Below are 65,791 nucleotides of genomic sequence, written 5' to 3' on the forward strand. Positions count from 1 at the left end.
CCCCAGGGGAGCCTGGGGGTCCCATGCTGCTCTTTGGCGGCAGATCCAGGCCTACCTCATCCAGGCGCCCTGCCCTGGGCACCCTGCCCCCAAGAGTCTCGCCAGGTCCTAGCAATGGACAGCCCACTCCTCCTGAGCCAGGCAGGTCCAGTTGTGGAATCCAGGAGAGAACAGCCCCTCCAGAGAAAGGCTGGAAGCCCCGTGGGTTGGGTGGGGACCGTGGGCCTTGGCCAGGGTTCAGAGAAAAGATGGGGCTCAGGGGGACACCCTGCAAACCTGCGCCCACCCACCAGCTCTCCCCTGCACTGTGGCATTTGGGCAGATTCCTTGCACCATAGACCTCGAGGATCCGAGAGACCGGGGTCCAAGTCTAGCTCCTGCTGCTTAGCAGCGGTTTGGCCCTGGCAATATCCTCAAGCCCTTCGAGCTCTGGTTTCTCCATCTGTGAAATGGGGCTAATGTGCCTCCCAGCTCTTCCAGCTGTAGAGAGAATGAGACGCAGCATGACCCCCTGTCCATGCTTGCCTGGGACTCTGGGGGGAGGGGGCCCGAGGTTCTGGGGACGTGTTAAAACTGGGAACGTCCCAGGGAAACCAGGATGAACAGTCACCCTGTGAGATCCAGTATGCAAAGCAAGGAGCACAGGGCCGAGCCCAGAACACACTCAATGCACAAAAACCGCTTTTCCATGAACAAACGCACTCCCCAGCCTCGGCTCCCTCCATCAACCCTGTCTCTCTGCGGGGGAACTGGCTCCCAGAGCCCCTGAGCCAAGGAGCAGAACAAAGCCCAGTGCTGCCCCCAGCACCCCCCCCCCTTGCAGAGGAACCCCTTTGTCCTCTAAACCCTTCCCTTCCCATCCTGGCAGGCTGTGTGCCAGCGGTAATCACAGAATCACTTATTCAGAGAAGCCTGCACGTGCAGCCCCCGATCAGCAGTAATTAGGCATCTAAGGGGGTTTGAAAGCCCATCAGCCAGTGCGGGGAGGGGGTGCTGAATGGGACAATCAGCCTCGCCAGGAGGGGCTGTTGGGGGCGGGGGGGGAGGTCTCGGGCAGCCGTTGCGACAGCCAGCCACCCCCCACTCTCTCTACAGCTGGCGTGTAAATGAAGGGGTGAGAGCTCCAATCCAGAAGCACCAGGCAGGCTGGCATGGGGGAGAAGGAGGGGTGTGCAGGGCGGGGTCTCTGAAGACGAGACCACCCTCGCCACCGCAGCGTGCCCCCATAAGAGAGACCTTCGGGAAGAGTCTGAATGTCCTTCATTAGGGGTCCACCCTTTCGAATTAGGTAGCCCTTCCTGGGGGCAAGCTGCTTTATCTAAACAGGAAAGAACGGCTCTAAAGCTGTGCTTCTCCCTCTGGAAAGTGCTCGCAAATTACCAAGGCTCTTCCTGAAATGTGGATTCTGGTTTCCGGGGTTCCGGGAGGGTCCCGAAATCCTGCATTTCTCACCAGCTTCCAGATGCTGCTGATGTCCTCGTGTGGGCCCACACTCTGAGGAGCGAGGGTGCGACCCATCTCAGGGGACGGGCTGGGCGGAAGGGAGAAGAAGCCCCTGGGGTCATTTTCCTGCTCTGTGGCATTGGGCCACCCCCTAAATTCCCAGAGCCTCCTTATCCTAATACAGAAAAGAGAGGACAGGGTGCCTGCCTCACAGGGCTGCACTAAGAACAAGGCAAATAGTGGGGCACACGCCCTCATGGGCTGCAAAATGGCGTTTTTGGGGGGCGGCCAACATTAGCTTGGCTCCGGGTGGGGGTAGGGATCCACCTGAGTTCAAATTCCAGAAGGGCTGGTGAAACTGTTTCTCTCACCTCCTGATCTTGGGGTCTGTGGGTGGTTTGGGAGTCCCCGGAGGGCGGGGCGCAAGTCCCTGGGACAATCTGATCTGTGTCTGTCCTCTGACTCGCAGGGCCACCTGACCTGCTCCCAGGCACGCTGGCCTCAGTTTCCCTTTCCCAACTGCAGCCTTACCCCACCCCTGATCCTGAGAACTAGGGGTAGCTAGGCAGTCTGCTCAGGGGCCTGGATGCTGGTTCTAGTGACCTGGATCCCAGCCCCTTCTAGGACAAAGGCCTGGCCTTGCTCAGCCTACAGCGTGCCCCTCCCCCAAGAACCTTCGCCTTCCTCTCTCCAGACTGCAAGGCCTCCGGGAGTGCCTCTCCTCCCTACCGGGGCTGCTGCCCGGAGGGGGAAGACCAGGTGAGGTTCTTCCAGGCCTTAGCAGAACCCCAACCCACAGTCCCCAGGCAGCACCTGGGTCTGAGCTTCTGGAAAACTCCTGGCCTGGCTCCCCATGCTGGGAACCAGAGGGGCAGGTGAAAAGTCAGGGACTGAAGGGGCCACTTAAACCTGGGCCATTGTGGCAATTTTTCTCTGTCTTTCTGACTCCTTTAAAAAACAGGTTTCTTGGGGGCGCCTGGCTGGCTCAGTCCATAAGCGTGTGGCCCTTTTTCTAGGGGTCGTGAGTTCAAGCCCCATGTTGGGCATAGAGATTACTTAAAAAAAATTTTTTTTTAAATAGGTTTCTGCAAACTGAAGTAACATTTCACATTTAAGAATGTGTATTACGAGGGGCGCCTGGGTGGCTCAGTGGATTAAGCCGCTGCCTTCGGCTCAGGTCATGATCTCAGGGTCCTGGGATCGAGCCCCGCATCAGGCTCTCTGCTCCGCAGGGAGCCTGCTTCCTCCTCTCTCTCTGCTTTCCTCTCTGCCTACTTGTGATCTCTCTCTCCGTCAAATAAATAAAATAAAAAAAAAAAAATCTTTAAAAAAAAAAAAAAAAAAAAAGAATGTGTATTACGGGGCACCTGGGTGGCTCAGTTGGTTAAGCGACTGCCTCCTTCGGCTCAGGTCATGATCCTGGAGTCCCGGGATTAAGTCCCACCTCGGCTCCCTGCTCGGCGGGGAGTCTGCTTCTCCCTCTGACCTGTCCGCCCCCCCAAAATAAATAAATAAATAATCTTAAAAAAAAAAAAAGAATGTGTATTATGAAATAATTCAGATGAACCAAAGGGTCTTAATTGCACACACCCACCCACCCTCAGTGGTAGGACACCAGCAGCGCAGCCACCTCCCTGCGCCTCTGCAAGCTGCATTTCTCTCTCTCCCCGCTCCCTCCCGGCTCCCAGAAGAGCCGCCCTCCTCATGCTCCATCCAGACCCCAGAACGGTGAGCAAGCCTATAGCGGCCACTCCCTCTTAGGGGATAGCTGGGTTTTTGCAGATTACCTGGGAATCCCCACCACAGAAACCACTGCCAGGCAAGGCGACTACCTCCACTCCACCAGTGAGGAGCCTGAGGCTCAGAGAGGTTAAGGATTTTGCCTGACACCGCATAGCATTCAGACCGCTAGAAGGCAGATTCCCGAACTGCCCTTTTCCAGATGCCAGCTGGGGCTTGGGAGTGTCCCTTCCACCCCGAGCCTGGGGAAGGGATGGCCTGACTGCAATCTTCAGAGTCACTGGCAGTTCCCAAGGTGCAGTCTGTTGGGGAAGGGGGCTATAAAATCCTGAGCTGGCCGCAGGGATGAGTTTGGCCCTCTGTTGTCAGGACTAGTTACACACAGAAGCCAGAGGAGACATATTTGCTAACTGACAGAGACCTTCGTGTCATAAGTTTACACCGAAAACCACCTGGGGTGCAACGTCAGTGGGTTATTCCTGGGGGTCCTTTGTACCCCACTTGGGAGCCCCTCAGCCAGCTTGGGGGCAGGGAAGGTTGGAAGGAATCAGGAAAGATCAGGCTCCAACAAAGCCCAGAGCAACAGGGGAGGCTGAGTCCCAAACCCTACCCCCGCTGTTGCCCCCCACCAGAATGCACCCCCAGGTGGGCTGGGGTCACAGAACATGAGAGGAAGGAGAGCCTGTGTCACCTGGCCCAGAAGCAGGGACAAAGGAGCAGGGACAAAAGCTTTCCCTACCTCCTTGCCTGCAGATGAAAAAGAAAAAAAAAAAAAAAAGACAAAACAAGGCTGTAATTGCAAACCCATTTCCTTCTCCCTGATGGCCTGCCACTAGGGCCCCCTCCCTGTGCCATGAATACTGGGAACAAGCCGTTCTGGCTCTGAGAGGACCTGCTACTCAGGGTGCAGCAGGGTGAGGGGTGCCAGGGAAACAGGGACTCTGAGCTTCCTGGGCGAGCAGGAGAAGGAGCCTCCGGGGAAGCAAGACTAAGCCTCCTTCTTACACATCCACACGAGGGCTGACCCCAACAGCCCTACTCCGGCACTCCCTCCCTGCCAGCCTCCCAAGGCAGAGCCCCAGCCTCCTTATCTATAGTTTCTCCCAGCCACTGAGAGTGTATATTTCTGACTCAGCTCCGAAGGCGGTGTGCAGGTTCTCTCATAGTTTCTTGAATGAACGCAGGAACGCATGAATGGCTCTCCATTGAACAGATGGGCAAACTGAGGCTAGACTCTGCCACTGGCAAGTGAGAAGAGGCACAACTTCCATCCTGTCCCTTTCCACACAGTCTCATCCCCAAATCTTATAACATTTCCCAATTTTCATATTTCTGGAATGTTTCCTTTTTTTTTTTTTTTTTTAAACCTTGAATGCCTGTTGCTGCTCTCTGCCAGCAAAAGCCTGAACAGAAACAGCCAGAAAAGACCCGTGGGGGGAACTTGGAAGCCAGCCACCACCCAAAGCTGGACAGCTAGCTTTGCTCCTAAATGCAAGCACAATTCTCCGTTGTGATTTCATTTTGCATACAAATAATGAGTATTGTTCATCGATTTTTCTGCTGGTAAATTGTTCCTGGTTTCCACACTGCCTGGTTTTATGTGTCTGTTTATGTTTCTATCTCCCCTACAAGACTGGGAGCTCCTTGAGGGTAGAGACTGTATCTTAGTACATCTCTGTGACCTCTTTGCCCAGAACAGGACTTGGCACAAAACCTGTGCTTAATTAATGTTTGAGTACATGGTTAATGTTTGAGTACTTAGTTAATGTTTGAGTCCTTAATGTTTGAGTACTTAGTTAATGTTTGAGTACTAACAATTACAGCGACCACATCTCAAGGAAAGACCTCAGCATCAAGGTCTCCAGAATCTCACTGCCTGGGTTTGAATCTAGGCTCAATTTTCTTAACCTCTCTGTGCCTCAGCCTCTTCGTCTGTGAAATGGGCTGACAGTATTTATTTCACAGGGTCAAATACAGGGATTGGCACTGCAGAATCCTCCAGGCGATCCGGATATGCGCATGCGGGAGCTGGAGGGGTGGCTAGGTGAGCCTAGAGGTGAACTAAGATAAAGGGGACTGGTTGAGAGATTTTAGAACAGCAGTCAGACTCCCCGATCCCCTTTTCGGTCCCTTTCGAAAGGACAACCCCTCCTGTCCTGGCCCTCCTGCCCAGCCCCACCCTACAGAGGAGAGGAAGAAACTGGAAGAATCTTCTCGGGAACTCTAAGGGCCCAAAAGAGACTGACGCCAGCAGGTTCCGACCCCCTCACAGTGGAACAGCAACGTGGTGCTCTGTGTTCGGCTAAAAAAGAAAGAACAAACATTGATGCCTGGCTCCTTCCCCAAGAGATCCCAGTTTACTTGGTCTGGGATATGGCCTGGGTGTTGGAATCTTAAAATCTCCCCACTTGAGCATGATGTGAAGCCAAAGCTGAGAACCTCTACTGGGGGCCATGAGTTACCCCCAGAGGCCCATTGACGGTGCCTCGAGTCCCCAAGACAAAGGCTCCTGGAAACATCTGGAATGAGGGTCCACACTTTATCTCCAGTCCAAGTTTTCTGAGGGACAGAATCCGTAGCCCTGAGAGCACCTTAAATTCAGACACAGACTCATGATCTTTACACTCAGAGCTGGCCCAGGTGTCTTCCTCTCAGGGACCGGCTCCGCCGTGCTCTCCTGAGCAGAAGCCAGCACCCCAGGAGCCAGCCCGGACACCCCTGGCAGCTCTACCTTCCACGTGTCTCCCACACCTGTCTGCTTTGCTCTGTCTCCTGCCCCAGTCACACCAAGCGACCATCAGCTCTCTCCACAGCATCGCAGTCCTCTCCCCATGGCCGCTTCTGTGACTCTGTCCGTGCTCTACGCCAGGCCAAGCACGGCCATCTCAAAACACCACGTCCAGCCGTGTCGTTCTTGCCAACAGCTCCCCGCGGTTCTGCGGTTTCCTGGGGCTGCTGCGACAGAGCCCCACAAGCTGGGCAGCTCAGACGACAGACACGTATCGTCTCATGGTTGTAGAGGCCGGAGCCAGAGACCGAGGTGGGGGTAGGGTGGGTTCCTTTGAAGGCCTGGGATGGGGACCCTGCTCCATGCCTCCACTCTGACGTCTGGTAGCCTCAGGCGTTCCGGGGCCTGGAGACTGCTCTTGCTGTGTCTTTACATGGTCTTCCTCTGCGTGTGTCTGTCTGAGTCCGCGTTCCCACTTTTCATAAGGATGTTAGTCTATGGCATTGGGGTCCCCCTCATGATCTCAACTTGACCATCTGCAAAGATCCGATTTCCAAATAACATCACATTCGCAGGTACTGGGGGTAACAACTTCAACATCTTTTGGGGGGAGGTGCAGGGAGGGGCCCATCCAACCATAATACCAGGCTTCCTATTGCTTTGAGGATAAAAACCGAACTTTTCCCACGTCCATCCTGGTTCTGGGGGTCTGGCCTGGCCACCTCTCATGCTTTACTCTCTCTCTTGCTCTCCAGGCTCCAAACGTACCAGCCTCCTTCCTCTTAAATGCCCTGGTTTCCTCACAGCTGGACAACAGTCACACCAAGACAGTTCCTGCTACTCTCTCCTCGGGCACAGGGCTCTCTCCTTCCTGCTTCCTTTCCAACTGCCCCGGCCCTCCCAGTCCTCCCAGGCCCGGCCATCCTGTGCTCCCTCCCAGGTCAGGTCCCGTCTCCTAGCGCACGCTCTTCGTGTCCTCTACTCCTTGTTACAATATTTACGTCGCAACGAGCTCTTTATACTCTGTCTTCTCCAAGAGAGCAAAAGCTCCCTGAAGAGAGACACTAAATCAGTTCTGTTGACAGCTGTCGCACACCAGGGTCTCGTGCACGTTCTCAACACATGTGGGTTATCAACTGCTTGGTGAGAACAGCAGTCCCTGAGAATACCCCCTTGCAAGGTCAAGGTAAGGGACCAGGGTCTTGGGCTTCCACCGACTGAACAGCTGTGTGTCTATCGGGCAGGTCACCCAACCTTCCTGGGCTGCTGAATGGGCCTAACGACATCCTCTCCTGTCTCCTCTAGTAGCCCAGAAGCAGGGACAAAGGAGCCCAGCACACGGGAGGCTCTCGGGGAGACGTGTACTCTCTGCTGCCGAAGGAGTGTGGGACCAGGAGTCAGGGCAGGGGCAGGCACTCCCTGTGCCTCCAAGCCCTAGTCATTCCCCATCCGGGGTCTGTTTTATTCTGCCCAGGGTGAGAGCTGGACCAAACCAGTCATCTCAATTCTATCAGGTGTAACGCCCCCTTTTTATAATAGATATTTAGTAACACACCCTTGACCTCCCAAGATGAAATTCTTAGAAACAAAAAATTACACCCACCAAACTGAAACACACACACACACACACACACACACACACGCACACACGCTGCTCCAAGTCTGATGAAAGGGAGAATTAAAAGACAAGTATTTTGCGCTACATTCGTGGGCATTTTAAAACTATTCGAATGATGATCTGAGTACGCAGAAGGCCTGAGGAAGCAGCCGGAGACAGGCAGGCATGGACAGAGCACCACAATCCTGCACGTCGTGTCGCAGCTGTGAATGTGAAATCAGCTGCCCGGACACCTCCAGCAGCAATGCCAAGGGACACTATTTTCCGAGATGGTGAAAAACTCCAGGTAAAGTTCCCAAAAGGACAAACGAGATTACTCTCTACAGCAGCTACAATCCAGAGAATTTTCATGAATATAAAAATGCAAAATGCAGTGTGTGTTTAGATGTAAAACAGAATTATATCCTCGGCTCAAATGCTCCAAAACAGGGGCACCTGGGTGGCTCAGTGGGTTAAAGCCTCTGCCTTCGGCTCAGGTCATGATCCCAGGGTGCTGGGATCAAGCCCCACATCAGGCTCTCTGCTTAGCAGGGAGCCTGCTTCCTCCTCTCTCTGCCTGCCTCTCTGACTACTTGTGATCTGTCTGTCAAATAAACAAATAAAATCTTAAAAAAAAAAATTCTCCAAAACAGATTTCCATCTACGACAGTTGTTCTCAAACTGTGGTCTCTGGGTATCACCTGGGAACTTCGGCCAGCTGCAGACCTGATGAATCAGGGACGGCGAGGCAGAGCCCGGTGAGCTGAGCTTTCAGGCTCTGCACGGCCAAGTTTGGGAAGGAGTACTCAGCCACACCTGTGCAGGCTGGACGGGATGCAGGACGGTTCTTGCGTGTCCCCAGAAATCTGTACCTTCCCTGGCCAGTGTGTCCACCCCCTTGGCCCCGCAGGAAGATAAAATTCCCCCAAGCGGCTCCAGACATCCCCACTGAGGACCACCAGGCTCTGTGGCCAGTCAGATCCTCTCCGCTCAGTTTCCCTGAGATGCTTGGCCTGGGAGCGGGGCTGGCTGAGAACGACGGCCAGCATCACAGTGGACGGAGGCTGGGCGGGAAGCTGCGGAGCCACCTGGGCTGCCAGGTGTCCCAGCTGAGTGACACCGCTCACCCTGGCAAGGGCAAGCCGGGGGCGGGGGGAGGGCTGGCTTCTGCTTCCCACGGCAGGAAGTTTTGCCAGCAAAGGAGGCTTGTTGGCTTTCAAAGAGCCTTTCAAACCGCAGCCCAGCACACTGGGCCATAGAAATAGGCCTGGTCTCCTCTACTGGTTGGAGCTGGGGCTGCAGGTCCGAAGCTGAGACCATCAGAAAGACCAGTGGGATGTCACTCAGGACGCAGCCCAGCCCACTCTTGGAAGACTGCGGCCTGCCCGGGGTCTGGACTCCTGCATCTATAAAACCCTGTTCCAGAGAGCCCTCAGGCCCCCAAGAAGAGTGTCTGACCTAGAGCCACCCTCCAAACCCCACGTGGGCTTCCCTAAGCGCCCCCACCCCGACCTGACCTGTGGTCAGCCTCTATCTCTGCGCGACAGACCAGGAGACAGTCGCCAAGGCATTACCCACACTGTGTCAGTCCCGCACGCTGTGGCACGTGGGGGCAGCCCAGCTGGAAGCCCAGTCGCCTTCACTGTGACCTGGGGGTCTGCCCGGCCATCTACACACACACGGGAGCCAGAAAAACCGAGTCAGCCTCGTGGCTGTACTGGCAGAGATGGTCAGTGATCACCCAAATCCGTCTTGTCCCCTTCCTCCCGGGGCACATGTCCGCACCCCGTCTACCCCCTGCGCTGCTCCCGGGAGTTCTGGGCGCCGGGACATGAGCAGAAGTGACACGTACCAATTCAGAGCCAAGGCTTTTCAGAGCAGCTGTACCTCCTTCATAGTCTTTCTCTGTCTGCCAGTCGGATGCCGATGGCAACGAGGACCTAAATAATGGTGGCTCCACAACACAGAGGGAGCCAGCACCCCCAAGTCGCTGTGTGGAGGAAAGCCACGTGCAGACCAGCACCGTTCGTCTCAGACTTGAGTGAGTGAGAAATAAACACCTACCATGTTTGCCCCATTACCCACTGGGGGGCCTGTGTGTTGCCATGGTCTACGCCCGCTGACAGCCTCCCCTGCACGAGCACGTGGGGCCCTTCGGGTCCTGTCCACTAGAACTGGCCGTGGCAATGGCATTGGCCCCGGCCTTCCCCTTCCAGGGGAGCCTGAGTCTCTAACATCGATCCCCCTGCCCCAAGATGGTGGCCTCACACGTGTAGCCACCAAATCCCACAATATGCCAAGCCGGGGCTAGGCTCTGGGGACACAGGACGAACCAGGTGGCGCTCGCTCCTGCCCAGGGGCTGCGGGGACAGCCTGTGGCTGGACAGGAATGATACGGAATGAATGAACCTGAGGCAGGAACACCTGGGACGAGGAGCCCAGACCCAGGGTGGGAGGCTGGGGAAACTGTATTTCCTTAGCAGGGGCGTGTTGCTGTGGCTGCCTTGAAAAGATGAGGAGGGGTTGTAAAGAAAAAGGGAGGGGCAAGAAACTCCAAGAAAGGAGAACAGTGTACGTAAAGGAAGGGGGTGTGAACGGCCCCAGTTGCTTGGGGAGGGCTGGGACACCTGGTCTGACCAAGGAGCATAGAGATTTGGAGTCAGGGCTGCTGGGGATGGGGGAGGTGGCTCCTGGGACCAGATCACCAGAGCCTTGAATGCCGTGCCTGAGGCCAGCACAAAACTTGGAAGGCTGTGAGGACTGCCGTGACATCACCTTCCCCGTCCTTATTCCGCAGCTGGCACTGGGACAACATTTCACACGCTCTGCATGGGAGCCGTGTGCTCGACACACTAAATACTTAGTCCTCACGGCCGGCCCAGGTTCCCCATGATCCCCTTCTGTAGCTGTCACAAATGAGGCTCCCCGAGGTTAGGAACTTGCCCTTGGCCCCCCAGCGGCAGGGCTGGGCCTGGAAAATACGCTTCCCCCTTGGTTTAAGGCACTCAGTGCACCCAGCTCTCAGAACACGGCTGAGCGCATAGTAGGCAGCCAAGGACTGTCGAGGGAATGAGGGAATCTACCAGATTCCCAAACCCTGCCACACAAATCCGACTTGTTCCTTAGAAAACTGCCCCGGCTTTAGCAGGGTGGGGAACAGAGAGGGTGAAGCCGGTGAGCAGAAGCAGAGATTGAACGAGGACAGCAGTAGAGGAGATAAAACCCACGCAGAAGAACTGGAGGGGCAGACTCTGTGGACAACTTTGAGCAAAGGGCTACCTTTGAGCAGTGACTGTGTATCAGGCACCGGCCTAGGCTCTCCCCCAGTATCAACTCAGTATCACTTCCCCACAGGCCCATGGAGTAGGAACCCCCCTTAGCTCCATTTCCCAGATGAGCAAATCGAGGCACAGAGAAGAGAAATGTGACAGATCGAGTAAGTGAGGAAGGGGAGACCCAAAGCCAGGCAGATGGGGTCAGAGCTCTGTGTCCAGAGGAGGAAGGGAGAGGAGGCAAGGGTGACTCCCGTTGTTTCCAGTGTGGCGACTGCGGGATGTGGGGTCTCTGCTTCTCCTGTTGGCCTGGAATGTAGACCAGTCAGGCCCCAGGCCAGGGAGCTGCCTAACCTCCTGGCTGGGCCAGCATTCTGGGAGGCTGTGTCTCTCTGTAGGACCCCAAGGCATCTGTGAGGGAAATTGTGTGTGGAATACAGATGACCCCGGCCAACCCTCAACCCCGGCAGTGATAACGGGGTGCCGACGCTGCCGAAGGGGGGCCGGGCTAGCATGGGCCGGGCCAGGGCAACAAGGGGCCTGCTCTAGCTCCCTGCCTTCTCAACAGTGTAGGCAAGTCACCAGCCCCGCCCCCAAGCCCTTTTGGGGGCCTGACCTCGGCCCCTCCAGGTAGAGGCTGTGGTGTTTGCGCCGGGAGCCAGGATGCGGGGGGTCACGGGGCCCAGGCTGTGAGGAAGGGAAGGGCTAAGAGTGAGGGACAGAGGAAGGATAAGGGCCAGCTCCGAGCCTATCCTGTGAGCAGAGACCCACAGCCACCACATGGCCCCAGGCAGGAAAGGAAACAGGAGGATTCTCAAAATAGACCAGGAGCGTGCAGATCGGCTGCATTTCCCAGGTCCCACCATCTGGCCAAGCCTGGGCCGGAAGCGCAGCAGGGGAGGGGGGAGCCAGAGTGTGGATGGGCTGCCAGCCCTGAGCCAAGCGGGTGCCCACCATTCACCCAGCACCTCTCCCTGCCAGGTTTTCTGTTCGTCCTCTGAGGACTCTTACGGTACAGTGGCAAGGAGAACGCTGTTGTCATTAGAACTATCAGGAAGCCGAGACTCAGAGAAGCCAAGTGACTTGTCCAAGGCCACACAGCAGGCAAGCGGCAGAGCTGAGGAGGCCTGCGCCCAGCGTGGAGCTGTCCTCAGCCTGCCACCTGCCCTGGAACTTGCTATTAGTCTCCTATCTTTGGGCTAAACCCAACATTAGACGAACTCCCCTTGAAAGCCAAGCTTATGACTCTCCAATGATAGCCCCGAAAAGATAAGTCCGTGGCAGCGAGGGCCCCAGCAACAAGAAACTTGGCAGAGAAGGGTGGTTTGGACCCTCTGGGCAGACCCTGCCCAGGTTCTGTCTGAGATGAAGGACGGGACTCCGCACAAACCCGGCAGGTGCCCCGGGTCCGTCTCTACCTCCAGAGCTGGGGCCTAGCTCGGCCCTGTCCCACCTGCCACCGCTGCCACCTGCACCCCTGGGGGCAAGAGCGTTCTAGCTCCAGGCACTGTGGCACCCGATCCTCTCAGCGGCCCCGAGGGGCTGGATGAGGACAGATGACTCCTCCCTATGTTACCCAAGATGGTCCCAAGGCTCAGGGAGATGGAGGGATGCACCCGAGGTGCGGCGAGCAGTCAGGACTGCGGTCTGTGGCTGTCATTCAGTCACTCGACAAACGCTGGTGGCGCGCCTGCTATGCCTGGGGATAGAGACGGAGGCCAAGCACGTGTAGAATTCAGGCTCCAGACTCCTCCTCCAGTGCTCTCTCCCCTTCCCCAGCTTCCTTCACACACCTGTTGGGGGGGTGGCTTCACCCCACCCGGGAGTCTTGGCTCCAGTGCTAGGCCCGACAGGGGCAGGGGCGTGCTGGAGCTGCAGCAGCCCTGGGCATCCCTGTGTAAGGACCTATTCAGAAACTGTCCCTGCTCCCCTTCCCCCAGGGGATTTACTTGAAGACAAGTCCCGGAAACCAGCTCCAGGGTCAGGCCAGGTGGAGACATCCGATCAGTGGGGGGTTACATACCGTCTCCCTGGTTACCAAGGAGTAGGGACCCACCCCCCGCCCTCTGGGAGCCTTTTTGGCGCCAATCCTAATCAAGGTGTAATAGGCTGGTTCTAATGTCTACTAGGGTAAATTGTAATTCAACTGGTCACCTAGCATCACTGTGGAGTTTCCTGTGTGTGTGGCAATTTCACTGGTCACCTGTGTGTGGCAAGGCCCGACCGCATGGCCTTTTCCCTTAAAAGCTAGACTGTGGGGGCACCTGGGTGGCTCAGTGGGTTAAGCCTCTGCCTTCGGCTCAGGTCATGATCTCAGGGTCCTGGGATCAAGTCCCGCATCGGGCTCTCTGCTCTGCAGGGAGCCTGCTTCCTCCTCTCTCTCTCTCTCTCTCTCTGCCTGCCTCTACCTACTTGTGATCTGTCCATCAAATAAATAAATAAAATATTAAAAAAAAAAAAAAAAGGTAGACTGTGAAACAGAGAAGGTCGTCCTCTGTAAAAGGCGTCCCCGACCGGTCTATTTGACGGTCGGTCTGATTCTCGATGCTTGGCGCGAAATAAAGCTTTGCTTGACCTTCGCTTTGATCAGTCTCGCTCCTTTAATCACGGACCCATTATTGGGGTACCCATTATTTGGGCATAACACCTGTGAGTGGACCTCGGGCCATTCTGGTCACCCAGAAGGAGGTGAGCCGAGGGCAGCAGTGGCCTCAAGCCCTTCACAGACAGGGTAGGAGTAGGGGGAAGGTGATGAAGGGGGAGACGGAAAGAAGAAGGAAAAGAGACACGAAAGAAAAGGAAGGAACAGAGAGAGCAGGTAAGATAAATGGGAGAGCCTCTGCCAGAGACACAGTGGGGAGCCGGTGCACAAAGCGGAACTGGAAGCTCCAACTGACAGTCCTGGTCTTTACCTCGTCTTCTCCCCAGGGTAGAACACAGGTGTGTGGCCACCGAGAGCCTCGTGGAGCCTGAGCAGCAGAAGCAGATCCTGTGGGTGCAGCTCACCAGGGTGGGCTTCCTGGAGGAGGAGGGCTGCCACCCAGAGGGTGGAGATGGGCGGGGAGGCTGTGGCTCTCGCCCCCTCCAGTCTCTGCAGGCACACACCTGCTGTGGCTATTGCTCTGCTTCATCTCTGCGGGGTCTCCTTTTTTTTTTTTTTTTTAAGATTTTATTTATTTACTTGACAGACAGAGATCACAAGCAGGCAGAGAGAGAGGAGGAAGCAGGTTCCCCGCTGAGCAGTGAGCCGGATGTGGGGCTCGATCCCAGGACCCTGGGATCATGACCTGAGCTGAAGGCAGAGGTTTTAACCCACTGAGCCACCCAGGTGCCCCCGGGGTCTCCCTTTCAACACAAAGTCATGACCACCTTCCTGGCTCCGGAGCCGCAGAGGGTGTGGAATCAGAAGCGCCCCTGGGGCTCAGGGCCAGCTCCCAAAGTAACAGGCACCGTTTTGTGAAGATCTACAGTATGCCACGCCCGTGCTTGGGCCCGGGGTCCTCTGGAGCACCGTCTGGTGGGGAGACGGGCCAGCAAAGGCAAGACCGAACACAATGAGTTGAGTGACCTGAAGGCTGCCATCATGAGAAGGCAGAAGGGGGACCTCCGGCACATGGTGGCTGAGAGTCAACCCAAAATGAGGCTGCCTGCTCTCCAGCCGAGGCTGGGCTTCCCTGAGCCTCTCCCAGCCTGCCATGAAGCTGGGCATCCCCGGGGCCGCTATGCATTTCACCAGTCAGGTGGGAGCCGGAGAGAGGGTAGGAAGGAGAAGCGTTATCAACTGACCTCTCTTCGGTCCTCTCCCAAGTCACTGATTGTGATTTGGGGACTTCCTGGAAGAAACCATCACTCCCACCCATTCATGGTAGCCTTGGAACATGCCTAAAATTCCACCATTAGAGACACCTGTTAGGTGGGGGTAGGGTGGGGGAGGTGGTGTCAAGTGTTAGCTTATAAAAGGGGAACTTTAGAGAGAAAGCCTATTTAATCTTGGTTCAAACTTAACTAGCTTGTTGGGTAAACGTTTGCATTCTGGAGCCAGATTGTCTTGATTTGAGCCCGGCCCCACCACTGTTAGATTCTGGGTAAGTTTTTTACCCTCCTTGAGCTTTGGTTTCCCCCGTCTGCAAAATGGAAAGATAGGGGGCGCCTGGGTGGCTCAGTGGGTTAGGGCCTCTGCCTTCGGCTCGGGTCGTGGTCCCGGGGTTCTGGGGTCGAGCCCCGCATCGGGCTCTCTGCTCTGCGGACAGCCTGCTTCCTCCTCTCTCTCTCTGCCTGCCTCTCTGCCTACTTGTGATCTCTGTTTGTCAAATGAATAAATAAAAAAAAAATCTTAAAAAAAAAAAATGGAAACATAGTACCTACGGCGAGGTGAGATGAGGTAAGATACAGAAAGCCCTTACAGGACAGTGGGGCATTTAAAAAACATTCGGTGATTGTTAGCTGTTATTGGCGTGGGAAACAAAGGCAAAAGGAAAAGTTAAATTTCCTTACTGCCTGCAGCCCATTGATAAGTCCTTGGAAGAGGTAGAGGGACCTTCCTCTGGGAGCTCAGCTGCCTCCGTGTTAATGCTTGGCTAAGGGCAAAGGCCATCTCAACTTCACATTATCCCAACTCCCCAGGATCCTGAGTCTACTTTAACATATAAAAATTCCTTTGGAAACCTCCTTTATCTCGACCCGCCCCACCCCCGCAAGATACATGTTGGCAATCATCCTCCCACCATCTGTCACGCTGATCTACATCTAAAGGGTCTCATGACCGAGCCTGTACTAAACAGTAATAAATGACCTTTTCCTAACAACAGCCAGCCCCTCAAGGTCCTGGAAACCCTGCTTCTAAAATTCCTTAGACACTCCTGTTATCCCCGACCCCCTCCCAACTTGAAAGTATATAACCAGTCACACATCACAAACCCAGGGCAGCTCTTTCCGCCCACGGGTCCTGTCCCCGTGCTGTCATAAAACCACCTTTTTGCACCCAAGACGTCTCGAGAATTCTTCCCTGGCCATCGGCTCCGAACGCCAACATTTCTACCTCATTAATATTTATTACCCACTATTGCTGTCATCTTTATCATTATTGACACTACACTAACTTTTTTCCCCAACCGCAACCGCAAAGAAGAATAAAACAGAGGCCCGTGCTGCAGGAATTCATAGTCAAGGGCACCGGGCAGGTGAAAGCCAGCAGGGATGAGCTAGTTTAATAAGCTACTGTCCTTGGAAGTGGGCAGGGGGCTTTCTAGTGAGATGACCACGTCTGGAGGAGAAGGATTTCACACCAGGAAAGCTCTTGCCCAAGGCCAGGGCGTCAGGGGAATTCATCCATCCTGTTTTGCTTTGTTGGAATTGGAATGGGGGTGCAGACCTGACCCCCGGGACAGAAACCAAGGAGACCATGCAGTTTCCACGCAGACTCTTCCAGGGTCTGCTGGGCTTTGGCCTAAGGAAATTCCCTACAGGAGGTGCAGGAAGAAGGATCCGCTTGAAGCTCCTGAAAGGAAAAATCTCCTCTGCCTGCCAAAGGCATATGATTGTTCCCGCCACAGCCCCGGCCTCCAACCGACTTCTTCTGCCCTGCCTTGGCCTTGAACTTCAGAATGCTGGATTATCTTGACTCTGTTCCCTTGGGAAGAGATGTGAGATTATTTTGGGAAGTTGGCTAGGCTTCCTGTTGTGCTCCCCCTCCTCCCGCAGATCAGGGTGGTTACTGAGCCAGAGGCGACCTGGACAGGCGTTCTCCATGGCCAGCCAGTAAGGGAGCTGGGCTCTGAGGGAGGCAGAGGGGGCCTGGGAACGTGGGCAGGGGAGGATCAGTGGGCTGGTGACCCAGATCTCACTTCCTGTCCCGCTTCCCTTCATTCCCAGACACTAGCTAGGGCTGGACACGTGGAGCACAGGCCGGCAGGAAACCGAATGTCTCCTTGTTGCGAGTGAGGCTGCGCCTGGCTCACTCCAGCGGCAGTCAGACATCCCATAGCTCTCATGGTGCGCCTGGGCCATGTCCCTAGCCCTTTCTGACGGAGTCAGGGACTCAGCCCGTGAGGTCCAGCCTTTACATTCCTTTTGACAGAGAAACAAACTAAGCCCCCGAGCTAGGAAGAGACCCAACAAAGCTACACAATGGGTGGGTGGCAGAGGGCACATCTAAGCCCGGGACTTATGAATCCAGGTTCTCAGGATGTTCGGAATAAATGCATGAATGAAAATCTTGAAGCATGTGGCCCTACAGAGGTGAAGAGGGGTAAAAAGGATCCGTGAAACAGCTCTTCCTAAAGTCAGACTTGGGAGACCAGCCCCCGGGGCAGAGGGAGCGAGGCCTGGGTTCCTGCAGTACCCACGCCGTGCCGCTAGTTGGAGTGGGGGGAGTCTGGAGTTCTGGAGCCACCCTTTCTCTTGCTCCAAGAAGCTGCAACTTTCGCGTCTTCTGGGATGGGGGTGGTGAGGGAACACGTTCCTCAGCCTAGCTGAGAGGAGTTTACTGGGGGCATATCACGCTGGCCATGGAATGTGCACTGCAAACCCTCCAGACAAGGTCCCTCCACTTGTAGGGGCGACAACTAACCAACAGGCAAAGAAATGAATGAGAGATGACCAACCCGACAGCCACATGACAGACGCGAGCAGTGCTGGGATGCCCTTGGCAGAGAAAAGGACCAGGAGGGGTCTCTACGGCTTCTCCGAAAAGGTGGCATTTAGGCTGAGCCCACTGAATGAGAAGGAACCAGCGCGGTGAAGGCACCAGGAAGCCGGGGAAAGGCTATATGCCAGGGGGTGGATGGGATCCAGTTTATGTTCTAAGACCTTCTGTTGCTCTGAGTAAGGGGGGACGGGGCGGGATGGGAGAGAGAGGCAGCAGGGAGACTGGTTAGGGGAGTGTGTGGACATCAGTCAGGATGGGAAGTGACGCCTCTGGCCTGGGGACACCATCCCTGTGCCTCTCGCTGCTTGAAGAGAGCTTTGGCTGGACAGGGAGGAATAATGATGGCTCCCGGGGGAACTAGAAAGACCGGGGAGGGGCAAAGGAAATGCTCAGCCTCAAACAAGTAAAGGTAGAGAAGCCATTAGACGTCCAAGGGGAGAGGCTAAGAAGGCATCTGGATATTCAGAGCAATGACAAGAATCATGGTGACCAAGTTCCGAGTCGTGTTTCTGTTGTCCGGTGTGCCGTGGGCCTCCTGCCCCAGACCGGGCCCCTTCGCGCAGGGGCTGAGCCCGGAGTTGCTCCTAAGCCTGTTCTCAGCCTCAAATCCATTGCTGCACTCGGATCTGACTGCGGGGACGTGGGAGCTCAGTAAACATCTGTCAAATAAGCAGCTGAATGGACAGACGCCACTGGGTGTGCAGACGGAGCTGGAAACTGAGGCACCAGCAACAAATCCTGCCTAAGCCAACAGTCCCGACTGGCCCCCTGGGAAACCCAGCCCTGGGCCTCCCATTTTCCCATCCCCTCCTGCTGGTCTCCTCCCCTCCTGCCAGCTTCCTGCCAGGAAACAGCAGCCCCCAGGCATACATCATTAACTACAATCACCTCTAACAAGGGAGCTGCACTGCAGTCCTCAAAACACTCTCCTTCCATTATCTGGAATGATCCTGGGAAGCAGCCTGGGAGGGGGCCTAGGCAGTGCCCACCCACGCCTGCCCACCGGCCTCTGCCAAGAGGGGAGGTGAGGGAAGAAGACTTCAGAGCTGTGCTGGCAGAATCAGGACCTCTGTTTCCTTCCCTTCACAAGAATTCTCCGAGAGTCTGGGAGCATTGTGTTCCCCAAGGACACTGCCCTTAGAATAGCAGAGAAGTCCCTAAAAAGAGGGAGTGTTAATGGTGGCCCTATAGGTCTTGGGACATCCGGCCAAGGAGAATGCAGGGCTGGGGAAAGCCTTGGGCACACAGGCGCTCTGTGCCTCTGAATAGGATTCCATGGGAAAGCTAGCCTCCCTCTACATTGTTTAACGTTCCACAATGTTCCATGATCCAGGCTCACCCTCCACCTGAAAACAACTCTCACTAGCTCTGGCAGAGGGTTCTGTGGAGGATGCTGGAAAGAACTTGCCATGCTGCCTTGGCCAACTCCCTTTCTCTCCCTGGGCCTCAGTTTCCCCATCTGACAAATGGAGTAGGAAGTAGTTGCCCACGTCTCCCCTCCTGCCTTTTAGTTCTGAGTCTCTCTAATTTGAAGGTCCCCGGACCCCAGCTCTAGCCTCCGCCCCCCAGAAGGTTCTAAAGGCTGTGGATCTGAAGTCCACCCCCCTCCAGCCCTCTGGTGGCTACAGGAGGCCTTGGTCATTTCCCAGCAGCCACTGCGCAGTCCGGCAGACACACACCACCTGCTCTTCACATCCAAGTCCTGTGGCCCCAGGCTTGGAGAAATTCCCTCTGTTAGGCAAGGCTGTGACAGGAAAGGGACAAGACCTGACCTCTGCTTGGAAAACCAGTTGTGCAACACAGTCCTGCAAAGGGGAGGCACGTGGCCGACGGGAAAGGCCGTCTGAAGGAGCCAGGGCCTTCTTTGAAATGAATATCTTGGCAAGACCCACAGAGAAATGTCCTTTTGAACACCGCTAACTCTGGGTCACTGCTAATTAATTAATTCAGTGGCTGGCTGCAGTGGCTGTGTCCCCACAGCATCCCTAAATACAGAGCCTTGCGGGGTCATTGTCAAGGATGCATGGAGTTGCAGGGGCAGGGCCTCGCTTGCAGCTTCCCTACTCCCAAACCCTTTGTTTGTGCTTAGAAGAGAGCTGAGCCTGCCACACAGTCATCAGGGCACCCTCTCCCAAGGCAAGCAAGTAACGTTTTCAGTCCCAAGGAAAAAGTCATTTTGTATCAAGTCTAGTAAACAAAGCAGGTAATGTCATTTGGGGCTACTAGGGGCAACGGTGGAGAAGACTACAGAGCATTTTTTTTTCTTCTACTGTTATGTGGTTCTGAAGCTGATGGAGTCTTGGCATTGTTGTTTGGAATAATGCATAATAATGGTCATGTGTGTTAGACACCCATCACGTGCCAGAAACAGAGCTGGGGCTTTTACAAAGGTTCGGTCTCTTTCTCACGGCATCTCGGCAAGGCAGATTTTTTTTTTTAATGTCTATAATTGCTTTAAGGCTGTTAAGGTGTTCCATCTCTTCTTGAAACTTCTTGAAAGACAATTTATCTTTCACAGAATTTTTTGTATCTAAAATTTCAGTTGTACTCGCAGAAAGTTGCTCATAACATCCCCTCCCTCATTTCATGTCTGTAGGGTCTCTAGTTATGTCCACTCCTTCCGTCCTGATATTGGTGATTTGTGTTCGCTCTTCTCGGTCTCAGGGAGGAGGAAATGGCGGTCCCACAGGATTACAGAACCAGCAAAGCCACCATCTATGGGGCAGGGACAGCAGTCCCCCCAGGTCTGTCTGCCTCTCCCTGCCCCCCACCAAGATTATTTTGAAGAACAACATTTAAGGCACGACTCACAGAAGTGACCCTGGCAGAATACTCCGATCTCTCCTTGTGTTCTCTCAAAAGTTACTCATGGCCCTTTGTGACCTCAGTCAACAGCATTCTCTGTGTCTTCCCTCCTACCCCGCTACCCCCAGCCATGTATGCTCTTCCCTCCCTGCACTCAGGTCTGCTCAGAGAGACCTCCCACCCCACTGTCTGAACGAGCCCCCCTAGCCCATCCTGCTTCTCTGGGCTTCCCTGTTCCCTTCCTCACAGCAGCGATCAAGACCTAAAGGGATCCTCTATATTTGGTGGTCATCCGTCTCCCCGTTAGAAGGTACATGAATGAAGACAGAGACTAAGTTTCTCATACCAGGCACATAATAGGTGCTCAATGGGTATTTATGGAGGAATGAATAAATGAAAACAATGAAATTCTTTGTTTCTTAAAAGTATTCTTAACTCAAACTTGGCCTCCGATTTCTCTGTAATTTCTCGGGGTTGTGGGATCGAGCTCTATGTCGGGCTCCTCACTGGGGATAGAGTCTGCTTGGGATTTTCTCTCTCTCCCTCTGTGTTTTCTCTCTCCAAATATATATATATATATATATATATATATATATATATATGTAATAAAAATTTAAAAAAATAAAACAACCCTTTAACCAAATCTATTCTCCTATTTGCCTTCTCAAGTCCCTAGAGAGCTTGGGGAAGAGGAGATACGATCCCCTCCACTGAGGGATGGGTGATATGGAGCGCAAGAAGTTGGCGTTGGAGGCTCAGAGCCCCTCGACCCCGAGGACCTGACACCCACACTTGGTGGTCGGCCTCCTTTGGCTAGTGCCTCGGCGGAGAGAGCCTCCTCCCAGTATCTTCCTGGGAGGCTGCAGCTGAGGGCTGGCTAAGGAGATAAAGGCCTGCCCTGGGGCTCCCACTTGGAACAGCAAGGCCATCCCGTCCTCGGACTGACCTGGGCGAGAGGTCAGCTGTGCCTCAGCCCACGGCTCCTTTTCCTTCCCTCCTGAAGCATGGGTCCCAAAAGTGCTCTTTAATTATGGCCCCGCACACGGATCTCCTTCTCAGAGTTGGCTCCTGGGCACCTAGCCCACGGCAGGAGGAAGGACTTCCAGGACCCCTGGATCCCAAGCCCCCACTAGAGGATTGGGCTGTTGGGTGCTCAGGTCCCAGTCTGAGTGCTAGGGACTGTGTGCTCACAGCCTGCCTCTCTACTCCCTCCCCTTTGTGAGAGACACACACACACACCCACACCAGTAAAGAAAGTGGATAGTTTAAAGTGGCGATATGTTGTATAAAGAAAAGTTTCAAAATGGGTAAGTGGTCAGGAGGGTCTTGGGGTGGGGAGGCAGGTGAGACTGGAGGCCCCAGGAAGGCCTCTGGGAGGGGACGAAGGGGAAGGATGGGGTCAGCTGAGGGTCCCACTCAGCCCACAGCCCTCCGACTAAGGTCCTGCTGGGAGCTGCTCAGGTTTTGCCCCCTGTGACCTAGGAAAGGGGTTGTTGGTATACCCCGAAGGAGCCCCTCTGACCACCCTCGGTGCTCCAGTGTGAGCTGACTATGTCACCAAAGCCTTCTCAGCAAATGGATTCTGGTTACCCCACACCCTTAAAGTCACAAACAGGGTTCGCCTGGGTGGCTCAGTGGGTTAAAGCCTCTGCCTTCAGCTCAGGTCCTGGTCCCAGGGTCCTGGATTCGAGCCCCTCATTGGGCTCTCTGCTTGACGGGGAGCCTTCTTCCTCCTCTCTCTCTGCCTGCCTCTCTGCCTACTTGTGATCTCTGTCTGTCAAATAAATAAATAAAATCTTAAAAAGAAAAAAAGTCACAAACAGACCTAACCCCAACACCTGTCACTCTCCTTGTGGGTTCTCCCAGAGGGTGTTTTGAATGGCAGTGGAGAGAGAAAAGGAGATTGGGAAGTTGCCTCCCCCCACCCCAGGGAGAGGGGTGCAGAAGAAAGGGCTGGGGCAGAAGGAAGCCAGGCTGGCCTCCTCAGAATCTCCTCCCCCCCCCCCCCCCCCCCCCCCCCCCCCGCAAGCTGATAGCAAGCCCAGGCAGCAGGCTACACCCCTCCCCACCCAGGCACTCTGCCAAGATATCTCAGGAGGAGGATCCTGAGCAAAGGGTCCCTAGGGTTTAGCTTCTGGGCTGGCTTCCTGGAGCTTAGAAGGCAAACTACTCAGAGTAAGAGCAAGAAAGATGAATTCCTTCCTATGAAACACCCGTGGATGGTGCGGGGGGGGGTCGTTGACTGAAGTTGGGAGGGGAATATACAGGGTTGTATTGGGAGAAAGGGGTTCTCCTTTAACATATAAGCATTTGTCAGAAATGCCCCTATAAACAGCATTATTTTAAGTGATGAAAGCTCATAAAATACTATATGTACCATGAGGTGAGGATATAAAACTATTAATACGAAGGAAGAACAAAAAGTACAGAAAGATTAACAGGGATGGAACACGGGTGACTTTCTTTTTGTTCTTTCTACTTTTTGTTCTGTATTTCGTTATTTCTTCTATTTTCTATTTTCTGCAGCTTTTTTCCCTTGTGACGAAGGGCCACGACCACACAACAGGACCTCTGCCCCAACCCCCATGAGATGTCACTGTCACTCATCAAGCTTTGGTCTGGATTAGGCTTGAATGCAACAGAAACCATGACCGTTTGACTTCCGGCACCTATAAACCACCCAGAACCCCTGCATGAGGGCTCTTCCTTGGTCCTTTACCCAGATTTAAGGGAAAGCCACTGGAAACATTCCTTACCTGGAAATCGTAACGACAACAATAATCAGTACCAAAGGCTTTCCTAATGAAACCCCAAGTCAAAATCTTTCCCATTTAGGGTTAAAGTGGGGCCACATTAGTTAAAAGAGTGAAAACTCCTTACCAGACCAGCTGACCTTGGAGAACAGGACCGGCTCAGAGCTGGGAGAAGAGCCGTCCTTCTTTTGATCGGTGAAAACCCCGCCTCATCCAGCAGGAAGTTGCACACATTTTATTTTTACTTCTTTATTTATTTATTTATTTCTGGCATCAAGTACGTGAGGTGTTTCATCAACCCCAGTGAGCGCTGGCTCAAGAAGAAAGAGGAAAACAAGTCTCCCCACCTCAAAATGATAGGGCGGTGAGAGATACGGTGCCTCCCTGCCCAGGTGAGAACAAAATCCACCTGTAGGCATGGCCAAAAGTCCTTGGCAGTGGGGAGCCTGAGGAGGGAGCTTCTGGGCCCCTTGTCCCCACCACCCTGCCAGGACCTCAGAAGAGCCTCTATTACTCATGTAGTGATCTGTACGAACTTGTAGTACTAATCTGAGATTTTTCTTGTAAGCCTATTTCGTGAGTGCCTTACAAAACACTTGACAAAATGGCAGGTCCAAGGATGGACCTCGATTGTCTTGGGCTGGAGCTCTCCAGAGGCAAGTAAAGGAGAGATTCTTCCCATCCAGTGACATGCGTCTCCATTATTATTACCGATTACGAAGACTGTATCCTCTGTGTTATACGAAAATGATGCACTTTATTACCCACAACAACCCTGAAAGCATTTATCTCCCCATTTTACAGATGAGGAAAATGAGGCTCAGAGACATGAAGTGACTTGCTAAAGATCACACAGCTGGTGAGTGGTGAGGTCAAGAGTCAAACCCAGTCAATCTGGCTGCACAACGGGGAACCACTGTTAGATTGAGGGGCAGATGTCTCCAAATAATCTTGGTGGCTTCCTTTGGCAAGATACTCAGTATATCCATTCCCAGTTGTGGCTGCAACAAATCACGCAAACTTCGTGGCTTAACAACATAAATGTATTATTTTAGAATTTGGAAGGAAGTCAGAAGTTTACAATTGGTCTCACTGAGCTAGACTCAAGGTGCTGTTAGAGGCTGTCTTCCTTTCTGGAGGCTTAGGGGGGAATCCATTTCCTTGTCCTTTCCACCTTCCAGAAGCTGCCTGCATTCCTTGGCTGGAAGCCTCCCCCAGCATCTTCAAAGCCAGCAAAGGCCATAGCATCTTTCTCATGATGCCAGCTCCTTGGTTCTCACTCTTCTGTGCCCTTCTTCCCGAGGTCAAGACCGTGTTATTACACCAGGCTGTTTAAGTAATCCAGGAGAATCTTTTCAGAGTCATCTGATTAGCAACCTTACTTCCATCTGCAGCCTTAATTCCCCTCCGCCATGTAACAAAGCTTATTATTCACAGGCTCTGGATTAGGTCCCAGACATGTGGTTGGGGCGGGGGGGGGGTGCATTATTTCGCCTACAGTGACTTCAAGAAGCCACCAAAGTCAGGGTCTGGTTTTCACTCACATATGCCATTTGAGAAACATCCTGACCAAAACGCCCAAGAGACAGATTCCAAGGCCAGACTGATTCCAAGGCCAGGAACATCAGTGATATGTCACGGTTGGAAGCATGGCTGTCTGGTCCTGAAAGGGTCAGAAAGACCCAGCATGAGGATTATCTACCCAGACCTACTCATGGCGACTTCACAAAAGTAATATCTGCTCAGGCAACATAGTCAAACATTACAGAAGCGTGTGTCTGGGAGGCACCATAATGTGTTCATGGGAACCCGCCTCCCGCTTTCAGTGGGGCACACAGCTGGCCCTCCCTTCTCAGCTTTCCCTCTAGTCCATGTTCTGGCCCAGAGGGACAAGCAGAAGTGAAGAGTATCACGTGCAGACCTGGTCCTAGAAAGCCTCCTCAAGGTCATCCTCCAGGGACACCCAGTACAGAAAATGGCAGTTCAGGATGGATCTGGAACATTGCATCACTGGTCAAGATACCTGCTCCTGACTTCATGAGCCAGAGAAGAAGTTCTACTGCATGTATCAGGCTTTGGTAGTTGGTCATACCAGCTGTCACTGCTTTATTTTTTTTATTAGCATGTAATGTATTATTAGCCCCAGGGGTACAGGTCCAGGCTTACACACTTCACAGCACTCACCATAGCACACACCTTCCCCAATGTCCGTAACCCCACCCCCTCTCCGTACCCCCTCCCACTCCGGCAACCCTCAGTTTGTTTTGTGAGATTAAGAGTCTCTTATGGGGGCGCCTGGGTGGCTCAGTGGATTAGGCCGCTGCCTTCGGCTCAGGTCATGATCCCAGGGTCCTGGGATCGAGCCCCGCATCGGGCTCTCTGCTCTGCAGGGAGACTGCTTCCTCCTCTCTCTCTGCCTGCCTCTCTGCCTACTTGTGACCTCTCTCTCTGTCAAATAAATAAATAAAATCTAAAAAAAAAAAAAAAAAAAAAAAAGAGTCTCTTATGGTTTGTCTCCCTCCCGATCCCATCTTGTTTCATTTATTCTTTTCCTACCCCCCAAGCCCTCCACATTGCATCTCCACTTCCTCATATCAGGGAGATTATATGATAATTGTCTTTCTCCAATTGACTTATTTCGCTAAACATAATACCCTCTAGTTCCATCCACATCGTTGCAAATGGCTAGACATGTAGGTTTGTTAATCTTTGAGAATGACTTATACCAGGCAAATATATAGCATATACCTATAGGACAAATATAGAAATTGTACCATGACGTGAATATTATTTTTCAACTTGTTCTTTTCTTTTTTTCTTTCTTTCTTTTTTCTTTTTTTTTTGACAGAGAGAGAGAGATCACAAGTAGACAGAGAGGCAGGAGTGAAAGAGGGAGAGGCAGGCTCCCCACTGAGCAGAGAGTCCGATCCGGGACTCGATCCCAGAACCCTGAGATCATGACCTGGGCCGAAGGCAGAGGCTTAACACACTGAGCCACCCAGGCACCCACAACTTGTTATTTTCATTTTGCAACAGACCAAGGGCATCTTTCAATACTTGTAGATTGACTTGGCTGTTTTGGGAACAGTTTTGTTTTTTTTTTTAAGGTTTATTTATTTGACAGGCAGAGATCACAAGTAGGCAGAGAGGCAGGCAGAGAGAGAGAGAGGAGGAAGCAGGCTCCCCGCCAAGCAGAGAGCCCCATGCGGGGCTCGATCCCAGGACCCTGGGATCATGACCTGAGCCGAAGGCAGAGGCTTTAACCCACTGAGCCACCAGGCACCCCAGGGAACAGTTTTATTAAGGTAAAAGCGATCTACAAAGCACCACACATATTTAATGGGTACAATTTGATGAGTCTGGAGTTCTGCAAACACTCATGGAATGATCAAGATGATAGGTATACCCAGCACCTCTCAGAGTTTCCTTCATTGTGTGTGTGTGTGTGTGTGTGTGTGTGTGTGTGTGTGTGTGTGTGTGTACCTGACATGAAATCTGCCTTGTAACAGATTGTGAAGCTGACAAAGCTATACTGTTAACTCTAGACTCTACTGCTTCTCAGACTTCGGGCGAAGAAGAAGTGTATCTACTTAGTTTTTTTAGTAGCATCACATTTCTTGGTATCGGCTGCCCTATAATTTACGTTGCCAATCGCCCTTCATAGATGTTGCAAATGATCACAGTTTTTTGATAGTATGAATAACGCACTCTGGGCTTCCCTGTACGTACAGCTCTGCTCAGCCTCGTGTGGCTTCCTGGAGGCCAAGTTCCTGCAAGTATCACTGCTGGGATCAAAGACTGACCCGTCTCCCCAATGGAAGGGCTGTCATCAATTGGCCTTCCCAGAAGTTTGTACCAACGTCAACGCTAATGAATAGTGAATGGAAGGGCCTGTTTTCCCAAACCCTTGCCAAAGCTGTGCGCCATCGAGCTGTTTCATCTCTGCCAACTTGTTAGATAAGAAGTGGCAGCTTATCTCTCTTGGCATGCCTTAATATGCCTCAGTTTTAATAAGATGCATTGGTGGTTTGTGTTTCTGCTTTCATCCTGAAGTCCTTTGGTGAGCGCGGTATGACAGGGTAAGGAATGGATGGTCCTGAGGGACATCCATGCCATGAAACACCCAAAGGATGATTGTTAACACAGGACGGAGCCCACTTCTGGCAGTGACACATTCGTGGATGCTTACAGCAGCCACACCCTCTCTTTGGGCTCATGACGTCATGGAAGAAGTAATTGTTAAATAAATACCTACTATGTACCAAGCCCTGGCTATACGCTGGAGTACAGAGGAGACTACGAGACAGTCATTCCTTCACTCCTTTTCTTTCCAAAAGAAAGTGATTTTGTTCACCCTTCCTGCGGCTCTCTGCTGGGTCCCTCCCCACTCCGCAGAGGGCAGGTCCTTGAGCCACCTGAATACTCAGCGTCATCCCACTCCCAGGCCACGTGACTACCTGGGGACGGCCCACGGGACATAATTCTGGCCAATGACACATTCGGGACCATCGGACAGGGGGCTTCCGAGGAAACTTTCTTTGTGCCTAAAAAGACACACACACAAGTCTTGATCCTGCCTGGAGCTGCGGCAAGGACCTTGGCATCAGGAGGGGAGGGAGGCCAAAAGGATGAGCCGACGGCCTGGGGATGGTGCAGGGGAAAGATGGAGGTGTTTTGGAACCTAGACGCCACCAATCCCAAACTTCTTGAGATGAGACAATAGCAAGCCTTCCTAATTAGCCGCCATGGTTTGAGTCTTCCATGACTTGCAACTGAAAACCTGCTTCGTAGCAGTTAACCCTCATGCAGAGAGGCAAGGATTCAAATGGCAGGCTTGGACTCTGAAGGACGAAGAGGAGTCAGCCCCGAGAAGAGTGTTCTAGGCAGACAGGGTGGCGGGTGTCTGCGTATGCTGTTTCCCCGCTTAGAATCGGCCGAAGCCAGCTGGCAAGAGGGCCGCTAAGAGACGACGGTGGAGATAGGATGGGGCTGGCACGGAGGGCTGAGTGAGCTGTCATCAGGAGCTCGCACTTTCTCCAGAGGGTTCTGCGGAGCCGTCAAACGTCCTGAGAATGGACTGATGGGGTCACCTTTGCATCAGCTATAGCTGGGAGGGCTAAGGGCGGAGGCAGAGGGACCAGCTGGAAAGCTGCTCCCGCCACTTGGCCTTGGATTCCCCTGGCTTTCTTCTCGACATGGTGGGGGCCTTTCTCAGCTTCCGTGCTCACGTTGCCAGAGAATGCCTCTCCAACTCAGAAAGACTGCTGGGACCTCTCGTGTGCCAGGCTCTGCTAGGAGACCTGACCCCGCTCCCTGAGACGCTCAGAGACCCACAGGTGCAACCCCAGTGTCCACCAACAGACGAAGGGATCCACACAATGTAGTGTACATCTACAGTGGGAGAGGGAGGGTGCCCTGACGGCTGCCCAGCACCGATAGACCCTGATGGCATCATGGGAAGTGAGACAAGCCCGTCACAAGAGCACAGATACTATGAGAATCCTCTTACATCAGGTTCCTAGGGCAGTAACTCCCGAAACTTCCGCAAGCAGAATGGTGGCTGCCAGGGCCCCAGGGGAGAGGAGAGGGTAGGGAGTCAGTGCTCAGTAGGTACAGCGTCCCCCTTTTGGAAGACGAAAACATTCTCGAGATGGCTGGTTGTGGTGACTGCATGGTGTGAAGGTCCGTAACGCCATCAGATGGTATGCCTAAGACGGTCAGAAGGGTAACTTTCATGTTATGTATATTTTACTACAATACAGGTTATTTTTAAGGCCAATAGAGAGGGCGACGTCTAGCACTGACAGCCACATCGATGACGACAGAAGAAGGGAAAGTTTCCAGTGAGAAAAACGCCAACAGGAAAAAGGGAAGGATGGTCAGTAAGTGTGGATTTTGAGAGAAGTCAAGAGAGGGCTCCACAGATGTGGGGAGGGGGGACTCACGTTCAAGTACACACCAGGCTCCGGGCGATTTTCACTTCCCTGGTGTTATTCTCTGGATTCCTCATCGAGACATTTCAGGTCTGTTGTTCCCATTTCACAGATGAGGACACAGGCTCAGAGAGACTCGAACTGACTTTCCCAAGATCCCCCTGTGAACGAACAGTGGAATTTGGCATTGGCGTTCCAGAGAGAGAAGGCTCGCCTCCGCACCTGGCCTCTGGGGAGCCGGTGGTCCGGCCTGGTGAGAGCCCAGAGCTAGGTCAGAAGTAGGGAAGAGAAGGCGGGAAAGGCAGGTTAGGGGTCTTGAACGCCAGGCTAGGTGTCTGCACTGAACTCGGGAGACAACTTAGGAACGCCTGAAGGTTTGGATCTCGACAGCTGCATGGAATTAACTAGGACTTACGTCTTCGGGTTAAGTGCTGATCTCCCCTATCAGTGGAGGTGCTGGGTGAAAAGCTAAGCTTTTTCAGAACTGGCACCCACAGGCCTGCTGCTAAAGATGCGTGTATCTAGAAGCCTCCTTGAGGGGCTAAGTCGACGGCTGCTTTACATTTCATCCCAGCTTTGGTTCCCTTCCTCTCCAATACCACTTTTGTGCCTCCTCCCAGCGCTCCTTGTTTCTCTTGGCAGGCAGAGGAAGTGCAGTGAAGCACAGGTCTGTGGCCCAGGTAAGGCTTGGCCTCAGAGGCCCTCGACTGGCAGGGTGATGCCAAGAGGGAGGAGGAAGCTGACAGAAGCCATGGGATCCAGCTCGGCTTACTGCACGGACGCCCGGCTTGGGTTAGGACAGGTCAGAGCAACCTTTGGAGCTGACAGCCCCTGGCCTCCACCAAAGCTGCTGCGACAAGTCAGGTGCGATTGAGGGACTTCTCAGTACCACCCCTCAGCTTTAGCTCGGGCGGGCCTGACGCGGGCAAAAGACATCTCGGTGCCGTCCTTGCAACCCATCCAGCTCTCTCACCAGACGCACACCTGCCCTCCTTGACAGCGGTACCAGCTTGACAATGACTCCGTGGGACACCCTCCCCTTTAGAGGTGACCCAAGGAGAGCCACAAGATCAGCAACCTGAGCCAGAGATGACACCAAAAATCCACCCGTGAGCTGGAAGCACAGCTGGGCATTATGGGGCCGACCGGGTCACTTCCCTCCTTTAACAAAAAAAAATTACTTCTTACTCTTAATTTTGAACCATTTCAAAGATACAGAAAGTGTGAAAACTGGCACCCCCTATCCCCCAACACCCAGATGAAACAGATTCAACATTTTATCCTAGGAAGACAGCAGCATAAATACGGTTAGAAACTCACCTACACTTTCACGTCTCCCACCTTCATCTGAGGTAACCGCCATGACGCACTCTCACATGTAAGTTCGCTATTCGCTTCCAGTGTACATCCACACGAACACATAGCGTTTTCTGTGATTCTGAGTATCTGAGTTTGCTGTAAGCACGCCTTTGTAGGGGCTCCTGGGGGGCAGAGTCAGTTAAGCGTCCTTGGTTTCAGCTCAGGTCACGACCTCGGGGTCATGAGATCGAGTCCCGCGTCAGGCTCTGTGCTCAGCACGAAATCTGCTTAAGATTTTCTCTCCCTCTCTCCCTCAGCCCCTCCTGCTCATGCGTGCACTCTCACTCTAAAATAAATAAATATTTTTTTAAAAAGCGTCTATTTGTAATTTGCCTTAAATACTCACTATAATGTATTTAGTTTCTCCATGTAGAAACACACGCATCTAGTTCATTCATGTTTAACAACTGATTAGCTTTTTGTTCTGTGATTAGGAGGATACAGTTATGTTACATGATCACAAAGGTCTGATTCACTGAGGGATAATAGGGCTGTCTTCAGCTTGGTTTGTTTTCTTTCATTTTGTTGCTTCTAGGCATGCAATTAACGTCCTTGTCTGTGTTTCTTTATGCACCGATGAGAAAGTTTCTCCATAGACACCTAGAAGTAGAATCCTTAGCTCACAGTGCAATGAGTATTTTCAGATTTAGTAGGTATGACAAAAGTCTAAGGGGAGACGCACCTGCAAATATTATTACACACCCACCTGCAAATACTATTAGATTAGATCATTACTGCTAAATTGGTGGATGTGAAATTTCACTGTTGTTGTCATTTGTATGTTTTGATTTCTAGGGAGGTCAAGCATCTTTTCAGCAAAGCTGCCAGATGAAACACAGGAAGCCTAGGACATATGCGGTGCATCTTTTCACTTGATATATGATGTATCTTTTGTATATGCAGGATTGGGTTTTTAAAAAATTTCAGTAAAGTCATAAAGACGTAAAGACATTCCTTCTATGTGTTCTGCTAAAAAAAAAAAAAAAGCCTTAAATCTGTGTGAAATTTATAACTGCATGTGGTGTGAGTTAGTAACTTCGCTTTATGTTTTTCCATATGGAGAGCTATTTTCCCCAACAGAATATATTAAATTGTCCATACTTGCCTCACTGATCTTCAATGTCTTTATTTTTTAATCTTCATTTATCTATTTGAGAGAGAGAGAACGAGCAATGGGGAGTGGTGGTGGTGGGGGAGTGGGGAAGGAGAAAGAGACTCCCTTTACCTGGATATCATGACTCAAGCCAAAAGCAGATGCCCAACCAACTGAGCCTCCCAGGTGCCCTGCAATGACTTTCTACGGAGTCTATATTCCCATACCTATGTCGGTCTGTTTATAGATTCTCAGTTCCATTCCACAGTCTTTGTCTAGCCCTCCCCCTAAAACACAGTGTTTAATAATTATTTTTTTAAAGATTTATTTATTTATTTATCTATTTGAGAGAGAGAAAGTGCATGCACGTGTGCAGGTGTGGGGAGGGGCAGAAGGAGAGAGTCCTTCAAGCATACTCCCCACTCAGCGAGGAGCCTGCTGTGGGGGTCCATCCCACAGCCCATGAGATCACGACCTGAGCTAAAACCAAGAGGCAGACGCTTCACCAACTGAGCGACCCAGGTGCCCTAAGTATTACTGCCTTAGTAAACACGAGTATCATATAGGATAATTTTTCCAATTTTCTCTAAAATTATCTTTATTCTTGTAAATGAACTGGTCTTCAACAAGAATTCTCCCCCAATCTGATAGCAGAGATTTATTTGCAGATATAAAAGTCTTATCCGTACCTCCACAAAACCTCTTTCTTTTGTTTCCAGAGTTCTGTGATGACCATGAGGTGCTTTCAGCACACACGGCCGGGCACAGAGGCTCAGAAATTAGACACACGTTTCACTTCCCAGCTCTGTCCGCTAGTGCTCTGACTCTGAACTTCACACGTTGATGCCCTGTTTGCACATCTTCAAATGGGGATTAAAAAAAAAAAAAAGGATCTACCTCATAGGGTCGTTATGAGGGTTAATAAGTTAACAGGTATAAAGAGCTTTACTTACTATTAGGTAATTAGAAAGCACAGAATTAAATGTGACTAAAGGCTTATGCTTTGATGTCAGGCTGCCTGGAACAGAAATGCCCTCACCATTCATTCATCTACGAAACCAAAACAAGCTCTTTTGTGAAGTACAATCCAGAAGAGGACATAAAGCAAAGGTATATTATATCCTATGCACAACAGTGATAAAGCAAACACCTATAAGATCACTGTCCAGCTAAGAAACTGACCATCATTGGTCACGGTTAAATCCGCCGGACTGGTCCACACTGCAGCCCCCTGCTCTCCCCCACCCCAGAGATGAGCCCTGCGCAGAACACCCTCCCCACAATAAAGACACTTTCTGAAAAAAAAAAAAAAAAAAAAAAAAAAAAGATGCTGAGCCTGCTTTACCAACCAGCTTTATCTCTATTGGTCTCTATTTTTTGTTTTGTTTGAAAACCTACTTTGTCTAATATTCATGTAACTATACTTATTATTTTTTAATTGTTTCGTTTCTACATGGGATTCTTTCCTTAGTCTTTTGTTTTCAATGTATCTTTATGCTTTCGATTCATCTCCTGGAAACGGTGTAGAATTCAATGTTTCAATCGCCCGATATCCTTATTTTCTAACTGAAGTCGTTAGTCTATCATTACAAGTATGTAAATTGATGGGGGTTATTTGGGCTTATTTATTTGCATGTATTTGGGTTTAAAATCTATCGCCTTATTTTGCTCTTTCTATTTAGCCCACCTGCTGTGTTTCTTTTTCATTTTTCTTCTTGTTTGCCTTTGGATGGATTGAGAAATTGCTTTCATTCCATTTTCCTTCCCCACAGTTAGCCCCAGACAATATGCAATCCTCCCATTCCTTACGCTCTCATCCCAGAAATTATAACATGTGTCCCCAACTTGCCAGGGCCTGGTGCAACTGCATGCCTAATCCTCTTTCTAAACTGTGCAACCTTCTGGGGACCCTTCACTCCTGCATTTCTAACCTTGCAGCACAATCTCCCTTCTGCCTGAAACTCGACCGCAGTGGTTCTGAAAAATCTTTATTTTGATTTTATTCTTTTTAAACTCTTTATTGTGAAAACTTTAGGCGTAAACTAGCATGAGCAAAAGAAAAGAAACTGCTGCAATGAATCCCACTGGCAAAATAATAATAATAATTATTATTATTATATATAATAATATAATGTATAACATGAATATTAATATATTATATAAGAATTATAATATTTATATTATAACATAATATATTATATAATAATATAATAAAAATAATGATAATAAGTTTCAGCAACTCCCAACTCACGTCCAATCCTGTTTCCTTGGCCTCCCACCCATGTTTATTTACCCTGAATTAGTTAGTGGTAAATATACCGGTTTGCCTGTAAATATGTGTACTTTAAGAAGGGGGACTCCCTTAAGGAAAAAAACCACACCGTCCACCAAAAAAAAATCACAATGACAGATGTGAACTAAACTCAAGGAGGTAATCATTCTACAGTCTGTACATACAGCAAATCATTATGTTGTATACCTTAAACTAATACGACGTTGTATGTCAATTCTATTACAATAAGACTGAAAAAAAAATGCCAGCGGGAGAGAACGTATCAGCAATCAGTCCTTTATATCATCACGGATCTTGATGTTCACATTTCCCCAATCGCCCCACTAGTTTCTGTTCCTACTGTTCATCTGTGTGAGCCGGGAATAAATGAGTTATTTGGATTATTAATGGTTAACGTGCCACCTCCGCTTCTTCACCTCTGTAGATGCTCCCCTCCATCTCCTCTTTGTCTTTCATTTCCTGTTGCTGTTGTTATCGCAGAGACAGTCTGGATTCTGCAAACTACACCCTTTCACTGTCATCTAACACGCCCCTCTGTTCCGCGTTTTCCCGTGCATCCATGACTGGATCTGGAGATGTCATCAAATTCAAGCTCAGTTACTTGGCAAGACTACTTCATAGGTGAGGTTGCGTTCTTCACCGAGAAGCACGTAGTGTCTGGCTGTTTCCCTCTGGGGAACGTAATAGGAAGGATGATCACTGCCTGGATCCACGACTTCATCAGAAATGAGATGTGGCAGCAAAGACTAACCCTAGCTGTCCTTCTCCATCCATCGGCCGGAGTCCTCATGCGGACAGGAACTCCCTCATCAGTCCTTTGGTGATTGTGAAGTACAGTTGACATAGAAAAGGTGGAATAACTGATTCTTTCCCTATCATCGCCATTTCCAAAATGAACTGTTCTCCCAAACGTCTTTGGTATCTCCCAAAGATGATTAAGGAGTTCTTTATCACTATAGAAATTATGCAACTAAACATATTTGGTGTGTTTCAATCCACTACACTTATTATCCTTATTGATGCTCCAGTTGTCCCATCAGTAGGCAGCGGGAGCTTGTTCAAGTTGTCTCCTGAGTCCTTTGGACGGACTCTCATAGCCTTTAACAGATTCTTTGCTTTTTGGTGAGAAAGAAATATTCTAGGCTCACCCTGTATATTTTCCCAAAGATCCACAGTAGTTTTTTTGGTGGCCAGTGGTATTTAAAAACCATAATCTGAGCACCCAGGGTACTTTTCACTACTGGGTTAGTCCTTGTTTCTGGACTTTTCCATGGACAGAACTAGAAAATGTGTTCTTATTTTTAAAATAAAATATATCGCAAGAAGAAAAACATTATGACTCGATACTGATACTTGCAATTCAAATTTAGGAGTCCAGCACGTTTACTTACTCTCACTCACCCCTCGTACACCAAAAATTGTGGTTCTCAGTGACCCCGGCGTATTTATTCATTTGCTTTCTCCTGCCCAGAGCCAGGACCAGGGTGAGGCAAATGAGGCCTGTATTGTGCGAAAGTTCCAGAGGCACCACCCTTGGGCTGGGGCAGGCGTGGGAGCACCTCCTCAACCATGCTGGACCCCACATGGCCAATGGAGGAAAACAGAGGTAGAAAGTTCTGGGTTGGGAGCTTGCATCTAATAAATGAAGGCAAACAGAATGCTGCGACATTGCCTAACCCAAGAGAAATATGACCAGGGAATGGCCCCCACGCCCTTCTTCCATGGAGGATTCCAGAGCCGCTCTCTCAACCCTTCCTGCAGCCGCTGCAATGCTCCTCTGCCTTTTCTCCTTCATTAGACGTTTCTCTTTTCTTTCGGGATCTAGGAGCTCCCTTGTCTATCAACTGCATTCAAATTGTCCTGCCCTCGCCCACCACAGGGGCTGAAGGCAGACCAAAGCAATTCTTTAGATGATGAACATGGGGATGGTATCTAATTAAGCATTATGACCTTGCAAACTATTATTACATGTACTGAGGTTTCTTTTCCCCCATAGACATCAAAACCAACCAAAGAACAGAGCATCTACATTAAAACACACACACACACACACACACACACACACACGACTCCGTAACGCAGATGCAGGTAGGATGCATAAAATGAAACCGTCACACATCACAGCTACCACTTGGAATCACATAGTGTGCAGAGCATATTACACAATAGCTATTTAGCTGTCTGGGATAAATAGTGTCAGGTTACCTTGCAAAGTCTTGGTCCCCATCCATCTATTTGGTACTGGAGAGTTCTCATGCTGGGTCACATCATATAGTCTTTTCTCGATGACACTGGGCTTCAAAGACCGGTGTAAACCAGCCTCCCTTTGGGTGGATAGATGCTTATGAAAAAGAAAAATTCCTCTTAGAGATCATGATTCAGCATTACTGGGGTAGAGCCCAAGAGTCTGCATGAACAGCTCGCTCTGATTCTGCTACAGAGAAGCCCCACTCGTGGGTGTTCTTCTCCTGGTCCTGGCTCATGGCTTGGGTTTTAAGTGAACTTTTTCTTGGAATCGATATGCACTCTTTGAGGCGAACCATAAGAGACTATGGACTCTGAAAAACAACCTGAGGGTTTTGAAGGGTCAGGGGTGGGAGGTTGGGGCAACCTGAGGGTTTTGAAGGGTCAAGGGTGGGAGGTTGGGGGAACAGGTGGTGGGTAATGGGGAGGGCACGTTTTGCATGGAGCACTGGGTGTTGTGCAAAAAGAATGAATACTGTTACGCTGAAAAAATAAATAAAATGGAAAAAAAAATTAAAAGATATGCACTCTTTACTTGGTCCTGCTGATAAACCACATACAAAAACTTTTCTCCTGTGCCTGTCAGGGACAGCAAATCACCTGTGCCTTAGGATATGTCTCCTAATCTGCTGGGTTTAGTTCTGATAACTACAGGTGGGTGTGGACTTCACTGGGGCTTAAGACTGTCTTCCCAGAAGGTCTCTTCTGGCCACCGGCGGGTCTGCACAGGCAAGCATAGCTGTCAATTTTAGACAGGTTGTAAGGCCACCCCGGGCATCCACATGACTCACCAGAAACACCTAGATTATATAAATTTCAAAACCAAGTATAAGGAATATAAATAACTCCATTTTCCCGAGAACTAATTATTACCCAGAGTCCCTCTGCATGAGTTTCCAGAAGCCCAGAGCTACTTCCATGGGGCTGGGAATCTGGACACTGAGGTCAAGGGCACTGGGGGACATAAGTCACAAAGTTGCAGTGGGCCTGGGTTCCAGCTCTGCTCCTTGCCTGGTGTGGGCTTTGGGAAACAGGCCCTTTCTTTCTTGGAGCCATCAAGGGTAACTTCCTTCTTTATAGCTGAGGACGGTCTCCTGCAGGACTTGGGGGACGTCAGGGAGAGAGTAGATGAGAGAGTAAAGAACTTCAGTCATTCACACCTTGCACACGTATTTACGGGCGCCTACAATCTGGCAGGTTGGCTGGGGAGGTATAATGACAACCGAAGGAGACATTATGTCTGTTTTCAGGGAGATTAAAGTTCATCGGGGTAGGCAGACATGAACTGACTCATCAAATAAATGACTGAAGCTGTGACAGGGGTCGGCACTAAGATGCAGAGATCAGCAATCAAAGCCACGGGCCCGTAGGCAGGGAGCTCACCATCAAGGAGCACGGAGAGGGCTATGACCCAGAGCTGCTCCCCCCCAACCACTGCCTAGCTGAGGGAAGGCAGCAGCAGCAGGACTGGTGGAAAGCAGGGCGGAAGGGAGCCCAGAAGGGTGGAGCTGGAGGAGGGCAGCTCGGTTCAACAAGAAGACCACCAGGGAGCCGGAAGGAAGGACTCCTTGGGGTCCGGACCTTCACATCTTGCGCCCTGCCATGGGTGTGACAGCCCTCACGCTGTGCCCTCTGGATGTCGTTTCATCCCCAACCCATTGTGTACTCGTCAGAGTATCTGTCTCGCTGTCGTGACAGGTGTAAGCAGGCAATACGGCGCGGTGGTCGGAACACAGGCTGTGCAGCAAACAGACTCGGTGTTCCGCCGGAGCCAGGCACATGCTCTGTGACCTCGGGCAGGACGCGGCATCTCTCTCAGCCTGGAGCCAGGAAACGGTACCACTTTCCTCACAAGACTGGTATAATGAATTAATACGTGTCGGAAGTTTGTCGAACAGGACCCGACACGTAGGAAGTGGGGAACAAATACGAGCTATCCGTATTACTAGTGCTCCAAGAACTTGGTATGTCACAGCTCGAGTCACTTCTTGCAAAAACCCTATGACAGTCACTATTATTACTGATACTTTATAGATAAGAGTTCTATCATTCATGAAAAAATATGTTCGGGGGCTGCCTGGGTGGCTCAGTTGGTTGAGCGACTGCCTTGGGCTCAGGTCATGATTCCGGACTTCCAGGATCGAGTCCCACATCGGGCTCCCAGCTCCTTGGGGAATCTGCTTCTCCCTCTGACCTTCTCCTCTCTCATGCTCTCTCTCACTCATTCTCTCTCAAGTAAATGGATAAAATCTTTTTTAAAAAATATGTTCAGTTTAGAGAGCAAATTGATTGTTATGGGGAGGAGGACGGGTGAAACACGGGAAGGGACGGAGAGTTCGCTTATCACGAGGAGCACTGAGTGATCTACACAAGTGCGGAATCACTGTATTGTACACCTAAAACGAAGATAACACTGTATGTTAATTGTACTTGAATTTAAAAAAAGAAAAAAGAGAGAATAAAATACGTTAGGTGCTGTGCTAGGAGTGAGGACTGGCAATGAGCAGAAGAAACACAGGCCCTGTCCTTACATTCAGGAAGAACAGTTAAAATGCTCCTGGGTCCCCACTGACCAAGCCTGGAATGATTGGAGCCTCCACATAAACAAGGATAGTAAAAATGACAAGGCACTGAATAAAACAGAAATGCATGAGTCCATCCTGATATAAGTAAGTGGACGCACAGATAAGAGGTGTGGGGGAAGATTCTTTGCTATGTTAGGATGCCAGTGAATGAATGCAGAGGAAATGGTGGAATTTGGAAAAATTGCCCATTGACAAACAGCATAGTAGAAACTGATTCAGGCAAGAATTATCATGGGGACACCTGTGTGGCGCAGTCAGTCCAGTGGCCGACTCATGATTTCCGCTAAGGTCGTGATCGAGATGGAGCCTCGCATCAGGCTCTGTGCTCAGAGTGGAATCTGCTTGAGTTTCTCTCTCTCTCCCTCTGTTCCTTCCCGCTGTGCTCTCTCTGTCTCCTAAATAAGTAAGTACATCTTTAAAATTTTTTTTTCTTTTTTACAGATTGAGAGAGAGAGAGAGAGAGAGAGAGAGAGATTACAAGTAGGCAGAGCAGCAGCCAGAGAGGGGAGGAAGCAGGCTCCCCGCCAAGCAGAGAGCCCGATATGGGGCTCGATCCCAGGACCCTGAGATCATGACCTGAGCTGAAGGCAGAGGCTTAACCCACTGAGCCACCCAGGCGCCCCTAAAAAAAGGAAAAAAAAAAAAAGGAATTATTAGCGGATGCTAAAACCACGGGGTGAAGTTTGATGAGGAGTGGGATATTTACCTGCTCTCAAAATACTTCTTAACTCCAAGAGGAAAATGCTATCTTTTTTTTTTTTTTCTAAGTTAACCGCAACTCTTTTTTCTTAGAGCTTTGGTTAAAGTTCATCACTTCCACACAGCACCCAGTGCTCACTACAACAAGTGCACTCCTTAACCCCCATCACCTGTATCACTAGTCCCCGCCCTCCCCTTCCCCGCCCTCCCCCTTCCTGCCCTCACCTCCACTCTGGTAACCATCAGTTTGTTCTCTGTAGTTAAGAGCCTGTTTCTTCGTTTGCCTCTCTCTCTTTTTTTTCCTCCTTATGCTCAGTTATTTTAAAATCCTGACTCTATAGTAGAAAATCCTGGCAGATACCACCCTAACCGAGTGATGAAAGTGAACATCACCAATGAGGGACAAACAGACTCCGTGTGCCTCCTGATCTGATGGGCTGTGATATTCATGTCAAATATGCATGACTGTGAATTTAATCATGAAGAAATAGCAGACAAACGCAGATTTAGGGACATTCTACAAAAGAACTGGTTTATAGTCTTCAAAGATGTTCAGATCATGAAAGACAAGGGCGGACTGGGGGGCAATTCCAGATAAGAAACTTGACAACCGAGTGTAACATGTGATTTGGATCTGAGACAAGAAAAACAGGGACATTACTGGGACACCTGGAAAAATATGAATGTCTGTAGATTACATCATAATATTACATTTATATTAATTTCCTGAATTTGAGAACAGCACTGTAGGTAGGAAAGATAATGTCCTTGTTTTTAGGAACACACACTAAGAGGTACTAAAAGATAAGAGAACCTCATATTTGCATCTCTCATGTGGTCCAGAAAAAAAGAAATAATAATAATAATAATGTGTGTGTATATATAGAGAGAGATAGACCAATAAACCAATAGATAAAATGATAGAGCAAATGACGTAAAATGTGAATGCTTGGGGAGTCGGGTTAAGGACATACAAAAATTCTTTCTACTATTTTTGCACCTTCTTTCTCTAAATATGAGATTATTAGAAATTAAAAGCTGTCAAAAAATCAAGGACACCTCACCCCTGACCCCATGCCTGTTCGGGGGAGCCATGCAGGGCAGAGGGGAGGAGAGGGAGCTGTGACCCCAGGGCTGCAGACCACGCAAACCCGCTCAGGTGGCTGCACCTCTCTGCAGACCGAGCCGTTTCCGGCAGGCTGGGGAAGGGTGCTGACAGCGAGAAACATTATTCCTGGCCCTTGGCCAGTGTGGGAGGAAACAGTGAGAGGAAACAGTGAAAGCTCTGTAGGGCTGAGATGCTGGCGCCAGAAGCCAAGGCATGGGCAGGACGTGGGGTCCCCGCGGGACCCATAGCCAGCAGGGCTTGCTGGGGACCAGGGATCTGCTGCCCTGGGGGGCTCTCTCCCACTGCAGGGAAAGGGGAAGGAGGGACTGGAAAAAAGAGAAAGGGAACGACTAATGTTCACGAGGCACCCCCCCATCTGCCAAGCACCGTTCTGGTTGATTTACGTTACCTCACTAATCCTCACAGGAGGTTTGGAGACAACCTCTGCTATGATTCCCATTTTAGAAAGGAGGAAGTAGAGGCTCACAGGGGTAAGGACAGAACTTTTGTGTGGGGGCAGGATGGTGGACTGAAGATGCTCACTGATTTTTATGCTGAAAGCCACAACAACAAAAAAAAGCCGGTTAAAATAAGAATTTTAAAAAATTAATCAAGGATCTGGCAAGAAAATATAAAACATTCTGAACTCAAAATCCAGGTGAAATCAGGAGCCCAGAGAGGTGGGCAGGGCAGAAGGGCTGCCTTTCACCTTGAGGGCATTTGTCAGATCATGTGACCTTGGCTTTGGTTCTGATGGGCCAATAAAGATCAGACACAAGGGTCAAGCCAAGGTGGGAAACTAACGGAAGATACTAGCCCTGCACAAAGCTGATCTCCATCAGATTAGGGAGAAACTAGAAGCACACCCTCCCCCACCACCACCGCCTGCCCCACTCATCATCCCCACTAAAACCTACAAAGCGATCTTAGCACTGAGTTGAGGAGGCGAGCATTTTCCCTGAGAATTCATAACCTCAAATGCATGGCCGGTGGCTCTGCAACCTGAATTCACATTCCCTGGTTCAACAAAAACATCTGAGCCGAAGTTGTAGACTGCAGTAGCCCCGCAGAGATTTGGGTACGAGCGTCAAAGCGGGAAGAAGCAAATTCCCTCTTCTTTCCTGGACGTTCAGAAAGTGAAAAAATAAATGGGAAAAAAATCACACAGACTCCATTACATAAACCACAGATTCAAAAATACATAAAGACTGGCAAAAACAAAGATTTCACACAAAAGCCATGAAGGTGGAGAGGCGAAGAGCAAGCCAGCCCAGGAGTGGCCAACTTCAAAGAACTTGGGCCAAAATACTTCACCTTTAACCAAGGGCCCACTGCAGAGATGAGTTTTTCAACCTCAGGCATGTAATTCTTTGTTGTAGGGGCTGACACGCTGTAGGATGTTCAGCAACATCCCCGGGTTCTACCCGCCAGATGCCGGGAGCATCAATCCCCAGTCTGGACTGTGGCAACCAAAAATGTCTCCAGACCTTTCTAAATATCCTGTAAGGGGTAAACTGCCCCCGGTTGAGAACCACCAACCTAAACTGATGAACCTGGATGATAATAATAATGAACACGGGCCACAGATCTGAGAAGCCAGAGTAGGGATGGAAAGGCTGATTGTAGGTGGTGGGAGGTGGGGTGAAGCAGTGAAGGTCCAGAGAAAATAGTACAATGACCCAGTGGCAGCAAATCTCAGAAAGAGCCAGCAAAGCTATACTCCCTGAAAGAACCGTCTACAAATATCCAGGGCATGAAAATCCAACTCATTTCATGGCACGTAATTTTTTTCTAATTGACTTAGCACAGAATCAATACAAAGACGCAAAAATAAAAAAAGTGGGGTGGGAAGATCGCCAAAGCCTGCCACATAAAGAACAATGAAAAGGAAAATAAACGTTCCCACAGAATAGGTGAAAAAATCTGACTAAACATCCTTCTACGAAGGAACAAATCTTACTAAAACAAGTGCCTCCGGGAGGGAAGCCCCCAAAGCAGAAATGGAACGACTCTGGGAAGAAACAGCAAGGCAACGGGAGGAGAGGAAGGGAGAACTGGAAGAACAGAGCGATAAGAAAAAACAAAATAGTTTCAGAAATGAGGATGCGCTTGGGTGGAGGACTCAGGCACAACACAATAAAAATGGAGGACAGACACGGGAAAGTGACAAAATAAGACAAAATGGAAAAAAAAGTTGTTTTTTTTTAATTAGAGAGAAAATGATAGGTGTCTCAAAAAGACAAGAGAGCCAACATATTCATAATTGGAGTCTCTAGACGTGAAACACAAAACGATGAAATACAACGAATACTTGAGAATAGCATTGAGGGAAACGTGCTTGAAATAAAATATGTGAATCTATGAAGAACACCATGTGTGCCAGAGAACGCAGGCCTAGAACAGTCCTTTCCGAGACTCTCCTGAAAAAATTACCAGATTTAAGAGATACAGAAGATAGCCTTTGAGCAGCCAGGCCAAGCAAAGAAACAAATAAACAAAAACCAAAAAGCAAATCTGATCACTCATACAGGGACAAAATCAAGCCGGCCCCAGCATTATTCAATGCCAAAGAGTGGCACAACCCTCATAGGGCATGTAAGGATTTTATGTGCCATCAAGTTGTTCCTCAAGCATAAAAGCTACAAACAAACATTCTTAGACATGCGGGAACTCGGGGAGTATCGTGTGTGTGGACCTTCTTGAGGGAACTACCTGAGAATAAACTGAGACCACCAGGAGGTGACCAGGGAAGCCACAGCAAAAGGAGGACCTGGAACAAGCACGGAATATATGTTTAAAAGTAGATTGAAGATAAAAGGAAGCCTGGGCATCTGCTTGTGTGAATGTATACAGGCTGCCATAATATAGGAATGACATATCTATCCGGAAGTGAGAGGAGAAAGTAGAAAGAAGATGAGAATAGAGAACATTTCCTCATGGCCCTGTCTGTGATACCTAGGAGTTAAAGAACACCATCAAGAACTGAGAAATCAAATAGTAGAAGCATATTTAATATGGCATATTAATAATGCAAAGCTAAACATGTATAAGATCATTTTGCATTGCATTGAGGGAAGGGATGGGGGGAATGTGCCAATTTTTCATTGCTCATTCTAGGAGATTAATAGATACTGCCTGATATACAGGGAACTAAGGTTGCTCTACAGTATTATAATTATGAAGGCAAACACTAGGAAAAATACAAAGAAGGCTTCCTCAATAAGAATTTTCATTTCTCTGGCTAGGACCTCCAGTGCGATGTTGAATGGTGGTGACAGGAGTGGGCACACTTACCTTGTTCCTGATCTCTGGGAAATCTTTTGGTCCTTTACTGTTGGGTATGATGTTAGCTGTGGGTTTTTCATAAGTGTTGAGGAACTTGCCTTTTATTTCTAGTTGCTAAATGTTTTTATCACTGAAAGATGATGGGTTTGTTGAACCATCCTTGCATTCCTGAGATAAATCTCATTTGGTCCTGGTGTACAATCCTTTTTAATATGCTTCTGGGTTCTGTCTGCTAGCATTCTGTTGAGGATTTTTGCATCTATATTCATAAGGGATATTGGCATTTAGTTTTCTCATAGCTTCTTTTCTTTTTTTTTTCAAGGATTTATTTATTTTAGAGGGGGAGAGAGAGAAAGAGAGAGAGAGCACCAGTGGGAGGGGCAGATGGAGAGGGAGAGAGAGAATCTTAAGCAGACTCCAAGCTGAGCAGGGAGCCCATGGGGCTCAGTCTCACAACTATGAGATCATGACCTGAGCCAAAACCAAGAGTCAGATGCTTAACTGACTTTGCCACCCAGACAAAGAACATTTCCTTGTCTGGCTTTGGTAGCAAAGGAACACTGGCCTCATCAAATTAGTTGGGAAGTGTTCCTTTGTCTTCTGATTTTTGGAAGATTTTGGGAAGTACTGGTTTTAACTCTTTAAACGTTTGGTAGGATTCACCAGTGAAGCCATCTGGCCCGAGACTTTGTGGGAAGGTTTTTGATTAGTCATTCAACCTCTTTACTTGTTATAGGTCTGTATTTAACTGATTTTTAAAATATACTTTTTTTTTTTTTCAGATTAAATCTCAAGATAAAATCCAACTCTCCACTGTACGTAAGAGACATACCTAAGAGCTTGAAACTAAATGACAAACAAAGCCATACCAGGCAAAGAAAAAAAATAATGATTAGCAGAAGTCATGATTTAAGGATCAAACAAAGTGCAGTTTGGACTAAAGAGAATTAAGCGCAATGGAAAGGATCATGTATCAGCTGCCACTCAAATGATGATACAACCATGAACACCTGTGCAGCAGGTAGCCCAGAATTTGCCAGATTAACCACAACAGTGCAAGGACACTCAAAGCATGTGAGCAGGAGACTGGAGCTCATCTCTCATTGCCCAAGTAATATGGTCACTAAGGCAGCCCTGCTATAACGTGAGAGGGTTACAGCACCATGCCTGAGAGAAGAAAGAACTTTATTTTTCTCTCCTGTAACAATCCAGGATGGCAGATGGCTCTGTTCATTCAGTGGGTCAGAGGCCTAAGTTCCTTCAAGGTTGGGGCCCAATCATCCCCTAAGACCATGCCATCCTTTGTGTGGTGGAAGCCAAATGACTTTGATCCTAGCAGGAGGGAGGTGAGATCACAGAGCTAGCAAGCCCACAATCTCAGACCTGGGTTCACAAGTGGCAAATACAACTCACCCTCACATTTGATTAGAGAAAACTTGCCATTTGTCTCTGGGTAAAACTAAATCCAAGGCATGGGGTAGGCTGAGAGTGGCTGAGTCTCGTGCCTGGGACAAAGGACAGAACAGATCTTAGGGGGCCACTACTGATCAGTAGCCACTAAACACCTTAGTGTGCTCATTCCCCCTTGAGTCAGACACACTCAACCCTCCTCCCCGAGAGACACCAAAGCTACCGTACTGCAGATCTCTGAGTGAGGCACAGACCCCTCTACCAGGTTCAGATGTGGTTCCTTGTGGTCTGATGACCTGTAGGCTACAAGACAATTCATTTGTCCCACCCACCTGACCAACGGGCAATGGTGAAGCAGAGAGAACAGGACTGTGATAGGTACCAATTACAGAAGACGAGCATGGGCAATGCACCCCAGGCCTGGGCAGGAACCGTAAGGACCCCTGAGCAGGGAGGGGATGTTCAGTCCTCCGGAAGATCCTCCCTTGTCTTCTGTCCTCATCTGAAGTGGATGTCAGCAAATATGTCTTCCTTTAGGGCTATTCTGGGGCCTAAACACTTATGGGCTTTTGTGGTTTCTTTAGAAAAACAATTCCCTGGGTGATTTATTAGCGATCACAGTTTGTTTGCTTCCTGTCCCGGTCCTGAGCCCCTGTCATCCTCCCCCACCCCCACTGCAGGAGCACATTTGGGGTGGGAACCTGGTGTCCCCATCCCAATCAAGAGAATGGGACATTTTTCTGGTGTGGGAAAATCTGCTCTGGGTCAGATTGGTGGGGAACAGCCTCTGGCCCTGCTGCAGATGGAGGGGAAGGCCTAGCTAATGCGGAGAGAGCCAGTGGGAATGCAACGGTTTGGGGGAGGACAGGAGCTCATTTCAGCCAATGGCCCGTATTGAATCCCCATCCCACCTCCACAGGCAGCTCAATGTCATGAGGTCCCCAGGCCTTGCTTTCATGCTGGGTCAAAGGCAGACTGCAGGGAGGCACACATTCTTCTGGGAAGAACAAGAGGGACATGCCCACGGTCTCAAAGCCTCAGCCCAGCATGGCTTGCCCTGCTTGCTTGCTTATTCCTGGAAATTCTGGCACGTGGCCATGCTCACGGCAAAGGGGGCCTGAGAGATTTGGTCTAGTCGCGTGCAGAGAAAGATGCAGAAAATGGATTTCAGTGGACCGTGAGCAGTCTCAACTCTGGTTTGTCCCACTGGCTACCAGAGACAGTTTACTGGGGAAAAGGAAGGCCTCTCTAGAGCCACATATGGCTCTTCATGGCCCAGGAATGTGTAAACTTCAAGACAGCTCCTCCATCCACACCATCCCACTCCCCACAAGGGCTCCCTCCCTGCACACCCAAATACGTTGGTGGACAGGAGTGGGGAAACCACAGATTCTCATGTGGAAAGGGAAGAAGAGAAACAATGAAAAGTCACCAGTGCATACATGCAAAGGTGTTCAACGTCATTCATCATCAGGGACATGCAAAAATCACAATGAGATACCACCTCACACCTGTCAGAATGGCTAAAACAAAAACAAAAACAAAACAAAAAAACACAAGAAACAAGTGTTGGCGAGGATGTGGAAAAAAAAAGAATCCTCGTGCACTGTTGGGGGGAATGCAAACTGGTGCAGCCACTCTGGAAGACAGTATGGAGGCTCCTCAAAAAGTTAAAAATAGAGCTGCCCTATGATCCAGTGATTGCGCTACTGGATATTTACTCAAAAAACACAAAAACACTAATTCAAAGGGATACACGCACCCCTGTTTATAACAGTATTATTTACAAGAGCCAAGATACGGAGGCAGCCCCTGTGTCCATCAACTGATGAATGGATAAAGAAGTGATAGATACATACAATGGAATATTACTCAGCCAGCAAAAAGAAATCTTGCCATTTGTAATGACGCGAAAGGAGCTAGAGAATATCATGCTAAGTCAGCAGTCAGAGAAAGACAAATATGATTTGATTTCACTCATATGTGGAATTTAAGAAACAAAACAAATGAGCAAACGGGGAAAAAGAAAGAGGAAAAAAACCCAACAAACAGACTCTGAACTATAGAGAACAAAACAATGGTTACCAGAGGGAAGGGGTATGGAGATGGGTAAAATAGGAGAGGGGTTAAATTTTTTTAGATTGCTAAATCACTATATTGCATGAATAAAGCCAAGATAACTGTATGTGAACTATACTGGAATTAAAATTTTAAAAAAGAAGTCACTGGTACATGACAAATTGTAGTAGCAACCGGTGAGGACTCGCTCTGGCATATGAGGCTAATCTGGCCAATCCAGTTCTGGAAAATTCTCCTTTCCCCATCATCCTCTGTGACCACTTCTGAAGTAGGTGTTAAAAGTTCTGACCTCCTTGGGGCTCAAACAATTGTAATCACCGGTCAATTCCTACTTTTCTTGGCAATGCCTTCAAAAGGCTTCTGGTCTAGGTGCTTCTAGTTAGTTCCAGGTGCCAATAACCACACCCAAAGATGTTTTCTCAGCAGAGTTTGAAGCCTTTTTTATTACTTTGTTTCCTGCTCTGGTCCAGCTAACTTTATTTGGGCTCCTCGGGGGAATTTTAAAACAATAAGTCTGAGTGGGAAGACAATACCCTTAACCTAACCTCACTCCAGGGCTGGATCCTGTACTGGGCCTCCTGGGTGGTCTTCCAGAAAGGCTGTGAGCCTCAACAACTGATTTCCTTCTATGTGGATGACAAAGAGCTTTCACCTCTTGGGCACCATGTTTCTAGATACTCTCTATTCCTTACCATCTCTCGTGTCTTTCTTTAATAATCTGTTGAAAGTCATGAAGAACAGCAACCAGTATGCGCTAATATTCCAGCTCTTTCTAACCACTTCTCCTAGAGCTGTGAGCTCAGCTTGTATATGACCAGCCTTCCCAAGTGTCATAAAAATGGTTTTATTGCTGTTTTTCCAAGGTATAACAAGACTACCCAACTTCCCAGCCTGCAATGCCTGTACCTTTCCCACCTGCAGCAAAACCACTAAGTCAGTGCCTCATATTGTAGGGGTTTTGCTAAAACAGCAGTAATAAAATGCCAGTATGCCAGTATTGTTCTTTGTTTATTTAGGGTCAGGGAAGGCGGCTATAAGAATGAGAGTCTATAATGATTTAGTGGCTCAACAAAGATGGAAATGTGTTTCACATGTAATAGTCTATGGTGACCATTCCAGATTGGCAGGCTGTTGGGTTCCACAAGGTCATCCAGGAGCCTGGGGGCCTTCCGTCCTGTTGCCCTGCCATCCTCTAGGCCATTGGCCTTGGCGGTTTGATCACCGCTGGGCTGCAGACGCAGGCATGTTCCCACTTGTGGGAAGGAGAAAGAGGGCATGGGGAGGTGGGATGGTAGCAGGGTGCGATTTAAGGCCAAGGCCTGGGGGGAACCCAGTTCCCTTGCTAGTATACGCCACTGGCAAGAATGTAATCACATTGAGAGAAATATGTGCAGGAGGGACCTAGAGGCTGGCTGTGTGCCCTGGATGAAAGGGGAAATCAGTGTTGGTGGGCAATTGGCAGGCTCTTCCCTGCTCCTGGGAGCTGAATGGGCAGGTTGTCCTCAAGAGTCACATGGCTTTGAGCCTAAGCCAAGAGGACGTTGGTCTCTGTGGGAGGCCCTGGCCCTCTCACCCCAGGCACGCGCTTATCGCCCATCCAGAACGCTGGGCCAGCAGACCACAATGACGTACGTTCGCTTGGCCAACTTTGCCATATTCAGAATGTACTCTACAGCACCCTCTAAAATGATGCCCAGCCTGTACCGGTGGGTGCCTGAGAGAGATGCATGGCAGCCCCAGAAACCTGCTGGGGGACAGAAGGGTGTGCTAGCCTCCAGTCTCCAAGAAGTAGATGCCAAGAGAGGATTATGTGTGCAAGGATGTTATTAGGAGACATGCACGTGAGAAATGAACTAGAAGGAGCCAGTGAAGGTCTGAGGGAACGGCAGGGCAGGCCTCCATGCAAGAGCGACCCCGAGAGAAGGGGACAGGGAGAGGTGACCGTGGAAATCTAAGAAAACTTCAACAGAGCCACTGGGAAATCCTCAAGCCAAAGTCGACCAAGAAACAAATCGGTGTCTCCTAGAACGGTTCTGCCCTAGTGTCCCCAGCTGCGCACATGGTCATTGGTGGGAAGCAGCTCATGGGGGGAGGGGATGGGATGGATGTCAGAGCTAGGGCTGCTCTCATCAATATCGCGTCTGTCCCAAGAAGTCTGCAAGGCCATTTCTCACGGCTGCCATGGGAGATTATGGTTAGAACTGGGGTTCATACTCTAGACAGAGCACAGGATTTAAAAATTCTGAAATTAAAAAAAAAAAACAATTGCCCTGGGTTGCCTCCCTGCTCACCACCAACAAGTTGTGTGGCATTGGACGAGATATGGAACCTCTCTGATCCTTGTTAGTTTCCTCATGTGTGAAATGCCGGAGAAATGTTATCAGGACGAAAGTCGAGTTCCAACAGGAGGTACCCACTAAACGGTGGCCTTTCTTTATCCCCTCCCCATTTTGCCAGAGCTCAGTGGGTCTAGGGGAACTCCACACGTGCTCCCTGAGGAAGAAATCCCGAGTCCACAGCAGACCCAAATTCCCTGGGACAGCAGATAGGCCTTCCCTCACCCTCTCCTCGCTTCCCCACAATGAGTGGGCCTCAGAGGTGGCTTGCAAACCAGTCTGAGAAGCACCCTGATAAATGTCTCCCCCAGGGCCAAAAGGAAATATTTAGAAGAGACTGCCGGCCAGACCTGGAACGGCCACTTGTTACCTCCCCTGGGCTCCAGCTTGTTTGAAAACTCATCACCCAGGCTAGGACTGTGGGCTGAGACCCAGGTGGGGAAGGGAAAGAAGGAGGCGGCTCCTTGGACAAGCCTGTAAATCCCGGCGGCAGACGGCAGACGGCTGGGCAGGCTTCCACCCACCCCAGGCACACGCCGGCTCTACAGCGCCTGAGAGGCTGTCTCTGGCTTCTCTCTCCCCCAGTGCCCGTTCTCCAGAGCACGTTCGCAGCTGCCTTCCCTCCCTCCTACTCTCTGGGGGCCCCTCCTCCCACCCACCCACCTTTCTTCTCTCTCTCCAAAGGTCGCCCCGATTCTTCTCCATCTCTTGACACCTTCCGGGGCTCCTGAGTCTTGAGTGTGTAGCTCTCTCTGCACTTCCCCATCTCTGGAGGTCTCCGAGTCTCCCCGTCTCCCCAAGCAGCCTTATTCCTCCCTGCCTTGCTGGTTCTCATGCTCTCTTGCTCCCTCGGCCCATCCCTCTCCCTCTGGTTCCTCCTCTTCCACCATTTGACCTCCGAGCCCAGCTGCCTCCTTGGAGCTGTGTGCTGCCTTGGAACGCCTTCAAGCCACAAGGACCAGCTGAGTCCTGAAAGTTCCATAGGGACCCTGGAGCAGCACCCCAATCCCGCATCTGCCCTCTTCCTCTGTGTATGGCGGACATGCTCAGAACCAGAGAGCCCCAGCACCCCTGCCCCAGCCTGCTCGCTCTGATAATAGAGCATTCCAACCTCCTCTCCCTCCCCCAGACCCTCTCGGGGTCACTGCCTCTTCTGAACGTCTTTCTGCATCCAACCCTTAGAGCTCACTGCTAGTTAAGGGTGATACTAAGAAACTGGGACAAATAGGACATCATTTTTATACCAAAGGGAGGGAAATTGGCTTAATTAAGTGTACAGTATCTATTTAACAGAATTTTATAAAAACCATGATGTAGAGCCATACATACGGGTGTAAAACACAAACCCAGGTAAGTCAGAAGCGGATTAAAAGTAGTATTTAGGGCATAAACCTGTCTTGTAAAAGAAAAGAAATATGCATAATGTCCAAAATCACATATTTATTTCAGGGTGGTGGGAGTATGAGGAACTTTTTATTGCGATGAACAAATAAAGCACACCAGGACATAGGCAAGATGGCATCAATCTTCTTCGCTGCCCCTTTATTGATTTTAACCCAACAAACATTTCTGAAGCCCCCACTGGGTACTGGCCCCTGCCAGCGGTTAAACAGGAGCTAGAGTGATCAGATATGTGACAGATCCCACGGCAACCCCTCGAGACTGGCCAGGGTGACCCAAAGAGACTAGCTGGGGCTAGTGCTGAAGATGAACAGAAGAGGCTCTCAGCGGCAAAGGGGCAGGGGAGCGGCGCCCAGAGGGGAGCCGTCCAGATAGGATCTCGAACGTGAAGCGTGTGGAACCACCCTCCCAAGAAGGCTTGGGGCACCCACCACTTAAACAGCAGAAACAGGACCTACTGCTAAAGAGGGAGGATAAGACAGGGGAGGAGGATGAGGGACTAGAACAGGGTTAGGGTGGGGTACGGTTCCAAGTCTCAGCCAGCCTCCTCCCTCCCCAAGGAGCTCAAACCAGCCTAGCCATGCTGCTGGAGTCAAAGCCTGAACTCATGGCTGCCTGGCCAGGCTGCGGCCGTTGAAGTCAAGGGCCTGCTGTCAGGAACCCCCAGCACAGAGAAGCTGTGGCCTGGGACCGCCGTCGCCAGTGTGTTCCCATGGGCTAGGCAGTGCCGAAGACCCCCAACGCCCTGGGCTGGCCTCGTAGTGGGAGGACATTCTTTCAAGCCCTGCGGGTTCTATTTTTGTTTCTTTGTTTCACTTCCTCGGCTCCCCTCTTCTGCAGAGTCCAGGGCTAGGAGAGGCGTGGTGTCAAGAGGCAGTACAGATGCCCTGCGGGCTGAGCTGAGCTCCAGCACCAGCCTCACCACGAGAGGGCACCCGAGAACAGAAACTGCAATCTCCAGAGAGGGGGCAGGTGGAGTAGGGAAAGCACCCAAACTCTGCACGGATCTCTGAGCTACTCCGCCCAGGGCCTGGCCACGGTGGGTCTGATCTGAAGCAATCCTGGAGGGCGGCTGGGTGGGGGCCCCAAGTGTGGGGACCTGCCCTCTTCCACCGGATGTTGTTTATTACACAGATCGCCACCTACTGCCAAGTGATAGTGTTACACTGCCAACCCAGAGGGTTTAGGGTGTAGGCAGGGGTGCGGGGCAGCTGCGGGAGACACTGAGAAGGGGCTGGCATGATGGAGAGAGCCCTCGACGCGAGTCAGGACAGCTGACTGCGCCGCCGCTACTTTCTGTGTGACCTCTCCCTCTCCCCTAAGTTTGTTTTCTCATCAGAGGGGGTGGGAAGACTCAGTGGTACCCAAGCGCCCTTCAGGCTCTGACCAAAGACATGCCCCACTCTCCTTGAACAGCCCTGAAGAGGACCAAGGAGGCTGGAGAAAGGGGATGAAAGAACCAAAACGGCCGCTGTCTGCTTGGGGGCAGTGCAGGGGCGCCCGGCACGGGGCTAAGTCAGCGCAGGGGACACGCAGCACTCTGTCGGGTCTCACCACCCAAATATCCCCTCCCAGGTCTCCCACTGCTGGCTCGGGCAGCGCCCCACCCGCCGCCTGGAAGGGGCGCCGAGGGAGTGGAGTGTTCTGCGGTGAAGGCGGGACGATGGCGCTAACCCGGCCTCCCTGAGAAGTCAGCCTCACCAAGGAACGTTCTTTCCGTCCTCACCGCGCCGACCTTCGCCTCGCGGGCGTCTCCCTCCATCCCGGACGCCGGCGATGGGGAACGGAGTGGGGAGGCGGAGCGCTCAGAGCCGGGAATGGATCCACTTGGGGAGGCGAATAATGGCCCCGGGGAAGCGCGGGCGCGACCTCGTTCCGGTGATTGAAGTTTACGGAGTTACCTCTACCCGGGGATCCCCCCCCCCAATTCCAACCACATCTTTCCCCCACCTCCCCCAGTCTCAGGAGCCTGAGCCCGAAGGTTCAAGAAGTCAAGAGCCTGGAGAAATGCACTGTGCAAATATATTGACTTTATTTGTCTCCGTTCGGGAGCCTCACAGACATATCCAAGTAAAAAGATCGTTAAATAACCGCCGTCAGCCATCGCAATGCAAAAATAAATATCAGTCCTCCGGCCGCAGCAGCAGCTGCGCCCCAAGTCCCATCAGCCGCGCCTAACAATTATAAAAGTGTTCAGCGAGAGTGTGTTGGCGTGAGTGTGAACGGGTGTGCGCTGGGGAGGGGGGCCCGGCGGAGCGGTGAGCGGAATCGGAGTTGCAGACCCTCAGACAAGGGCGTGGAGTTGCTCTCGGGGAAGCCCCGGCGACCCAGCGCCGACTCAGCGCGGGCGCGCCTCCCGCACACACTCACGGCAGAGTCCGTACTGGGAAGAGTTAAAAAATAAACATTTACAAGGGCAAAGAAAGCGGCCCCCCTCCCCGGCAGCCCCGCGCGCTCCGGCCTGGGAGCAGCGCAGCGCGGGGCGCACCGAGCAGTTCGCAGCCCAGCGAGAGGTCCCGGTCCTCGCGGGCCCCCGGGGCGCTGGGCGCGGGCCCTCTGGGGCCGGGTTCGCGGGTCCCCGGGCAGCGCCCCTCACAGGGCCGAGTCGGAGTCGCTCGAGTCCAGGCTGTTCCTCAGTTTGCAGCTGCTGAGCTGGTCCCTCTGCAGCGACAGGCTCTGCGTGCTGCGGCGCAGGCACTCCAGGCTCTGCAGGAACGACTTCTTGGCCTTCTCCTCCTCCATGGGGGACACCCCTTCCTCTTCCACCTCCTGGATCTCGTCGAAGGTCACCGGCTGCGTCTTGAAGCGGGACTGGCGCGGCCGCCGCAGCCGGCCCTTGCCCTTGGACAGCTTGGCGGGCCGCACGGGCTGCGGGAACTCGTCGGCCAGGCACACGAAGTGCGGCATCACCGCCTGGTAGCTGGAGCAGATGCCCATCAGCTCGCCTGGCTTGGCGGCCGCCATGGCGCTGCCGGCGTCTTCGGGGCCGGGCGGCGGGGCGCCGGGGTTCTCGGGGGGCGGCCGCTGCGCCGGGGCCCCCCGGGAGGCAGCAGCCTGGGGCTCGCCGGGCGGGGGATCCAAATCTGCTGCGGGGTGGCGGCGGCCCTCGCGGGCCCGGGTCGGCGTTTTCTCGGGAGGGCGGGCGGGAGAGCCCGTCGGGGGGCGCGGGGCTCGGCGCGCGCTGCTGGGCTGCGCTCCCGGGCGTTCGCCGCCGCGGCAGTCACCGTCTGCCCCGCGGCGGCCCGGCCCGCCGCTTATATAGCCCGCTCCTGCCCACACGGCCGCGAGCTCGGATGACAGCGAATGCCATTTAAAGCGTGCGCGCCCCGCGCCCTTCCGCCTGACGTCGCCCCGCCGCTCTGGGAAAGTAACGGCCCTTTCCCCAGCGCCGCCCGCCCGCCCCCAGCCAACCCGGCTCCGGAAGGCAGGCCCCGCCCGCGGGGTTCCGGGAGCATCCGAGGCCCCGGGAGCACGCGGCGGGGATGGGTGGCCGGAGAGCCGGCGGATGCGGGGCGGGGGGCTCGGATCGGCGGACACTGGGCTGCCACTGTCCGTTCTGGGATCCCCAAGTTGCTACCTACCGTGGTGGCCGCGGCGGCGCATGTCCCCTTCCCCCTCCCAGATCCCAAATGCACACACTCAAGACGCTGGTGATTCCGCCGCGGGTTTCTGCGTTGGGCGCGTGGTGGAGGCAGCTCCCAGCCCTCCTCGCAGCGGGGAGAGCCGGGCGCCGGGACAGCGGGGCACCTAGCTCCCCAGAACTGAGTTCGGGGAAAAGGTTGGGTTCCTTCTCTGGATCCTTGTCACCCCTCCCCAGACAAACGCAAATCCATATACACACACAAACACGCACAGAACCATGGACGAATAAAAACACAGCCCGATTATTCTATTCCGGTTCTCCCCTTCCCTAGCCATCTTCGCTCTGTCTCCCCACAACCCCGCCCCCAGGTCCCTCGGGCACCAGCCCCCTATTCAGGCTCTGAAGAATGACACTTGGATAGGCACTAATAACAATGATAATAACTACAATCTGGAGAGCTTCACTCTGAACCACCCAGTGAGCTTCGTTTTACATATATTACCCTACTTAATCTTCATAACAGCCCTGTGAGGTAATTGGTATTCTCCCAAATTTACATACGACATAGTGGAGGCACAGAGAGGATAAGTAGCTAGTCCTTTAGTAATGGATGGAAGCAGCCGGCGCTATTACTGCCTTGTGCTGAGGGCTGGTACCCACAGTGCCCCTGGGGCTTCTGAGAGCAGGTCCCCTGGTTTCCCTGACTCCCAAGAAGGAACTGTGAGCATCACCCACCACCACCACATGGGTCTCAAGGGTGGCAGGCACAGAACCCAGCTCACCCTGCCTCCATCTTCCCCACTCCCTTCTTCCACAGGCACCCAGCTAGGCTCACAGGGCCACGGGAAAAGGAGGGAATCAGTGGGATTTGGCCTCCATTCCTTCCACAGCCACTCAACAGATTCATTAAGGACCTCCTGAGTCCCTGCTCAGGGGTTACATTCCAGTGCACGGGGCAGACAATAAATCTCAAAACAAGACCCTGATCTTGGGTGATGTGGGAGAGATGCAGATAGAGAAAGGTGCAGAAGGTGGGGCCAGGAAAAGCTTCTCAGAGTGGTTGATCTTTAAGGTGACGCTGAGGGACAATAGTGTCACTGCTACGAACTTAATATATGTGCTGCCAAAGCGAGCACTGCTACGAACTTAATATGGGCCATGCTCTACGTACTTTTTATGTGTTAGCTCAACAGCTCTGGAAACAAATACTTTAATTATTGTCCTTTACAGATAGAAAAACCAAGGCACAGAACAGGTAGGCAACTTACCCAAGGTCACACAGCTAGTAAGCAGCAGAGCTGAGATTCAAACCCGGGTGACTCCTCTCCTGAGCCCTCACTCTTAACTTACACTGAAGCCCTTTGTCCTATGGAGTACAAAGAAGGAACCAGAGTGTGACCAAGTGAGAGCGTGAGGAGAGTGTTTCAGACAAAGGGAATCCTAGGGCAAATGCACCAAGGAGGGGAAGAGCCAGTGAGAAAAGCCATGTGGCTAAAGCAGAGTGGGAAGGGGGCAATGAGAAGCAGGGACAGTCACAGAAGGCCTTGACGGCCATGTTAAGGAGACAACATTTTATTCTAAGGGCAACGGTAAGGCGCTGGGGAGTTTGGGGCAGGCGACATGCTTCAGTTCATGTTTTAAGAGCTCACTCCAGCTGCAGTGGGAGGCGCAGACTGGAGAGGAGTGGGGACGAAGAAGGGAACCCACTTACAAGATGGAGACATCACCCAGATACAGGACACTGAAGATGTGGACTGGGTGAAGAGAGGGTGGGAAAAGGCCATATTTGGGATGTGTCCAAAGAGAGAAGGAGAGGTCTTGCTGATGGATTAGATGGGCTGGTGGGAGGAATCAAGGTTGACTGTTACAGATTTGGCCTGAGCAAGTGGTAGACGGGGAAGTGGCCATGGAGGGTGAGAAGTTTGGAAACGGGTCAGGCCATTGTGGAGTCTGCCGGCTAGCCATCAAAGTCCTCTACCTATGCGGGCGAGGCCTGGATACTCATATCAGAACTATGTTATGTGAGAGAAAAATTAATTTATGTAATCTGAAGGCCATTGTATTTGGGATTTTCTTTTAACAGCGGCTTAGCAATACTCTAATGCAGAAATTGGTACCAGGAATGCAAAGCTGCCATGTATAAAAACCTAAAATCTGTGGCACTGGCTTGGGCAACAGGTGGTAAGCAGTACAGAAACCAGGAGTGGAGGGTGGAAAGCTGGTGACCCTTGTTATGCGGTGACAAAACATTTATGAAAAACATTACCTGTGATAATTGAGAAGATGGGCCACATGCCCACTGAGCCTGTAATTCCCAAAAAATGGTTGCAAAGAGCTAAAAACATTTGCACATGTTGGCTGCTCAATGATGCTTTTAGCCTGAGACTGCAGCAAAGAGACTGGCTAGGCTGCCAGCAGAGATGAGCAGAAGGGGAGCTAATACAGAGAAGCGCTATTATCGGGGCTGCAAAGCCCAGCTGGTTTTGTCCAAAGAGCAGAAGATCAGACTGTCGTGGTTTGCAGCCTCTCTCCAAGCTTGTCTGTGACACCATGCAGAGGGATCACCCCTGCAGCGAAGTATTGTATTAGCACTGTTGCCTTGTCATTCGAGTCCATTATTTTAGATGCCTTGAGGATAGCTTTCATTACAATGAGAGACAGAGGAGCTGGACAAGGCAGACAGACTTAATAACTCAGACAAGAAAGGAGCTCTGGGTGTGGTTGCTGGCATGTGGAACTGACTAGAGACAGACCAAGTTTCTGAAGGAATTATTATTATCAACAAAATTGCAAGGCTGGACTTCAAAAGCCCATGATCCCTCCAGTCCAAATATGTGCTTGAAGAAGACAGACCTTCAATACCCCAGAGGGCGGTAGTGGAGAGTAATAAACAAGAAGGAATTTGCCAAGGGCAAAGTCAAGGACCAGGGAGACACAGGGCAAGAACTTCCTCCACCACCAAGGCAGGGAAGTCCTCATGGTTCCAGAAGGGGGGGCTGTGGCAGAGACTGCCAGCTGTCCATCAGCTGGGTCACATTTCCCAGCTTCCCTTGCAGCTAAGGTTGGGTCGTATGTGGAAAAAGTCATCTGTGCAATGTCAGCAGAAGTCAACGGTTCAAATTCTGTCCCACTTGCATTAGAGGAAAGTCCTACCCTAAGCTTCCATATTTTTCCCCATACCGACTGGAAGAGTGATTACCAGACAGACCCTGGATACTTCCTGTTAGTCTGGATCCTTGTATGACCCTGTGGGGCAGAGCTATCTACCAAGTTGAAACACTTCCCTTGGAGCTCTTACCTGAGAAGACAGTCAACTGAATATTTTTAAACTACTCTAATTTCAGGTCTCTATTACATCAATGCATTGTCCTAACCAAGAGAGCCACAGACATCCAAGGTCAAGCATCCAAGGTCACTCAGGACACTGGAAGAACTCGGGGAGAGGTGAAGGATGGAGTAGCAGCTTGGGGGTCTTCAGGGTGCAGAAGGGATAGTGGGTGAAAGGCCACCTTCCAGAGAAAGAAGGGTTGGGAGCAGCCAACACTGGGGGGTGGTGCCCAGATGAGCCAGTCCTCAGAGAAGCAATGTCCAACAGGGTTAAGAGGGAAACCAGGAGAACATGTCAGAATGCGAGAGAAGGATGTTTCTACACGGAGGATGGTTAGAACGGCAGTCAAGAGACAGGTCCTAGCCCAGCTCTACCTGAACCTCCTGTGTGCCCTGGGGCGAGCCACTAATCTCTCTGCACCACTGAGGTCTCCGCTCAGATGCTGCCCTATCAGAGCAGCCTTTCCTGGCCACCCTATTCCAAGTGGTCCCTCAGTCACTTTGTACCACTAACTAAACAGCCTTCTCACATGCTTGTTCCCCTCGACAGTGTTGTCTACCTTCCCCACCGGCCTGCCAGCCTCCACCTCCCCAGTACCCCAGCCAGCGCTGGCCACAGCAGGAGCTCCGGGTTCCTTGCAAGTGGACTGCCACCCTCTCCTCGTCTCCCCATAACCTCTGCTCCCACAGCTCCTGGCGACACCATCTCCACCAGGGCTTCCTTCCCAACATGCACAGTTCCTCCGGACCCCAAGTCCCCAGGCCACGGACTGGAGTACCCTAGGTCACTCCTCTCGGCTTCCCTGGATAGAAGATTCCCCATCCTCAGCCCCAGGGAGGTGGAAGTAGGAAAAGAGGCTCTTGTTTCACAGCAATTAGCAACCCAGGTTAGCAACCAGCTCGCCCCTTCACTTCCGCTCCGCGGCAAGTCTTGCCCTGCTCACAGGGGGCTTCCGGGAAGAGGAGAGGGCAGGGTATAGGGAGATGGTCTTTGCCTCGAGGATGGCATCTGAACTCCCATATGACCCAGCTTCCTCTGTTCCACCACTGACCTCCCCCACCCCATCCACAGCTCTACCTCTCAGGCTGCCTCCATGACCAACCCCAGCCCTCGGTGGCCTTTTTTTTTTTTTTTTAAAGATTTTATTTATTTATTTGAGAGAGAGAGAGATCACAAGTAGGCAGAGAGGCAGGCAGAGAGAGAGAGGGGAAGCAGGCTCCCTGCCAAGCAGAGAGCCCGATGCGGGACTCGATCCCAGGACCCTGAGATCATGACCTGAGCCGAAGGCAGAGGCTTAACCAACTGCGCCACCCAGGTGCCCCCTTCGGTGGCCTTTTTAAACGTGCTGTGCCCTCCAGATCCATAGGAGTCAGCCAGGGGCCACCATCGGGTCAGGAGAACACGAAGCCAGAGTCCAGCCCCACTGTGCCCTGAGCTCATTCTGTGACCTTGAGCAGGTCCTACTCTCTGAGACTCCCTTTTGCCCCTCAGCGCCGAAGTAACGCTGGGCGTCCACGATGAGTGTACGGAAAGCACCTGGACGAGTGGCCGACGTGGCGGAAACATGAGAATCCAGTTCTTTTTCGTGTTCATTATCTCATGCTCAAACCTCCCCTGCCCCCCAGCATGGTTGAGGAGATGGACAGGGACCAAGAAGCTCTTGCTCGGGGAGGGGGGGGAGGAGGCATTTAGGGTTTGGGTGTCTTATCCTCTGCCTGACTCACAAGGTAGTGGAGGAAACCAGACCCAGCAAGGTCAAGCTCTCAGAGCAACTAAGTAATGTCTCCATCATCTGGTTTCCTGGGGGGAAACCAGAGGTGGTCCTGGGGGGCAGCACGGGATATTAGCCTCCTTGGACAGCACCCCCAACCCATATCTACTTTCCTCCAAAGATGCGGGGGCGGGGCATGGGGTGTGAGCCAGTGAGAGCTGCATGTGTCGAGGAGGGGTGGGCAGAACTGGGGGCTCTGGAGGGCTCTGCCCGGGGGTCAGGGCCTGGGCTCCGTTGCCCTCTGGGCATTTCTGAGTTTGCTGGGTCCATGTGGGCTTTGCCGGGACAGGCTAAGTTGCCTCCCCGGGCCCAGTGGGGCAGAGGATAGTCATTAAAGGGGATGAAGGATGGTTCCTTTTCTTAGTAGACCTGTAGCCCTGGGATTACAGAGGAGCGACACAGAAATGTCATCTGTTGAAGACTCACTACGTGCCTGGCATTCTGCCAATGGTGCTTTGCTCGAACCTCCCCTAAAATTACCCTCACGGTGTTCTTTGACCGGGAGCCTAGCCATCACCTCCATTCTGCCGATAGCCTCGGGTGCTTTGTAGCTCACCGGGGTCACTCTCAGTGCTACGTGCAGCGCCAGAAGCCAGGTAGGTGTGCCTGGCCCAGAAAGCCCTGCTCCTCGGCCGCACCACCCCGTCTCCCTGCGCCTCCAACGGGTCGGGAACCGCACCGGCCGAGTCAGGCACGCGCGATGCCATACCCGCTCCATCACCCGTGTATTCTGTGGCCTTGAACCTGTTGCTTCCCACCTCTGAGGCTCAGTTTCCCTATCTGTGACGTGAGGAGGCCAGACTCATGTACTGGGGCCCACCGGGCCCTAACGATTTCAAACCCTCAGGAGGATCAGGGATGAGGTGACATGGTTGCAAGCAGGAGATGCTTCCTCTTGAGCCCGAGAGTGCAAAGTGCCCAGGTTAAGGCTGCGGGGGAAGGCTCGCTTCCACGGCGGAGGTAGCTGGGGGAGCAGATGGGGCAGGAAGATGGTAGCAGCCTGGGGAAGGGCCCGTGCCACCCCCTCCCCCACCGTCCCCACCCACACTTTGGCTTTTGGGCAGAGCCTAGGATTAAAAAAAGCAATCACCAGTTCCTCAGCTATTAACAGGGCTTTGTTTCCAAGGGAGCCTGCAGTACCCTAACGCCGGTCGGATGGGGGCAGGGAGGCCAATCTGTCCTGGGAGGCAGAGAGGCAGTGAGCAGGGAGGACACACAGTAAAGCAGAAAGAACTGGGTTGGGGCAGTTCTGCCCACATGCTCCTCTGCTTCCTTGGGGTGGGGGGGGCAGTGTAGGGTGGGGGAGGCAGGAGGGTCAGGCCCCTTCCGGTGACTGCTTTGCCATCCTGGCATATGGGCCTTCACAGGTCAGCTAGAAGCCTTAGTCAGCTGGCTTCCCCTCTACACTCACCCGGAAGTCTCCCCAGAGTCAATCTCATGCCTCCAAGGGCTGAATGAGGTGATGGTTATTCCCGATGTTGCCGTTTGGGTCGGTCTGCCCTATGGGTGTATTTGGTCTAGCCACTGTGGGTGCGTATGTGTGTACGCACACGTTTGTGCACGCCTCTGGGTGTGTATAGGTGGAATGCAAATGTGAACGTGGCATAAGGGGTGGGGAGGGGTCAGCCACAAACACACCTTCTGTGGCAGGGCCTTTCTTGCCTCTGGACCCCACCCTCACCTCCTGCTGGAGCCACTCTGCCCCCGCCAGCGAGCCACCCCTACCGAGCCTGGGACTCCAGCATTTTACCAACTGCTTCTGCCTCACTCGGAATTAGCACTTTGTCTGGTACGAGTGTGAGCATAAAAGTGTTTTGATAATTTTGCTGGAGGGTTGCCATGACAATCCCCAGCAAGTTCCAAGAGGGGGTGTCGGTGTGCACGAGAGAGAGAGAGAGAGAGAGAGAGAGAGAGCGAGCGAGCCCAAGAGACACAAAGAGGGAGAGACAAAGAGAGGTGGGGAGAGGAGCCAGGGAGACCCCCGCGATCTCCCCAAGTCAGACCTTCAGCCTGAATTCAGCGCCCGCACCCCAGTGGCCCCTTCACGCAGCAGTGAGCTCACTATCTCACCAGGGGCTCACTGGAGACAGTGCAGTGGGACAGCAGCTGCCGGCTGGCACGCTGCCAGGGCTGGCAGGGGAGAGCTGGTCCCACTGGGGGAGGCACCCTGCCACCCTCCACTCTTAGGATGAGCCCCAGGGAGCACCAGGCTGGAGTGCAGGCAGGGAGATTTTCAGGGACTCAGACAGAGCCAGAGCCCCAGGAAGACTCCTAAGAATCATGCCCAGCCTACAGGCCTGACTCTGCTGACGCGGCGGATGGCAGCGCATTTCCCTGCCAGGGGCCTGCTTCCTGGCATGGCTTGGGCTGCCCAGAGGCTGGGCTTCTGGTTTTCTTACATGCTTTCTTGCAGGTCTGAGTGTCCCTCTCCAGGGACCACTGGTGTGACAATCACTATATGGATCAGGATGAAACCCACATCATCTGAGGCCCTTGAGCTTTGCAGAGTGGGTTCTCTCCCCTCTCTGGCCAAAGCAGGGATATCTCTGCCATCTTCTGAGATGAGGTCACAGAGGCCCAGAAAGGGGCAGGAAACAGAACAAGTTCCCACATCAAGTAGCAGTGCGGAGGCAGAGTTGGGATGGAACCCAGCCCGGGACCTTACCCCAGCCTCCTTGTCCTCACGGAAGACAGGTTCTCTGGAATGGGTCCATCTGGCACTACACACTTCACACACGGACAGGGAAACTGAGGCCCACACACATTCCCTCAGCTAAGGAGCATAAAGCCAGAAGTTGTCACTGCCTTTACCGAACCATCAGCCAGCCCCAGGTGGCCCCTTAAAGCAAGCCTCGGGGACTTAAGTTTCTGTTCCCAGGTTAAAGTGCCAGCCTTGGAAGGACGGTCTTCGGGTTATTGCCAAAACAGAGCAGAGGGCAGCTGGAGCCGGCCGGGGACCCAGAGGCAAGGAGATGAGCAGTTTGCTAGGGCGCTGCTGAGTCCCAGCTGCATAAGGACGTTTTGCTCGGGGCCTCCCAGCTTCTGCTATGGGAGCCATGTGGCCCTGGGCTGCGGGAGCCCCTGTTTCTGCAGCTATGGAGAGCCAGCATGCCCGGGAGCCCTCCGAGGAACCACTTCCCAAGCTCCGGGAAACAGCTACCCTGGAACGGCAGTCTCAGAGGACAGAGGCAGCCTCACGCCTGTCTCCAGCTCGGCTTACATCTACCTTTCAATTATTCACCAGCATGGCAGGAGGGGGTGGGCACCGACAGGAAAGTGCCGTGGGCTCTGGAGACAGCCTGCAGGGATGACTTTCCCGCAGCCTTAGTAAGAGGCAACAGCACGAGAATAAGCAAACAGCAGCTCAAGACTGCCTGCTTGGATACCCTGGTTCTGGTGTTTGCTAGAAAGTTCTTCTCACTATGGAAAAGTTCTTCTATGATTATGGAAGCCTCATGCCAGCCCCATCCTTCTCCCGGATCAAATTGGCTGATTTATTAAAACATACTGAGGCCAAACTAGCCCTGTAGGAGGGTGAATGTTTAAACAGATTCCAAGAAACCAGTGTCAAAAAGATGCCCTTTCACGTAATGTGTTCTGATCCTGGCCTTGAGACAGGGCACACTGTCAAGTCTCGTAAATAGCTACTGGCCCGCTTTGGGGGCCCAGACAGTCTGTCCTCCTCAGGCCCCATCTTCCTCCTCAGACATGGCCTCGGGCTGCCTAGGGGACATGAGATGCTTGCTGTGCCCCAGTCTCTTTGCATGTTGTGGACATGGCGGGGGACAGTCACTCCCGGGGTACCCAACGTCAGGCAGCCTCTCTCTGACATTGACCTGCCTGTCACCAGTCATGGAAGGCATCTCCTTGGTCTTTCTTCATGCTGGTCACAAACAAAGCATCCTGAACCTATCACTGCACCCTTAAGCTTAGCCTCTGAGATAGGTGTTACTATCTCCAAGCTTTAGTTAAGGCAATAGGCTCAGAGATGTTCAGGAACTTTCCCAAGTCCACACAGCCCAGGAGAGATAGAGCTGAGATTTGCTCCCAGGTCCACTGGTTGCCAAAGCTCTTAACATCCATCAGTCATCCCCATGACAGTGGCTCCTAAACCTGACCAGGGAGGGAAGGGTCAGTGGGAGGAAGAGCTAGATGAAGAGGGCTGGGTCTGGGTAAGAGTCTGGAACTCTGACTGGGAGCCAGGCTCCACTGCCCAATAGCTCTACCAGAAAGAAGACTGGTATCCTGTGGGCCAAGCAGTAGAGCTGGGCGGGGTAGGGAGGGGAGTGTGGATGACATCCAAGCCCACTCGTTTCATATGGAGGTGCAGGAGAAGGCCTGGGCGCTCCTCCCAACTCACGATGCCCGGGGATGCAAGACAGAGTGGGCAGCACGCGGCCAGTTGGATGTGCCGGGTGCCCTCGCTGTGAGCACCGGTGGGAGGCCACTCAGAGCAGTGCACTCCGGCACCTTGGGGCCAAGAGTCCCCACACCTGGGACTGGAAACCACTGTTTGCGGATACTGAGAAGAAAACCACAAAGGCTTGGCTGATAGAGGTCAGGAGGCCAGAGTAAATGGAGCAGAAGTACGAGCTGCCAGAAGAGAAAGGAATCTTCCAGATGAGCTGGGGCAGTGTTTTCAGACCAAGAGGCGTGACTCATTAGTGGGCCATACCAATGGTTAGGGGGCCATGGCCAGCATTTTTTGATGATACACAACAGTACAGAAAACAGGAGAGTAAACCCATGTAATAAAGCTCTAGTTTTAAACAGGGTGTGTGTGTGTGTGTGTGTGTGTGTGTAAACTTTTTTTTTTTTTAAACCATGGGTTCTGGTCCAAAAAGCTCCAAAAAACACTAAGTTGGTTCCACCCCTGTATTCTGCAGATGAAGATCTGGGGCCAAGGGCAGGACAAGGCTCAGCCCACAGTCCAGACACAGGACAAGAACCGTCTCCGGATGCTTGGACACTACTTCCCCAGCGCCACAGGCTGCTCTCAGAGGCCTGACTCCTTGCTCATATTTCGACCTTAGACATTCTCCGCCTTGGCCACTCTTACCCTATGTTGTTCCCAGGCTAGAAGCAGGAAGAATTCGGGGCTTCACATGGAGGTGTTGTGACAGAATGTCCTCATGCCCTTTCTTCTCTAGACTGGTCCTACTCGGGCTCTTTTCCTGCCTTCTTTCCTCCCCCAATCCCTCTCTATGGGAACATCCCAGAACCAGGGTCCTTTCACACTCCTCCTGCCGCCACGAATGCCTCTGTGCAGCCACTTCCCAGGTCCCTCCTGGCCATGCTGGGCCCTCTCCCCTGAGGCCTTGTCCTAGACCCCTCTACAAAGTGACTCCAGCTCCACAGGCTGTGAGGTCTGCCTGAGGCCCTGTGTGAGCCTCACCCCACCGTTTCCAGGGCCCAGGACTTTCCTTCACATCTACACACTATCTGATAACAGCTGCCCTAGATACACACATCACACTCAGTTCTTACAGCGGCCCTGTTTTATAGGCAGAAACACTCAGGGGAAGGAACTTGCCAAAGACCAGGCAGCCATCAGCGGAGCAACTCGCTCTAGAAGCAGGTCTCCTCGGCCCCAAGGTGTATACCTCGGCACTACCCTGCCAGGCTGATTCCTGGCACACCTTCCCCCAGAGCATCCTGGGCTGGGCGGGAAGACGACACCAAGGGGATGGGAGCGAGTATGTCTGACTTTACCCTGCAATGAGGAAGCGACTGCCCCGCTCTCAGGGGGGCAGAACACCGGAAAGGCAGCACCCACCCTTCTCCTGCACCCCTTTCTTTCTCCAGGATGGCAGCACAGACTTCCCTGAGAGGTAGGCTTGGGAGGAGGAACCGGGTTAGGGGAATCTCCCTCCTCACAGGCTCGGGGGGATGGCAGCTGGTCGGGACAGGGCTTGCTGTGCTGGTTCCCGAAGAGGGTGCCCCATGTACCCCAGGGTGTCCCTAGACTCGGTGAAGGAGTAGCGAGAAGTCTGACTGTGATCATGGCTATAAGCCAAGGTCTCCCATTCAGGGTTATCAGTAAGAACACTGGTGTTTTGATCTTGTAGCTGAGTCCTGTGTCTGTTTTACTCACTTCAGCTTTCACAGCAAGAAAGGGTGTTATTAGCACCAAAAACCCCAACATTGTTTCTCCTCAGCTGTCCTGGGGGTCTCCATCTCTCTGCTTGGGCTCCTGCCCCGTGGGCCCTCCCACCTGCAGCCCCACCCCTCATCCCTCCTGAAAACTGTTCCCAGCCCGCCGTGACTCCCAGGCCTGATCTGGGCCCCTCTCCCTCCCTC

The 65,791-nt window shown here is 51.8% G+C and overlaps 1 protein-coding gene across 1 annotated transcript; it reads right to left on the minus strand.

Annotated features, from left to right (window-relative positions):
* Window positions 1-52,819: 52,819 nt before the first annotated feature.
* On the minus strand, window positions 52,820-60,198 carry C8H11orf96 (chromosome 8 C11orf96 homolog). Its single transcript, XM_046015854.1, has 3 exons — window positions 60,009-60,198; window positions 59,205-59,256; window positions 52,820-54,365 (listed from the first exon to the last, which is right to left on the minus strand). Exons 1-3 carry the CDS (start codon window positions 60,196-60,198, stop codon window positions 53,402-53,404), a joined length of 1,206 nt encoding a protein of 401 aa, XP_045871810.1. The 3' UTR covers window positions 52,820-53,401.
* Window positions 60,199-65,791: the final 5,593 nt, after the last annotated feature.

This window comes from Meles meles, chromosome 8 (assembly GCF_922984935.1).
Source record: "Meles meles chromosome 8, mMelMel3.1 paternal haplotype, whole genome shotgun sequence".
Classification (NCBI taxonomy): Eukaryota; Metazoa; Chordata; class Mammalia; order Carnivora; family Mustelidae; genus Meles; species Meles meles.

What these genes read in the sequence shown, in the direction of transcription:
- C8H11orf96 (XM_046015854.1), bottom strand. Translation starts at nt 60,198, where the DNA reads ATGGCATCGCGCGTGCCTGACTCGGCCGGTGCGGTTCCCGACCCGTTG. An exon ending in AGGCTATCGGCAGAATGGAG is followed by an intron (nt 59,257 to 60,008) that starts GTGATGGCTAGG and finishes CCACTCGTCCAG; the next exon opens with GTGCTTTCCGTACACTCATC. An exon ending in CGTTACTTCGGCGCTGAGGG is followed by an intron (nt 54,366 to 59,204) that starts GCAAAAGGGAGT and finishes TGGGGATCCCAG; the next exon opens with AACGGACAGTGGCAGCCCAG.